The 71,758-nt window shown below is 44.3% G+C and overlaps 2 protein-coding genes across 4 annotated transcripts in view; both read right to left on the bottom strand.

Annotated features, from left to right (window-relative positions):
• ELF4 (E74 like ETS transcription factor 4) overlaps nucleotides 1-25,357 on the bottom strand; it is a 41,697-nt gene extending 16,340 nt beyond the window's left edge. Inside the window, exon 1 of one of the 2 annotated variants that reach the window (XM_090265246.1) lies at nucleotides 25,071-25,357. The gene's annotated coding sequence lies outside the window, so the exon portion shown is untranslated. Of the gene's footprint in view, nucleotides 1-24,776; nucleotides 25,044-25,070 lie in introns of those variants that run through there. The other variant, XM_090265247.1, reaches the window with a different exon arrangement.
• A 13,898-nt stretch (nucleotides 25,358-39,255) lies between these two features.
• On the bottom strand, nucleotides 39,256-71,531 carry AIFM1 (apoptosis inducing factor mitochondria associated 1). Of its 2 annotated transcripts, none has more exons than XM_090265454.1 (16): nucleotides 71,252-71,531; nucleotides 64,347-64,489; nucleotides 58,948-59,047; nucleotides 57,625-57,749; nucleotides 57,378-57,508; nucleotides 56,133-56,223; nucleotides 51,838-51,922; nucleotides 51,132-51,208; nucleotides 49,503-49,611; nucleotides 48,398-48,505; nucleotides 47,965-48,053; nucleotides 47,364-47,504; nucleotides 45,383-45,525; nucleotides 43,830-43,954; nucleotides 39,858-40,054; nucleotides 39,256-39,523 (listed from the first exon to the last, which is right to left on the bottom strand). In XM_090265454.1, exons 1-16 carry the CDS (start codon nucleotides 71,355-71,357, stop codon nucleotides 39,452-39,454), a joined length of 1,842 nt encoding a protein of 613 aa, XP_090121580.1. In that variant the 5' UTR covers nucleotides 71,358-71,531; the 3' UTR covers nucleotides 39,256-39,451. The 2 variants fall into 2 exon arrangements, with proteins under 2 accessions (XP_090121580.1, XP_090121581.1); XM_090265455.1 differs by lacking the exon at nucleotides 64,347-64,489 and adding an exon at nucleotides 63,047-63,177 and having other exon boundaries at nucleotides 71,252-71,530.
• Nucleotides 71,532-71,758: the final 227 nt, after the last annotated feature.

Raw genomic sequence — 71,758 nt, 5'->3', positions numbered from 1 at the left:
AACTCATCCTCTCAGGTTTGAAATTCCCTTTGGGTGAATGAGAGTGATGCCTGCTAGGACAGAGGGGAAGCACTGGCAAAACCATGGTGTTCGCCTGAGCTCCACCCCACCCCACCCCCACCTGACCCTGCTTGTGACCCAGTCTTCTGTGGCCTGAGAGCCTCCCAAGGCCATTTATGCTTGGAAGGTCTGTCTCCCCTAGCCAAAGTGCCCAAGGCCCACATTCCACAGCTCCCACCTTCCCACAGGCACCCACAGGCAGGCTGTCTGCCCCCAGGAAGCATTCTCAAACTAATCAAACAAAAGGCTATCACTTTCACCTAATCCCACTTTGTCTAAACATGAAATTTCTGAAACTGCTGTGTCAGCTACCTCTCCCCTCAAAAGCCTTGGGCCTTCCCGCCATGGGCCTTCCCTTCAGGTCTGCTCATCTCTTTGGCTTCTCTTCACAGATCAGTATTTCCTGTTTGCAAGTTCACTGCCTGTGATCTCAGCCTGTGGAACTGCTGTGCACCTTCTTTACCTTCTCCATTAGACAGTGGCTTCCTTGAGGACAGGGATGACTGTGTTGGTCATTGATGAAACTTTAGCACTTTGCACTATGCTTGGCATAGGAGACACTCAATTTGTGTTTGCAGAACGAATGAGTGAGTGAATGAATGAATGGTATTAGTCATTCAGTACAAGGAAGGTGTTTTCTAGGCACTAAGTATATCCATGTGTACACTGGGTGTGGGGTGTGTCATGTACTCTGGCTTATATGAGAATGAGAGGAAGGTATGCACTCCGTGTATAACATCTGTATATTTTTTGCATTGTTATTTACAATGAGAATTCACTTTGTGTATACAAAACATGAGAGTCTCTGTGGTCAAAGGGCTGCCCTGGTCAGGCCATCAGGACAGCAAGCTCAATCATAAGTTTCCTTCCAACTCATGCCAGCTCAAAGAAGCTATGGTGAAGGTGGGGGTGGGGCTGCTACCATCACTGTCCCCCCCCCCTCAAAAATTCAGAGACCTATGCTTCCCAGGGAGAGAATGCCTGCAGAGTATGTATGTGGCCCATAGGTGCTTGGGTTAAACCCCCCAATGACCACTCTTCTAGGGAAGTGGTGGGAGAGGGGAGGCAGCACATACTGTATAGAATGGAACAGTTGGCTATCAACACAAGGAGGAGAGGTTTGAAATAAAAGAAAGAGACTGATCCAATTGCATTCCTAAGTGTCCACACGTCTAAGTCTCTAAATTAAGGGCTTGGTTGGTGCAGGTCTCACTGGCCCAGGACTGTGAGTACTGTGAGGCTGTACCCAGCAACCACAGCTGATCCTGCTGTCTCGTTCTGCCTGAGCTTGAGCCTGAAGCTAAGGTGAAGGGGTATAGGGGGGCAAGTAGCTGTCCCATTTGTCCTATTCTGTTGGCCGAGGCCAACCCCACCGTGGAAACTTCCCGTCCAAAAAGTTTGGTCCCTCCCCCATCCGATGTTTGAGGATTTGAAAGTGAGAGGTGGAGAAGAAGCTCATTTGCATGCTAACCCACTCTCCCCAGCAGAGGAGTGAACAACCTCCCCAAATCCCTCAAAATAACCTCCCTCTCCCAGGAACCTGAAACCGAAGAAGCTACCACCATAGATGGCCCACCCTGCTGGAGGCTAGAGAGGCCCACACCAGGGGCTTACCTCACCAGTGTCCTTAGAGAAGCACTGGGACACAGATTCGATGGCCCAGAGCCCTGGACACTGTCCTGCCAGCGAATAGGGGGCTAGGAGGTATACATAGACAGTTGGCTCAAGGAATTGACATGACTAGGAACCCTTAGTAACTGGTGGTGAATTCCCCCCTGCACTGCCCCATCACTGCACCAGTCAAAGTCTACCCACTTCACTCCTTTGGAGGCCCTGGCTCCCAAGGCCTATCCTCCTTGGGCTGAAAGCAAAGCCTCTGTGAGAGCATATGGCTTCTGGACACTGTGTGCACACATGTATGTGCCACAGGAGGGAGCAAGCAAGTGAGGGCGCCTAAGTCTCAGGCCTGAAAATGCACACCTCTGGCTCTCTGTGGTTCTGACTGCATTTCAAAACCAAAATAGCAAAATAGAAGTGGTTTGGGCTGCTCCTGCGTCACCACAGCTGGGTGGTGGTGCAGATGTAAAGACCCTTTCTGGGGCTGTCACTGGAACACGTCAAGCAGCGTTCAGCACCCACCCATCTGGGCCTCCTCTACAGGAAACAGCCCCTATGTGAAAGCGATGTCCACAGTCTCTGTAGTGTGAGTTTTAATCTATACCCGTTCAGCCGAGCCAATGGCTCTCACTGAATTGTTAGTAACACCCATGGCATTTTCACACATGCCAGGAAACATGGGGGCCAGATGATCAGCTGGGCCACAAAGTAGAGTTCTCCTCCAGTTCCTTGTCCCCTCTGAGCCAGCTCTTACTCCTAAAATACCCGATCCCCCATGAAACCTTTCTGGAATTCTCTGGAAAGGAAGTGACAATTTCCTTCATGCCATTTCCCACTCCCTCAACACTCCTCCCCCACAACCACAAACAAAATGGAAACTACCCCAAGAACAGCTGTACCCTCCAGTGAAAAACAGCCCCTCCTCCGGCTAATAGTCATCCAGCAACAAAGCTGCATGCTGTACCACATGACCAGTAGCATGTATTTAAGAGACAGAGGGCCAGAGCCAGGGATCCAATCTAGCCACGATGGAGCAGAGGTAACCCATCTGTAGAATTCCCGCACAACCTTGACTCAGATCACTGGCTGAACTCTCCTTGAGCAAATGTCCAGCAAAGGGGCCTCACCCACAGCTATTTTGTCAGCTCCTTTTCTATTCCTTTCTTTCCACCACCTCCTCCATTTGAGGTGAAATCAGGAAGAGGGAGGGAAAAATAAGTGTTTTGCAAACTCTGTTGGTTGGGGTTTCTCTGTGCTTATTTATAAGAAACCAAGTTTCCTTCCTTGATCCTCAGTCAATGCCTGATTCCAGTGTAGAGCTTGTCACAACTCCAGTGGTGAGGCAGGCCCAGAGCTCTTCTCCAGCTGCTCCCAGACCTTTCTCAGCTCCAGTTTTGTCCTTACCTTCCCAGGCCCTAAGTTGTCCCAGTGGAGACAGCAGGCTATAGGCAGAGAGATATCCCCTCTTCTTTCTCCAGGAGACTCACCAGCCCACCCACAGTGTGTGATATATTCTGCCCGGCTTGAGGTTATGAGAGGGAAGCCCTTTCCTGGATGCATTTCAACAAAATTTGTGACCCTGAAAAAGTCAGCCATCTTTCTGGGTTGCGGTATCTGTTATCCTTAAAGTGGGTGAGGACTGAGGGTATTGGATGAATGAAGATGGTGGTGGGAAAACACTTTGAAAATTAAAAAGCACTCATCCTGATGATAACTTTCAGGTGACCTCCAGAGAGCAAGGGGAGACGAGGGACCTCATGAAGCCCCCTAGAAGTACCCCCATTGGCTTCAGAACATAGACAGGATGGGGCTGGAGGCTTCTAGTTGTTGGCTTAGAAGGGGCTGGCTCTTGGCCTGGGTTGGGGGCCCCACAAGGAGGGGCAGGCTGCTATGGTTGGAGGAATGCCCACTGTCCCTTGTCCTCACCACCTTCACCCCACCCCAGCCCTTTGGGTTGTGGTTATGTGGCAAGAAGAGCACTACAGAAGCCAAACAGGAGAGGAGGGGTGGGGGAGGGTGACTGACAAAAGGAACCTATTTCCCCAGCTGTCCTCTCAGGGGCCTTGCCTGAGCAAACCCAAAGAGCACCCCCTGGAGGTGCTTGTGGCCACCACATCCTCCTCTTGTGCTCCAGAGACAGAGAGGAGGCAGAAAGGCACTAAACTTTTCTGTGAAGTAAAGGACAAGCTAATAACAAGGAGAATACACTGCAGGAAAAGAGGCAAAGCCAAGTTCTGGGCAACTACTGGACCCCGGTATGGTAGGCTGCCAGTTAGATCCTAGGGGCAGGACCCACAAGTCCCAGCAGATTGTAAAGGCATAGGGATTCAGACAAAAAGATCCAGCTTTGCTTTGGAGTTTAGACAGGTCCCCTTCCTCTTCTGTAAAATGGAGATACCTACCCTAGCTCCAGGGGTGGTCATGAAAGGCCAGTGAGTTAATATAGGTGAAAACTCTGTTACATCCCAAACATGTTTTTTAAGTCCCTGGTCTGATTTGTGTCTTTTTGACCATGGTCACTGATTAAGTAGTCAGCATATCTTTACCTAGATGAACAGGAAGAAAGGGAAATGGGGGTGATGGGTTGAAATGAAAACAGAGGGAAGACATAACCAACAACCATAAAAATTATGGTAGAGAGAGGATACCAGCTTGACTATGGGGAGGAAGGGTTGACTATGGGAGTCAGGGAAATGAGTTGAATAAATGCATAGGCCAGAGATCCACCAGGCAGCAGAATTTGAAAACATGGAAAGCAACTGGGAGTTACTGTGGATACTTGAGCAAGGGAGGGGCACAAAGCAAGCAGTTCTTTAGGAAGATTAGTTTGATCTGATGTATGAGCGAAAGAAATGGAAGGAGACAAGGTGGGGCAGCTGGAATCCAGGCAGTGAATCCCAGAGTCCCCCAGAAGGAGAAAGACAACAGACTATGGGGTAATACAGTAGTTGAAGAGATGCTGAAATGTATAAGCTCTTTTGCTGTAAGAATGTTAAGGGATATGAAGTGATTAAGCCAGGAAATGGAGCAAGAAGATGAGTTCAACTTGGATGTTTTGAAGTTGGGATTATCTCAAAAAACCCAGGGTTAATGGTGGGGAAAAAAAGGACCCAGAGAGTTATTTTACTAAACACACACATACACTGGCAAGAGGGGCCTCAACAGGCCTTCAACCGCCAAAGGAGCAGGCCTGGCCTGGTGAGGTGGGCAATCTGAACACAACACTGTGAGAGAAAGTTGCATGTGCTGAATGAAAGGTGACTTTGAATGGCACACACTTCACTCCCACCCCCAGGAAGGCCAGCTTGCTTCTGCGGAGGCCTGGGTGGGGAAGGAGGGAGGGAACAGAAACACTGACCAGTGACTAATTAAATCCATTAGTGGGTTTTCTAGAAACTGGGGTAATCTGTGACTCGGCACCGACAGAACATTAGGTCAGATAACTTTTAGTGAAGAAACAGTGTTCTTTGTCAAGGCCCTTGCCGGCTCATGTCCTAAAAACTGAGGCACAGGCTCCTTGCTCAGATCTGAGACTCCCCCAGGCAGGAGGGGCCATGCTGGATTCACTTCTGGGGCTCTGGGGGCCATCCAAATTTCCCCTTCACCCCTGGCCACATCCAGGGGAGGGTGCAAAAGAATGAGATGAAAAGATGGCCTATGGCGGGGGGCGGGGGTGACATGGGCAGACAGGGAGGGAAGCCTCAGCTCTGATGTCACCATGAGTTCCAAGAGGGCCTCCTTCTCCCTCACTCACACTGCTGAAAGCCTCTCCTTGACTCAGAGTCCCAGGATATCAAAGTTAAAAGGGGCCTGAAAGATCATCACATCCATCCCTTCTATCATCCAATGGCAGACATCAAGTTCTCCAGGGCGAAGTGACTTGCTCAAGGTCACACAGCTAGTTGCTGTGACTTCCTTCCTCCCCTCCTCATTGTCTCTCAGCATCCTCAACCAAACCAACCATTTCCTCTGGTAAGAACGAACAGCAGCCAATGACCCAGGGCTGGCAAATAACAATGAGGCCATGCATGTGCCGAACACATTGAACTTTCACAGTGACTTCCCCACCTCCCTGCCCTTGTTCACATTGTCCCCGAGGCCTGATATGTCCCTTCAGCCATCCCCAATTTCTATGGCTCCAGTCCCCACATGGTGTTCAACACCAGAAGCAAATGCCTTACCTGCTTCCTCTCCACCTGGTATATTCTCTCTTCTTCCTCCTCCTCCTCCTAACACCTTAGCCTGATTTCTTAGACAAAAGCAGGGGTCAAAAACTATGGTCCACATGTCAAACCCAGGGTTCCATCTGGTTTTATATGGCCCATTATCTAATAATGGTTTTTTACATTTTTTAAGATTGAGGGGGAGGAGGAATAATATTTCATGCTACATGGGAAGTATACAAAGTTCAAATTCCCGTGTCCACAAATAAAGTTTTATTTATGCTCATTTATTGACATATTGTCTGTGGCTGCTTTTGCATTATAAGTTAAATTGTTGTGACAGAATTCGTATGGGCTGCAAAGCCTAAAATATTTTCTATCTGGTCCTTTGCAGAAAAAGTTTGCTGACTCCTGGCCTAAAGGTTTCACTCCCTTTCAGTGTGAATAGATTAATCTTGCAAGTTCATTTCTGAAAAGAATGTCACAGAGCACTCAGAAGTGCCTAAAGGCAGGTGTGGAACACCAAATACAAACTTGGCAGCTTCTCATCAGAGAAAAAGTCCTGGCCCTAGCTCTGCCCATGGTGTGACCTTGAGCAAGTCACTTCTGTTTTCGGGTCTCTTGTTTCCTCAGCAGCACAATTAGGGGATTGGACTGGATGGTCTAAAGTCCTTGCTAGTCTATGATTTAGAGAACCCTATGATTTACAGAGTCAGCAATCTGTTGCATTTCCAACTCACACAGTTTCAAGCAGGCACAGTCCTCATCATTTTCTCTCACAAGGGCTTACAGAAGGTTCCCCTGCCCAGCTGTGGTTTTCCGCTGCCACTGTGGGCCCCCTAGCTCCATATTCACCTGCCCTGCTCCACCCTTTCCTTCTGCTGACCTGTCTGTCCTTCTCTCATAATTCCTCTCCCTGCAAAATGAAAATGGCCTCCTCTGAGGGAGTGCCTTCTCTAATCTGGTGGGCCGAGAGCCTCCATTTTTTTTTGTAGCGGTGGAGGCAGGAAAAGAAGGGCTTTCAGCTCTCCCCAGCCTCCCAGGGCCCACAGCCGAGAGGCAGGAGGTAAGGCCAGCTTTCTCCGCACCCCTGCTCTGCCAGAGGAAACAGCCCCTCTCTGCCACTTCCTGTCCCAGGGGTTTCAGCAGTTTCCCCTTCAGGGCCTGCTGGCCCTCCCAGCCCCGCCCCTTCCCCACACAGGTCAGAGAGTACAGGGAGGGGAGGGGCCCTTAGGGACAGTGGGGAGGATCCTTCACAGGAAGGCTGAGGAGACAGCTGTCTACACTAGAGGACGCCTCAGTAGCTCCTCTGCCAGCTTGCTTGGGCTGGAGAAGCAGGGACCTCTCCTGTTAGCAGGTCAGTAAAGGTGAGTTTATCACCTTACCTACTATCACCTTGGAGGCAGAGTGAGACTGGCCTTAGAAGACTGGATAAGAAACTGGACAATAACAGCTGAGGTCAATGTCCATCTGGGCTGTGGACCAGCCCTGGGGGCTTTGAATGGAAGGGCAGGTTGAAGCAAGAGCCTAGGTAAAGTGGCCAATGATGGGGGTTAATTTGGAGGAGTAGGTGGCACTGAAGTCAATGTCACTTCATAAATTTGCCCAATTTTGTCCCTAGCACCAATGCAGAGAGACAACAATGGAGAACGAGGTATTATATGTGGGTTAAGACTAGTGGCATTTTCTGGGTGATGGAACAGAAAACTATCACATTCCATAGCCGAGGCTGATTTGGTGTGGTCACTTCCACTTGTAAATACCTCCTAGATGCCCTTGCAAGGTGGGGTTCCTAGCAGTGGTGCTGTGTGCCTGTGAGGAATCCTGCAGGCAGGTGAGTAGCTCTGCCAGGTCTTCCTAAGGCAATGGATTAGAGTAGAAGCTCGAGGCCCTAGACCTTGGCCGGGTTGCCAGTCTTCCTGAGGACAGGTTAGAAATACATGATGGTTCTGGAAGACTAGATGCCTGGGAGGGGGCCTAGTAGTGGGTAGACACCATCACCTTGGTCTTCCTGTGGTAATACTGTTCCATAAAGTTCAAGTTAGTAGAGAAGCTTCCTAGAATTGATGGTTCTGGGTGGGTCAAACAAAAAAAAAAAATGGATCCTCTCCTCCTGTGTCTTTAGCCAAGAGCCCTGCCCAACTAGACCTCCTGTCAAAAGAATAGAATCCCACTTTCCCTCTCCCAACTCCCTCCACACCCCCTCAGGGCAAATAGAATCGAGTGCCCCAGTGATAGGGCCCTATCACGCCTAAGGGGAGTGCCTGCTCCACACAAGCCTGTTTCTCCATCCCTGCAAATTGTAGTAAATACTGCTTCACAGCTGGCATGCAGGATGCCAAAGAAGCCTCAGAGACAACATCTGGATGTGCACCTTGGCTCCTGCCAGCCCCTCCCAACATCTGCAGTGCAAACCAAAAGCTAGGGTTTGGTTACAAGCCCAACTCAAAGTTGGTGGCACGTGTTTGAAAAGCACATCTGGATGGGGAGAAGGGGGTGGAAGTGGGTGAGATCAGTGCTAGCTCAGGGCAAGTGCTTTTGGAGTTGGTACTCATAGGGGCTAGTGCAGAGCCGGAGATGGTAGGTGTGGCCACTGTGGCCTCAGCCATGGGCCTGTTAGGGGAGGGAAAGAGGGATGTGGGTACTTTTTTAAATGTGAGCAAGATTTTCTTTTGCACCCTCTGATATCATTTCAAGTTGCTCCCTCTGCTTCTGGGGAAGGGGGCCAAACAGTAGAAATTACAGGGCAACAGGGTGGAACACAGGGGAGGCAGCTAGGACTTACATTCACTGGGTATGAGCTGTGGGGCTGGTGTTACACCAGGCACTTTACTATGTGTGCTTTCTCCTTCAATTCTTACAACAAAGTAGTTGGTCAGTGGCAGAGCTGGGATTTGAACCCAGGTTTATTTCCAAATATTTTGCTCTTTGAACTTTGTTTTCAGTACAATCTCTTTTGGTAGTAATCCTGCCTTAACAGTTCCATTTAAGAAACAGAAGTGCAGCTCAGAAAAGATTAGGTCACATGATCAAGGTCACACTGCCCGTCAAGAATGGTGGCAGAACTCAAACCCAGGCCTATGTGAACTTGATCTCAAAGTTCACGCTTTTCCCACTGCCCCTTGCTGGCGAGCATCTGCTCAGGTCCTTAGTTCAAGAAGACTTCCAGCTCTGGTATGAAGGAGGCTGATGCTGGTATGAAGGAGGCTGATGCTATTCCTGTGCCTCAGGGGCCTACTGTTCCAGAGAGTTCCTGGCTCCAGACCTGGAGTGGCCATGGCATGGTCCATGCCCCATAAATATACACTTGCTCTCAGCTTACACGTATGTAAGTCTGAGTTCTTATCTCAGGGTGTTGGTTCATATGTTTATTCAAATATTTATGGAAAGTCAGCCCTGAGCACCTCAAGGGCTTTCTGCTGGGCCCACCCTTCTACTCTGTGGTAGGGTCTTTTCATATCTAAGTTCTCAGTAACCTGGGTTAGCTCACCTGCCTGAACAATATTGCTGGATTTTTTTTCCCCCAAAAAACACTTCTATAGCAAATCTCTTCAAAACTGAGGCCCAGAGGTTGCCGAGGAATCGGGAGTGACTGCTAGTGGGTATAGAGTTTCTTTATGGGGTGATGAAAATATTCTAAAATGGATTGTGGTGATGGATATACAACTGTGAGTATACTAAAAGCCACTGAATTGTGTACTTTAGTTGGGTGAACTATATGTTATTGAACTATATCTAATAAAGCTGTAATTAAAAAACAAAAACCAAGACCCAGAAACGGTAGCAGCTCACTAAAGGCCACACACAAGTTCATGGAGCAGCTCAGGCCAGACTCCAGGTGTTCTGAATTATGACTCTAGGGCTCTCTCCTCCTATCAGCCTCCCCATAACCTTAAGCAAGGATAACTACCCAGGTTCAGTGAGTGTGGAAGGCAGCAACAGGGTAGGCAGTGGAAAGCGCTCTAGGGCAGAGGCTTTAACTAAGGTCTGCCCTGAATATGGCCACACCCCTTTCTGGATTGCAGTGTCCTGATGTGTAAAGCTGATGAGCTGGGTGATCTCTTGCAAAAGGCCTTGCCAGTTCTGAGATTCTAATTATAAAGCACTGCAAGATGGAACAAAATGGCATGTCAGCTATATGGTTCTCAGAGTGCTGCACAAGGCCTTGTACACAATTAGGTGTTCCAATCAATGCTCTTCACTGCTAGTGATCACCAGGACTTTCCCGTGAGACTCAAATTCTCTCACCCAATTGCACTGCTGCCTTTCTCCATGTGGGGTAGCTTGGTCTTGATTTCCCTGCCAGCAATGCTAAGTGGAGGAATAGCCTATAATAGAGACCCATTGATCACGTCCTTTGGAGACGTCAGGAACCAGGTCCTTGGCCTGGTGCCCAGACAGCCCCACCTTGTGCTGAGCTTGTCTCTGCAGTGGAGGGAGCGATTGCTGATGGCCACTGGTCTAGCCCCCGCTGGACAGGATGTTTCCACATCAAGGCCCACTTCCTGCAGCTAGGCCTGGCCTCCGGTTCCCCCCTTCTTCTGCCATCTGGTTGCTTGCCCTCTGCCCCCTCCCCTTGCTGGGTGTTTACAGGCTGCCTTATCAGCCTGGGGAATCTGGGCCTCACCCAGCAGGCTGCCCCACCCCACCAGTTTGCCCAGGGCCCTACCTGCTGTGGTTTCGTCACTACAGGCACTTACAGTCTGGAGAGGCCACCTCCTGTGCAGGCATGGGGGTGTGTGTGGATGAAGGCTCCCTACCGAAACCTGGATATTCATAGTGCTTTATCCACCTTGCCCAAGCTGGGGGACATAACGCTTTGTTCTTTCCACATTGTCTTGTTGCTATCTGCAGGCTATTGGGATGGGAATGAAGTGTTTAGGCTGCTGAGGTGGCTTTTTGGCCTGGAGTGCCTCCTGGCCTCTTCTGTTCTCAGCCACTAAGAGATGATGGGGGCAGTACTAGGCTGGAAGACTCTGAGAGGACAGCAGCCTTTTTTTTACTTTTTTTTAAACTGCAGAGTACGGTAACCACTCCAGGCTAAAGGTGAGTGAAATGAGGGGCTGCAAATGAGTGTGCTGGAGGAAGAAAAGCTGGGGAATCCGTGGCCATGGCCTCCACCAATTCATGTCCAGACTTCAGAACCTCATGGGTTCCATGTTGTCTGCATCCCAGCCTGGGATCTGCCCACCCATCCAAAGGCTGAGGCTAGAGCAAACCACTGACCAAGTCCAACAACTTTCTCCCATAATACAAGGCTTAGATTTAAATCAAGAAGAGGGAGTGGGATGGGGACAGTAGACAAATGAACATGCTGCGGGTGGTAGATCTCCCTTCCAGCATTTGGGTTTAGATCCTGAAAGCTCAAGTTCTGACCCGTCCATAGGCAGGCCCCATAGGGACAGTGCCTTCTTGCTAAAGCTGACAAAGCCCCAGGGCAGAAATCAAAGCCATTGTCCAAATCAGGCTCACCTTGTGGAGCTTCCATTTTGTTCACTGATAAATCAATTAAATATATTTAGGCGGTAGATTGTAACATTCACACTTAAAATAAAATGCCATACTCCAGAGAAATTTTATGAGGCTGTGTAAGGCCTTTTAGGTATAGATCATACAATTCAACAGTTTGGAGCGCTTGGATGGGAAAGTTTGGAAAGTCTGCTCAGACAATTTTGCCATTAATGGGCTATGTAACCACAGGCATGCCATGTCACATGGCTCTCACAGCCTTGGGCCTCCCCTCCCCACTTTCCACTATAGATGTCATGTTATCCAGAGCTCCTCTCAAGCTTACTGACTCTCCTAGCAGTCAGGGCTTCCACAGGCCACCATCCCATCTCCCCATGAATGACTTTCTCATCGTTCAGATATGTAAATCATTTAATGTTCATGTGTTAATGGATGATATTGGGTTAATGTGTCACCTCTCTCTTTAACACATTTTCATTTTAAAAAGCCATTGCAGTTGCCCTGCTTTAGCCTAAGGAGTGGCTCTGGGGCAATAGTGGAACAGACAATGGGTAGGTCAAGGATGTTTCACAGTGGCTCTGCTTCCCATTACTCCATCAGCCAAGGAGCAAGCTGGCCTTCACCATTCACTCACCAGGCCTGTAGTCTATGTTAAGAAAAAGATAACAACTAGGCTTGGGGCAGCAGAAAGCCCACTTGACTGGGTGTGAGGAAGATGAAGTTCCAGTTGTGGCCCTGCCTCACCCTAGATCCTCCCTCAGCCTTTGAGCTAGTGCCAACTCCTTCTCCAGGGCACACATTTAGATCTATGGCTGTGGCCACACCAGCCGTACTAGGCAGAGCTTTAGAGTCCAAACTCATCTGCTTGGTTTCCAAAGGTCCTTTACAGTCTGACCCCACCCTACCTACTCAGCCTTGTTTCCCATGATTTCTCAACTCAAGCCTGGGCTTCAAGCCCAGTGGTCTCCTCATGGTCCCCAGAGGGAACATTCCAGGCTCATTCACAGAGTTTCTCAGGCCTGCCATACCCTTGCTACTCAGTCTCTGTTAATCAAATAGTGCCCATCCAGCAAGGTCCCAACCAAGTTCCCTAAACCCATGGAGCTGGTTACACACTGACAAGTAGAGTCCATACCCATGGATCCCCCTTCTCTAAACTCCCATAGCCCTTAAATTCCACAAGATCTCAATCCCACAGATCTTGGATTGCTCTTTAATTACTTCTTGTGTATGTCTTCTTTCCCCAACAGGCAGTAAAATCTGTAGGATTAAAGCCTATCTCATCTTCTCCTGACTCTTAACACAGGTCTGGGCATTCATGAATTAAGTCCATGTAAATTTTCAGCCTGAGTAAGATCTCTAGAAAAGAAACTCCAAGTCTTGATAGATACAGTCGGAGGATAGGGATAAAGTTATGGGGCAAATGTCTCCAGGCTCAAGTATTACCTGTCCCTTTTTGCTCCAAGCCTCTGTTAGGGGAAATACATACCAGTTAAAGTCATTTATTCTAAGCAGCATCGAGAAGGCAGTTCATGATCAGTCAGGTCATCATTAAAATATTATCTCTATGTACAAAATCAGCGTTTGGACTCCAGGGATATTGGGTGCTGGTCTGATCACTGAACCCTTGGAAGAGATTTCATAGTACGGGATCAGTTTTAAGAGCTAAAATGATTCAGGAGAATGGGGTATGAGGATAACTATATGGGGACAAACATTTTTTTAAAAAGGCCTTTTGTTGTCTAGACAGATAAAGTTGAAAAGTGATATGATTGGCATCTATAAAAAGATGTGTGGAGCAGATAGTCATGGACCCATTCACAAAAAATGGGTTGTTCTTATACACTGTTAGTGGGACCATAAATTAGTGCATCCACTATGGAAAACAGTATGAAGATTCCTCAAAAAATTAAAAATAAATCTGCCATATGATCCAGCAATTCCACTGCTAGGTATTTATCAAAAGAAAACAAAAACACTAATTCAGTACATATGGACCCTTATGTTCATTGCAGCATTACTAGTAATAGTCAAATTATGGGAGCATCATGCTATATGTCCATCAATAGATGAAGGAATTATATATATATATACTGACTCCAAAAAACCTCCGCTGCCTTGCGGCATACCTCTTAGGGGAAAAGCTAAAGGAGTAAACCCCGACAGAAAATCCGGAGCCGGAGTCCCTAAGGCGGTTTGACGTTGTAGTTAACACCGGCAACTCCTGCGGCGCACCTGAAGCCAAGCTGTATTGACTCCGTCTTTCCCTTGGACCCTTCAGCTGCGAAGAGAGGGGGGGTCTGCTGCATGGGCAACAGCAGACCCTCCATATCACCCTGCCCAGGCTCTGTAGCTTCAGCTTCGCTGGAGAGGACACTCCAGCGTCATCGCAAGATGTCGATTCAACACGGGAGGAGACAGATACCGTGTCACTCCCGAGTCGGACTGCACAGCCATTCTCGGCGGTGCAGATAGACTCTTAAGAAGCTACACCATCGTCTCTCGAGACGGACGGCTGCCGACGACGAATATATATATATACATATATAAAATATAAATAAATAAGTAAATACACACACACACACACACACACATATATATTGGTAATTCAGCAAGAAAAGAATGAAATTTTGCCGTTTGCAAGAATACACATGCACCTAGAAGATACTATGCTAAGTGAAATAAATCAGAGAAAGAGAAATATTCTGTAATTTCACTTATGTGTAGAATCTAAAACAAAACAGATCAGATTTATAGATATAGATGCAAATACTGTGTAATTTCACTTACATGTGGAATCTAAAATAAAACAGAAACAGATCCATAGATATAGATAAGAAGCTGACAGTTATCAAAGGGGAAGGGAATACAGGAATGGGAGTAAAACAAAAAATTTAGAAATGAAAATTAAAGGATGTGAGGAGCAAGATATAAAACTATAATTTAGAACAGATCCAATCAGTTCTTTACAGATATAATATTGATATTTACAAAAGGCCATATATTACTTTGGTGCATTACAAAAAAATGGATTATAAATAAAAGGCAAATAAATAGTCCCATTTTGAAAATGCATAGTAAAGTTAAGGAACGTTTAAGCTGAAGAATACCAGTGAAAAGATTAAGCATCTCCTAAAATAACAGTAACATTAGGGTCATTCATGATGATAAAATAAGATCACAAAAACACAGCCAAGTATATGTGTTGTAGCAATTAATGTAAATAGGATAAATTCAAATACAAAAAGATGATATTCCCTGGCTGGGTGTGGCTCAGTGGATTGAGCGCCAGCCTGTGAACCAAGGAGTCAATTCCCTGTCAGGGCACATGCCTGGGATGTGATCCAGGTCCCCATTTGGGGGCGTGTAAGAGGCAACCACACATTGGTGTTTCTCTCCCTCTTCTTCTCTCTCCATTCCCCTCTCTCTAAAAATTAAAAATAAATACATTTATTTAAAAAAGGAGATGATATTGGCAATCTAATTCTAAAATTCATACAAAATTTAAAGTGACTTAAAATAGGCAAAAATATCTTTGAAAAAGAACAACATTGAAGGGCCAACACTACCTGATTTTAAGAATTATTATAAAGCTACAGTAATCAAAATAATTGGTACTGTCATAAAGAGAAACAAAGAGATCAATCGATGAAACAGAATATAAAGTACAGAAATAAGACCACATATATAAAGACAGCTGCAGTAGAATAATGATAGCTTTTTCAGCAGATGATGCTGGAATAATAGTATATCTATATGTAGTGTAAAAAAATGAATTTTGAGCCATATTTCTCACCATACAGAAAAATGTGAAGCCTAAAACTATAAAACTTCTGAAAGAAAACATTAGACAAAATATTTTCCACCCAAAAACTATTGAAACTGATAAATGAATTCAGTAAAGTAACATGATACAAAATTAATATCCAGAAATTAGTTGCATTTTTATACAAAAAGAAACTACCTAGGAAAAAATTTAACCAAGGAAGTAAAAGGCCTGTACTTGAAAGATTATAAGATACTGAAGAAAGAAATTGAAGAAGATACAAAGAGATGGAACCATATACCATGTTCATGGATAGGAAGACTTAACAACATTATTAAAATGGTCATACTACTCAAAGCAATGTACAGATTCAGTGCAATCCCTATCAAAATACCAATAGCATTTTTCACAGAACTAGAACAAATAATCCTAAAATTTATATGAAACCACAAAAGACACTGAATAGCCACAGCAACCTTAAGAAAGAAGAACAAAATTGGAGGTATTACGCTACCTGATATTAAACTATACTACAAGGCTATAGTAACCAAAACAGCATGGTACTGGCAAAGAAACAAACACATAGATCAATAAAACAGAATAGGAAGCCCAGAAACAAACCCACACCTATACGCTCAATTAATATATAACAAACAAAGACAAGAATATACAATGGGGTAAAGACGGTCTAGTCAATAAATGTTTTTGGGAAAACTGAACAGATACATGCAAAAAATGAAACTAGACCACCTTCTCACACCATAAAGAAGAATAAACTCAAAATGGATTAAAGGCTTAAATGTAAGATTTGAAAACATGAAACTCCTAAAAGAAAACATAGGCAGTAAATTCTCTGACACTGTTCTCAGTAATATTTTTTCTGATATATCTCTTCAAGCAAGGGAAATAACAAACAAACAAACAAGTGGTACTATATCAAAGTTCCATAAAAAGCTCTGGCTTGTGTGGCTCAGTGGATTGAGTGCCAGCCTGCAAACCAAAGGGTCACCAGTTTGATTTCCAGTCAGGGCACATGCCTAGGTTGCAGGTCAGGTTTCCAGTTGGGGGCGTGTGAGAGGCAACCACACATTGATGTTTCCCTCTTTTTCTCCCTCCCTTCCCCTCTCTCTAAAAAATAAATATATAAAATCTTTTTAGAAAAAGTTTTTCACAGCAAAAGACCCATCAACAAAATGAATGGGAGACAACCCACTGAATGGGAGAACATCTGATAAGGGGTTAATATTCAAAATTTATAAAGAACTTATAAAACTCAACACCAAAAAAGGCAAACAATCCAACTTAAAAATGGGCAAAGTATCTGAATAGACACTTCTTCAAAGAGGACATACAGATGGCCAATAGACATATGAAAGTATGCTCAACATAACTAATCATCAGAAAAATGCAAATTAAAACCATGGTGAGATAGCATCTTATCCTCTCGGATTGGCTATCATCAATAAATAAAAAAAACTACAGTTGTTGATGAGGATATGAAGAAAAGGGAAGCCTTATGCACTGTTGGTGGGACTGCAGATTGGTGAGACCACTATGGAGAATAGTATGAAGTTTCCTCAAGAAAATAAAAATAGAACTACCTTATGACCCAGCAATTCCACTGGTTATTTATCCATAGAAATCCAAAACACTAATTCGAAAAGATATATGCACTCTTATGTTCATTGCAGTGTTATTTACAATAGCCAAGCTATGGAAGCAACCCCAGTGCCCATCAATAGACAAATGGATAAAAAAGCCATAAAAAAGAATGAAATCTTACCATTTGTGACAGCATGGATAGACCCAGAGGGTATTATGTTAAGTGAAGTAAGTCAGACAGAGAAAGACAAATACCATATGCTTTTACTTATATGTGGAATCTAAAAAACAAAATAAATGAACAAAACATAAACAGACTCATAGATACAGAGAACAAACTGATGGTTCCCAGATGAGAGGAGGAATTGGGGGCACTGGGTGAAAAAGGTAAAGTACAAATTAGTAGTTAAAAAATAATCATAGGGATGTAAAGTACAGCATAGGGAAGATAGTCAATAATATTGTAATAACTATGTATAGTGCCAAGTGGGTATTAGACTTATGGGGTGATTGTTTTGTAAAAAAAAAAAAAAAATATATATATATATATATATATATAATATATATATATAATATACATATATTCTACACCTAAAGCTAATATAAAATAATACTGAATGTCAGATGTAATTTTTTAAAAATTTTAAGGTTTTATTTATTTTTAGAGAGAGAGGAAGGGTGGGAAAAAGAGAAGAGAAATGTCAATGTAAGAGAGAAACATCGATTGGTTGCCTCACATACATGCCCGAAACCTAGGCATGGGCCTTGACCCAGAATCGAACCAGCGACCTTTTGCTTCAAGGCAGGGTGCCCAACCAACTGAGTCACACCAGTCAGGGCTAATTTAAAAAAAATGTTAAAGTAAAAAAAAAATTGTAACCTAGGGCTAAGTGAAGAATTGTTAGATATAACACCAAAAGCATGAGCCATAAAAGTAAAAATTGACTAGGTGGACTTTTAAAGCCACGATGAGATACAACTGCACACGTTAGAGTAGCTAAAATTAAAAACACTGCCCACACCAAGTTTTGAAAGGGATGTGAAGCAATTGGAACTCTCATATACTGCTGGTGGGAAAGTAAAATGGTACAACCGCTTGTAAAACAGTTTCACAGTTTCTTAAAAAGTTGAACTCACAACTACTATATGATCCAGCCATTAAACTCCTAGGTATGTAATCAAGAGAAAAGGACATATATACCCACACAAAGATTTGTACACAGATGTGCATAGCAGTTTTGTTTGTAATAGCCAAAAACTGGGGGAAAACACCAAATGTTCATCGACTGTTGAGTAAATATACAATGTGTACTATGTCCATAAAATGGAATGCTACTTAACAGTAAAAAGGAATGAAATACAGTTATATATAACAACATGGATGAATCTTACAATAAATATGCTGCACAAAATGAGAGTAAAAGTTATATGATTCCATTTACATAAAACTCTAGAGAATGCAAACTATTACAATGATACTAAATAAGCCCTATAGCTCTAGTGCACAGGATAATGAATATAGGCAACAATAATGCATTATAATCATCAGACTTGCTAGGAGACTAGATCTTAATTATTCCAATCACTAAAAAGAAAGGATAGTTCTGTAAAGTGATAGAATTGCTAATTATCACAACTGGAGCCATATTACAACATATAAATGAATCAAATTACCATGTTGTACACCTTAAATTTACATAATATTACATCCCAAGTATATTTCAATTAAAAAAAGAAAATGCACATTAATCAATAGTGACAGAAAGAAGATAAGTTGTTGCTCAGGATGAAAACAAGGGATTGCAAAGGTGCACAAGGAAACATTCAAGGGTGATGGTTTCACGAGTATATACATATGTCAAATATTATCAAATTGCATACTTTAAATATGTGCAGTTTCTTGTATGTCAATATTACCTCAAAAAAGCTTCTGTTAAATAAAGGGCAAGTTCTCCAGATGGACACAATAACAACAGCAAATACTCTGTAATTTTACTATGTTATATTACTGTGTAGCATAATTAAATCACTATGTAATTTAACTATGTAGAATTTTATTCTTTAACAGGAATAAAGACAAAAGAAGCAAGAACACCCATGCTGTCCTAGAAAACACATTCCTTGGTGCCACCAGTAGAGCCAAATGCTGAACCTTGGGACTTACTGAGTGTCCTGATTCTAGTGGGTTTGTGTTGTTTTATCTTTTGTTCACTCTCATGCTAATATTATTATCCCACCTAGTCTGGAATGTCCCTATAGCACAGCCAAAGCCCTCGCCTATTTTGAAAAGTCATCTGCCCACTCACTTCCAGAAAGCCTTCCCAATGAAGCTGAGGATTGAGAAGAATGGCTTTTTTCTAGATAAGCCATGGACCCCCATCATCAACCAATCTACAAATCTTAAGTGCCATAGGCTGGTTGGCACTTCAGCTCCTGCCTGATGTGGGGCTAAGTGCACATGTACTGCCACAGCTCTAGATTTGGGTTTAGATCCTTCAGAGCAGGAGGCTGGGCCTGGTGTGTGTGTATGTGTGTGTGTGTGTGTGTGTGTGTGTGTGTGTGTGTGTGTGTGCACTTTTAAGATTAAGATGGTGCCTAGAAAGTAGTTACCTAATGAGACAGGCATTTTCTGCGCATGGATTCTGAGAAAATCAAGAGCTGAACTAGCCTCTTATCCTCTGAGGGCATTATGGGAAAAAGACACATTATCTCTTAAATGTATGTCTAAATACTTCCTTTTTTAATCAGGTCATCAGGAATTTGGGGAGGTTAAGGTTAATTGCCCACTCTCCCATCCCCTGAGGCCTAGCAGTTCTAACCTGTGGGGCAGGAACCAGGGGACTGAGTGAAGTAGTTCAGGGGTGAACCAAGGGTGGTACTACTTATCCTTGGCCTCCTGGCCCTGATGGTCACAGGCTCCTCAGGCAAACACAATCCATTTGACAGCACATGGAACCTCCAAGTTACTTTCTGGAAGGTCTTTGGAATGGGAATGGCCCAGCCCCCTAGGAACTGTTCTGGGCAAAGGCAGTGCCCCAGTTCTAACCCCAGGCCTCTGGGCATTGGTCCAGAATGATCCTATCATCTACTCTAGCAAAAGGAAGGAGAAAGTGAGCAGTGTTGACCAGTCAGCTCCCAGAATTCTACATTCAGTAGCTTAAGAACAACAAACGGATGATTGCTAAATACTAGCCAGGGGTGGAATGTGAGGTCTGTTCTCAAAGGAACTTACTCTGATTCCTACAGCAAATGATAAGATAAAAGTAGTGAAGAGACAAAAGATGGCAATGTTAATAAAGATGTTAAAGATGAGTTTCACTCTACATGCACACACACACACACACACACACAATCTTCTTCCACATCACTTCCTAATTCCATGTGATGGAAGTATTAACACAAAGTTAGCAGAGAGATCTGGAAAATCTTCCTCTTGGTTTTAGGAATGGTTATAGCATACTCTCCCCGCACTGCCTGAGAAGCAGCTGATTCCTGGCAGCTGGCAAAGTCAAAGGTATGTGAAGGGGAAATGATAACAACAACAGCAACAGCAACAGCTCCAGGAATAATGACAACTAGCACTTATTGTACCAGACACCATGCTGAGTGCTTTACATGCATTATCTCCTTTAATCTTGACTCTAGCCCTGTAAGGTGGGCACTGACACCTAGAATGGTTAAGTGAGAAGCCCACAGTCACACAGCCAGTAAGTGGTAGGTCTGGGATATGAAGGCAGAGAACCTGTGCTCTTCCCCACCTTGAGACAATATGTTCTCGAGAAGAATTGGGGTTAGACTAGAAGAGGAAGTGCCAGCACGGAACAAGAAAATGATCTACCAAGAAGGTGAGAACCTAAAAAAGTTTGCTCAACCTGGGCAAGCTGCTTAGCCTCTCGCTTCTTTTTCATCTGACTGAGTAATGTTTTGGAACTTTCGCTTGCAGATCCTCCTGCATCAAACACCTTTCCTTGCTGCCTGACACTCCTCCTTACCCTGGGAGCAAGCTGAGGTTTCTTTGCAAAGAAGCTCACCTTAGGACACAATTTCCTATCCAAGAAGTCAGGGCACTCTGGTATCCCCCATTGTGTTGCGATGTGCTGGGGAAGGGGCAGAACAAGAGAGCAGTGAGAGAGGAAAAAATGAGGCATGGGGGGCATGTGTGTGTCCAGGTGTTTATATCCAGTTAAACCCAACAAGGGCAAAGTTCTCCTCTATGCCCAGCCATGGGAGACACAGAAGCAGCAGAACAAATATACGGCTAGTACTTGCCCTTGCTTGGTGGTCTGGATAGAGACATGTGGGAATCTCTAGACACTTTGGCTCCCAGATGGATGAGAAAATGAAAATTTCTGTCCTCCACCTGAACCCCTGGGCTTCCAGAGTACTCCCAGAAGCCTAGGGAAGGTGGGACCTGACCAGCCTGTTCTTGCCATGAACACCTGTGGCATGTCAGTTTTCCTGTTCTTTTGGTGCTCCCTATCTCTCTTTCCCTCACTCTTCTCACCAGGGCCTGTGTATGTTGGGGGTGGGGGTAGGGTGCCAAAATGAAATTGGCTTAGCTTGGGTGGCAGGGAAGCCTGACTATCCTTTGCATCTCATCATACAGGCTGGGTTCCTGGTCTGGGCCAGCCACGTTATGACTCCTAGAATGGAGATTGGGGACTGTACTGAGCTACCCACACTTGCTGACCTGGTCCTTTATGTGACACACATTTGTCAAACAATTATCCAGGCTCCCGAGGTCAGTTTGTGGCCAGGGAAGAAAGAGGAAAGTGACTTTTCTCCCCTTTTTGCGTAGTCAAATCTCCCCCGCGCCGCGCCGCACGAGCTCCCTTTCAAAGTCTAGCTTGAGGCCCATCACTCACAAAGCCTTCCCTCCCTCTTCCAGCTGCTGCCGACCTCAGAGCCCTGGCCACCTCTGGCCCCTGCTCCAAGGAGCACAATTAGCACCTGACCAGCCACTGGCCTGGCTGTTTGTCCTAGCCTCTGATTTTTCAGTGTCTTAGTTTCCTCTTCCCCACCATCTCCTTCGCATGCTTCCCTACAGCACCTAGCACAGGTTGGGCACACAGTAGGTGTTAATAAATGTCTTTTGAATCGAAACTCAGCAGCCCCTATGAGGTCAGAACTCTCATAAGCTCCTTGACAAGCAGTTCCTTGGCAACCAGCGCTGGGGCCCGAGCTATAGGGCATTAGTGGCAGGGCTGCGATTATAGGACACTTGAAGCTCAGTGGCTAGAGATTTGCAAGTGGGTTGGTGTTGATGAGAAAAGCACCTGACCCCTAGGAAAGAGCCTATGGGATTCTGGGTACGGTGGATGAGTTTCCTTTCTCCCCTGCAGAACTAGTTTTCAGTCTGTGAACCACAAAGGGAATAAATTGGCAGTGAAGCCAGAAACCTCTTTGCAGTTTGGAAATCCTGGAGAGATAACCAAGCCTGAGTTGGGGTCAGGCCCAAGTCTGAGGAGAGGAGGTTGCTCAAAGCCCTTCCCAGTTTTATCGGGGCACCTCCCAGAGGTGCAAGGGGCATGGCAGCCATTGGTCCTGCTACTCCTAAGGCTAGAGGGGTATTTGGGGGTAACCCTACGTAATGTCAGTTTTTCCTGGAACCCAACAAATGATGCCACTGAATGCTTGCCACCTGCAGCCAGCGCACACAGAACCAGGTCTCTCTTCCCCTGTCATTCACCCAAATCCCAGGACAAGACTCTTTGTGGGTGGGGGAGGGGAGGCATCCAGACAAGAACCCAGCCAGGGTTCCCAGGCAAGGGGGTATCTAACTCCCAGCACTGGCTCAAGGATTCCAGCCTGGTTTTGACATACAGTTATTTATATAGATGGCCCAGCCACTCTCCCCCCCCAAAATTCCCTACTCTGACACCCCAATGGTGGATGGTGTCTTCTTCACCACCACATTATTCTCACTGCAATTGATGCCTGGTCCTGGGACTGGCTCTCACCAAGTGATAGCTGAGTTGAATCTGAGCTTTAGGCACTGTGTTAGGTAGATGATATCACTATGCTAGTCTTTACTTACTGCGTGTCATGTACTGTTCTGATAATGAGCACAAACTTAAGAGGTGGGTCCCATTAGACAGATGAGGAAACTGAGGCATATGAATGACTGCGATCATATGGCTAGTAAGAAAACTAGATTTAGACCCAGAGAGTCTAGTTCTAGGGATTGGAGGGAAAATGAAAAAGTTGGGGGGGGGGATCGGTGAGGACCAAGGCCAAGCTTAGGAGACACGATTTCCCTGGGAAAACAGTCCCCTCAGCCTGCATCGAGCTGGAGCTTTTGGAAACAAAAGCCCTGAATTTTGTAGGTTGGGTTATTTTGCACATCCTTTCCATCAAAGCCATGACTTACAGACCACACAGCAACCTCATTTTTAGATCCCAGTACAGGAGAGAGGAGACAGAAGCCACTGTGCCACCTCTTAGCCCTAGACAGGAGGAGGGTGGGTTTCGGGCCTCCAGCTTGTCCAGGGGTGGGCGCCAGTTCCTGAGCAACCACCGAGCAAACAGTGTAGCAGTGGGAGGAATGCCAGACATAGTTGCAAACAAGCCACTCCTTAGGCTCACAGTGGAGGCTGGGTGAGGGTGGCAACGTGGAGCCTGCTCAATGCCCCCCTCCAAGAAATCCCAGCCTTTGAACCCAGGCACAGAGACAACCACAAGCAAGGCAGCTTCTTCCCCAATCAGCTCTGTAGGAAGTCTTCAGGATAGTTCAGTCCTTCACTTAACATAACTCCCCGAGAGGCTGTTTATGCTCTAGGTCCACTAAATTAATGGTAGAAAGCGTCTTATAACCGACCAAACCCTGTGTAAGTAACTATGAGGCGGGATTTAAATTCTTGCCAGGCATGGTGTTCCCTGGGCATTTTCAGTGGGATAGCTAGATTTGTTCCCTTCATCCCCCTCCCACCTGGCACTCTGGCCACGGGTGAGCTCTAAGGGGGTGAGTCCCCGATGGGCGTGCCCGCCAGCTGTTGGGGCCCAGCAGTGGTGGCTCAGGCCCTGGGGTGGTGACCTCACTTCCGCTCCTACCTCCCCACCTCCCCAGCACTCCTCCCATTTGAGGCCCCACCAGGCAAAAATCAAGAAGTCCAAGGTTAACTGTTCCTCCCCATTTTAAGAGCTAATTAAAATGATTAGCCACAATGAACTGTCAAACATTAACCAGAAGAAGCTGCAGGACCAGACAGGGCTCAATCTCGGGCAGAGGGATGGGGGCTAGGAATCAAAAGGCCATCGAATCCCACGGGTGGGGTGTAGTGGTGGTGGGAGCAGCCAGGGAGAACTTGGCTGAGCCAGGTGCCAAGGGCTCAGGAGGTGACTCTGGTCAGAACGACACCGTCCCTGCACACAGTTGTGAATTAAGCGCGGCAGAGTTAGGGTGCGGTGGAGAGACCAGGAATTCATAACGCCACTACCGCCCCAGCAGTGTCCAAAAGCACGGCGTTGTCGGCAGGGAATCCCAAGTTGTGTGGCTTGAGACTCTCCTTGCCGGCAGCAGAAGAGGGAACAGAGAGGCGGGAGAACTCGGGAGAGCGGGAACGCGGGAGAGGGAAGGCTGCCGCCTGGCTCACACGCAAACTCCGGCGCCGCCCCCCCCCCTCGCTGGGCCCCGCCAAGAGGTCTCGATTTTGGCGATTCAATTATTCAAGTGTGTGTGTCTCTGAGGGTATTTTACCCTAAGGCGCCTGGCCCAGGAAGCTCTGCGGGCCGCTGGATCAATCTAACAGCCCTACCACTGACCCGCCCAACCTCCTGCCCTCAGGAACCCAGCTTTTGGGGTACTGTTGTCGCGATCAGTCTTCTCATGGAACACTGGCTGACCAGGGAGCGGGAAAAATGACAGTCCCCCCAACCCGGACTCAGAAAATCGATTTCGCTTCTAACCCGGGATCAGGAGCCAGGGATCCACAGCACACACGCGGTGGGGCGAGGCAAGGGCGGGACTCAACACGCCACGGCTTTGCCCCCCTTCCCTGGGCCCCCAACCCCTACACTGTGGGGCCCGGGGCCCCGATCCCGCCCTCAGACAAACTTTTCGACGTCTTCGAAGGCTCGAAGAACCGGCGCCATCGACGTACCTGAGGCGAAATGGGCTTGGTCGCCAAGCTGTGATCGACCGATCGCCTTGCTCCTCTCCCCACTCCGGGGGCCGAGACGCGCGGGTCCCCAGCCCTGCCAGCCCTCCTTCTCCCTTGAGAAGCCGGACCGGGCAACTGGCGCCGGGATCTCGGCGCCGGCGAAAGGAGAAGTGGAAGTTGAGCGCAGCACCGGGTCGGTCCCCGCGGCCGCTGGGGCCAGCGTCCGCCTCCCTCCTTCCTAACCTCCTCTCCTCCCTGCCAGCCTGCCCCCGCGGCCCTGCGCCCGTGACTCACCTTAACGCGGGGGCAGGCCGGTCCGGGCGGGCGAGGCGTAGGGTTCTCCCACACGTCGCGCCGCCAATGGTAAGTTAGAGGGCGAGATGCAAATACCAGGTGAACCCGCGGCGCCCCTGCAAAAACGACTCCGGGAGGCGGAGTGGACGCAGAATGGCCCAGGCAGGCAGCCGGGGCGGTTGGGGCGGTGGGGGCACCCGGGGAGGGTGTGCGAGCCAGCGGAGACCTTCGCTGAGACAACCGATCGAAAGGGGAAATTGCACCAGAGCCACACACGTCCCCTCAGGCGGCGGCTGGGGCGGGCGCGAAGGAGGCTGGGTGGGAGGGAGGGAAGAGCCGGAGGGAGGGACCGACGGGAGGGACCTCGGCGGGCGGGGTAAGGGAGGGAGCAAGGGAGGGAAGAGTCGTCATGGTGGAAACAGCGCCCCTCCACCCCCGGCCCGCCGCTGTCGCCAGCAAGGCAGAGGGAGCCGTGCCAGGGGCCCGCGCGGCCTCTCCTTCCCCTCATGGTTCTCTCGCCCCCAGGGGAAGGCGAGGGCAGGTCTCCCTCGGAGAGCATAGCTCCCACTCCTCCCTAGCCCTGGTGGGAAGCCCCTACACAGTGCCTTGTAGAGAACTCTACTCTCTGGGGACTCTGGACGGCTCTATCCAGCCCCTTGGCCTGTACAGTCCACTTGCTCGACGCCTTTGGCCAGAGCCCTGAACTCTACATTATTGACCGCCTGCTGTGTACGAACCTGGAGGGAGCGTGGGCTGCACGGGTGTGTGAGGCCAGAAGATGTTCGGAGAATACAATTCAGGAACAAATTCCAAACACTGCAGAATCCCCAGCCAAATGCATGGTGCTCTTGAGGTGACTGGAGAGTTTGGGGGATTTCTGAGGGAAGTCAAGACTAGTGCACCTGGTGGAAGAGGTTCAAAGGATATGAATGGTGGAAAGGCTGGGTAAAGAGGACCTGGGCTGCCACAGCAGGTGGGAACACAGCCAGAGTTGGGGTGCTGGAAGAAAGCTAATGCCCCTTTCTGTCCAAAGCCAGGGTGCTCTGCTTGAGGCATCTACTTGAACCCCATTTTCTTCTCTTTCCCCCTATCCTCTTCTTTGATCTGCCTCAGTCTCCACACAAGTGTCCACATCTGGTCCTACAGCTAGGATACTCAAGCAGGAGCTGTGAGTTGTCCCTTCTTATGGCTCTGCATGGTCTGTAAGAGGGTGCCAGTAGAACCTCAGCCCTGGCATCTCCTTGACAGAGAGCAGCAAAACTGAAAGAACCCCAAGGGTAGGAGGACCCTCTGAAGGACAAAGGTGGTGAAAGAGCCTGAGGTTCAGGAACCTGCTCGACCATCAGCATCTGCCTGCTTCCCCAGCCTCGAGAAAAGATAGTTCTTGGAACAAGACTGAGGGACAGGAGTGGTGGTGGAAGATGCCTGAGAAAGCAGCTACAGATTACGTACATGTTTCCAGGAAAAGCCCTAGGTGCTGCAATGGGGCACTTGCCCTTGATACCTCTTGGCCACCTATGGCCAAGTCCCTAAAATAAGCACGAAGAGCAAATTTCCACTTTTTTCTTTTCTCAGTGGGCACTCTTTCTCCAGGGGATTCTGGATCCTGGAGACACTGTTCTCTGCTAGCCTCTTGTCCATGAGGTTCTGCTATCAAAATTGTGGTAGGTCCCAGCTGCCTCCTAAATCCCTTTTATCTTGACCTTGAAACTCACTAATGGATGCACACACACACACTTTTCCCATTTTGCTAAGAATTCAGTGGTCTCTAATAACAGACAGCCTTGGGTTCCTCTTCCAGCTGTGCGTCTCTTGGCAACTCACTTAAACTCTCTATGCCCCACTTTCATTATTTTTAAATTGGCAGTAATAAGAACCTACTTCACAAGGCTGTGGTGAGGATTGAATGAGGTAACCTGTGTCTATGGCGGTGCCTAGGGCCCAGTAAGCCCTCAATAAATGGTAGCCACCTTCAGTACCATCCTTATCCTCATTTCGATTTTCTCTACCCAGCTCTCAGGCAGGATTAGTGGGAGGTCTGACAGGGCCAGGCCAGAAGCTTTGGAGGACCCATGGTGGATCCCTCCTGTGAGTGCGGTTTAAACCAAGGCTGAAGTTTCAAGACACAGAAGAGCCACAACAGAGATCCTCATCCTGAGAAGGGGTTGGAGTGGAGGACAGCACCACTCCCACCAGCTCATAGTGACTGGCTCTAATGCCTGCCAGTGACCTGGAGCCCACGACCTGTGGGAATCCCATTAGTTCTCACCTTCCCTAGCCACTCAGAACTAGCCACAGCCCCATGATCTGGGAGTTGCAGCCAAAGCAAACCCTACCCCCTTGATGAAAATCTTGTGCCAACCTCACCTTGGGGAGCCATGGGCCACCAGAATGACCTTCCTGACTCCAAGGCTCCAGGTCACCTGGGCTGCCCTCCCCAATGACCTTGCTGCTCTCCAGTCTGCCAGCCCTTCCCCACCTGGCTCCCTGCTCTTCCACTTACCCGTAGGTTGAGCCCCAGCCAGGCGGGGCCAGCCGGCTGAGATCACCACTCCTGATGACAGCCATGCTGTCTCTGCCAATGGCTCATTCCCTGACTTGGCAGGAATTCCCCTTCTCGAGTTGCCTGTAGATGCCCAAGCTACGCCATCCAGTGTGCAGTCTCAGCCTGTCTCGTTCCAGCCCCGCTCTTCCCTCGTTCTCCAGCTCCTACTGGGTCATCTCAAGGCCTCGGGACCTGGATCATTCCATGAGTGGAGGGGCCTACTGGTTGCCCGTAGGCTGTGTAGGGACACCTCCCCACTTCTCCACTCATTTGGCCTTTCCACCTTGGCAACTTTCTCAGTCCCTCTTTGTCCCCTTTTTAAGTAGTGCCTGAAAGCTTATGTTCTTCTGCAGATCACCCTAGGTGCTCTGGAGACAAGGTTCACTCACCTCCTTGAACCTCTTGGCCTCAACAAATTCTATTCAAACCCACGGCCAGAACAAAACACCACACTGCTACAGCTTCTGTGGCCATGGCCCTACTTTTCACCACAGACACATGCTAGAAAAGTTGCCTATCAATCAGACTTTCAGAATGAGAAGCATATTCAAAAACCAGGAGAAAGGTTACAGTTTAAAATGAACCTTCCCAGCTGTGAAGTTGAGAAGCCCCCTGTAATCATGTCTATCCAGCCACCAGTTAGGCCTCTGTTAGTATGTTCAATAACCCTAGGTTTACCTCTATGGGGTTTATATGACAAGGCCCTAGCTAGATCCAGTGATAGGCAGAAAGCTCTAAGTCCTACGTTGTGGCTGGGTTTGTTCAAAAAAGATTGTTGAGTAGCTGCAAAATAAAAGAATTCCTTGGGATAGCTTATACCAAAGTGCTCTATCCTGGAGTGGTAGTCTGTTGGGCTGGACAATATTAGGGGGTAACAGGGGTGGGGATATATGCCTAAGCCAAATTATAGACAAACAGATGGAAGAATGAGGTTGGGAACAACTTCCAAGACCATAACTTTAGTCTGACAAGTCACCTTCCTTGGCTGGGACTCTTAGGAAGCCACTTGGTACCCCAATTGAACCCTGCTCTCATTTAAACGGAGAGTTATATACCTTTGCTCTCCAGTGCTTTGCAGGGACTGGCTCTGGCCCCATGAGAGCCCCTACAAAACTTCAGAGGACTGATGGGTTTCACTTTTTGGAGGGCTAGCCAGCTGTTAAGGGGCTTTCCTGGAGGAAGATGACATCCCTGACATAGGAGGTGCCTTGTATAGGCATAGTGTTTCTTTTATGAGGGGGAAGAATCAGTGTCCTTCAGGCCCCCTCTGGGTTGTTGGAAGATTTGGCAGAAGTGGTTTTGGGCAGAGTTCATCAATGAGGGTAAGCCCCCTGGCATCTCTAATCCCATTGGACTCTAGTCCCTGTCTGGAAGCCAGGACTCAGCCTGGAAAAGTCCCTGGGACCAGGGCTGAGGGTACCAGCCTGCTTTGGGGCACCTATCTGAGGCAGCAAAGCATATGGAGCTTTAGGGAACTCTCCAGTGGAGCCAGAGTCAACCCTTCAATCCCCAAAATCTGCTGCCTCAACACCCATCTTGTGTGGCAGGCAGCTTCACTATGCCCCCAGACCCTGCAGAGATGCCAAATGATGCTGCAGAGGTGCGTCCTTTCATTGGCCCACAGGAAAAAACAAGTGGACCTCATGAGGCCTTGGCTCAGGAAGCTGCTATGGGGCCAAGGGGTTGGGATGGGAAGCAGAAGGATGGCAATATGTGGAGGCCTTCTGTGGGCCCTTGGGTGGGCTGGGGGACAGGGACACAAGCAGCCACCAAGCTGGGTGTTTCCTCCTCAGATGGACAAGAGGCTCAGGGGAGTAGAGGGGGCTCCAGTGACATTGCACTGGAGCACTACATATTACACATGGTGAATAGTGCCCCCTGGAGTTGTGCAGGGCAGTGGCAGTAAGAACAGGCAGGAGAGTTGGAAAGGAGTGTTTAAATGAAAGGAAAGATAGGAAAGACTCAGACTGGAATACCACAGTGTGGGTAATGTGTTTGACTCCAGATCCTTGGGACTGGGGATGAGGTGGGGTAGTGGGGAAAGGCTGTGAGGGGGGCTCATCCTCTCCTAATTTTACCCATTTCACATCCTGCCAAGGGGAGGCTCCAGGCTGAAGTTTGTACCAAGAGGTAGATGATTCTACTCTTTCAGGACTGCCCCATCCCACAGGGAGCGAGGACAAGCCTGAGACATGTGCTAGACAGAGGCCCAATGGGAATGCAGCCACTCCTCAGTTTCCCCGCCCTGCCCCCATGGCAGGGGTCGAGGGCTGTTGTTGTTGTTTAATCCAGAAGAATACAATATTTAATGCCTATAAAGGTGCAGTATGAGTCATTTCACGGAATGTCTAGGCCCCTTCACTGGCAGCAAACAAACTTTCCAGCTCTCTTTTGAGGAAACCATCCAACTCAGCGGCTGCTGCTGGTTTGTGTGTGAGCGGGTGTGTGTGGGATGGGTCTCTCTAGGGCCTTGCCTGCCTTTGTGTGTGTCCCTTCGTGTCTCTCAGATGTGAGTGAGGGTGTAACCCTGGCACAGAGTGTTTGTGTGTGTTTGTGTGTGTGAGTGCCCTCGAACGAAAGGGTCAATTCTTGGATGTGAGTGTCGAGTCGCCTCATGCGTGTGTCTGCAAGGCAGTATGGTATGTGAGCCTGTTTGTCTGAGGGTGTCTACGTGTACATTTTTTCCTTGTTGCTGCCAAATTATCTTCCCATCTCTCCCCTCACGAAGTGAAGCGCTGGCTGAAGGAAGCTAGCAGTCCAAAGGGGGGCAGCTGGGGAGGGGAGAGAAGTTGGAGTAAAACCAAAGCAATTCCACTCGTCGGAGAAAAGTGTCAGCCAAGGATGAAACTGAAACCGAGGCAGCAGCTCGAAGGCACCAGCACCCTGGGATCGTCCAGGGCTTCAGTTCCTCCCACTCTCCCGCCCCCTGCAGCCCGCTGTGGAGATTAGTCAGCCTGAAATTCCCAGCCCTGCAGCCTCGACTTGGGGCTGAGGCCGGGAGGGGGCTAGAAATTGGCCCGTGGTTAGCACGTGACCCCATTAGCGCCCATTATCACATTAACACAAATTAGTATATCAGATCCTCTCCTAGTCACCTAGTGGGGCCCTGGGCCAGGCTGAAGGGAGAGGCTGAAGCTCAGGCTCTATTCAGGGAGGAGAAGCCAGCCCGAGGGCATCAAAGGAGGGGGCAAACTGAGGACTGGCAAGTTAGGTTGGGGACAGAGAGGGGACAGGGGACATCAAGTATTAATAATACAATCCTTTTCCTAGGACATGCTCTGGGAGGAGACACCTTGGGGAAGGGGTTAGTAGGAAGGAGGGGGTTTCCAGGAATAGCTGGGCACCGCCCTGTAGGAAGGAGGCCCGGACTCTGAGGTCTGGGCGGGAGACAGACGGTATTTCTCCTGGCACGCACTGAAACCTGGGAACGTTTAGGATACTTTGGTTTTTTTTTTTTTTTTTTTTTTTTTACCCTTTTCCTCTTCTTTATGGAAAATCCTTAGATAACTTTCTCAGATGGCTTTGGACACCCTGAAAACAAGGAGAAGAGACACCCAGAACACTAGTACGGGGTATAGCTTTTATACCTTGGCACAGAAAAAAGAGACACACTTCGTACATATGTAAAGTTTTATCATGGGAATAGCCAGTGGAGCCCCTGAAAAGTGTGAGAAAAGAGCTCCAACAACTTTTTTTTCAGCTTGAAGGTGTCTAGCCACAGGTTATTTTTGTACCCTGATACTCTCAATATATTAACTAAACAGCAACCACATAATCATGAACCAATACGAGGTCAGCAGCATCATGACTTCTAGAGCTCAGGCCATACCTGCAAGGAGGTAGGACACAAAGTTCTACCTACCGGGAGCCAAGGTTATAAGTTTGAGCCCCAGATGGGCCTCTTAGATTTTTTTCTTTATGGCTGCTACCGGATTGACAAGTATGGAATCCTTAACCATCGCCCTACATCCAGCCTAAGGCTGAGCCTCAACCCCTCATCTAGGCTAAGCCCTGGCTCCAGGCTCCATCGCAGCAGAAGATGCATTCTGGGTCTCAAGGGTGCCAGGCTAGAGAGTGGCTCTTCAGGACAACCCACCCCCAGCGCCCAAGACGCGACTCAAAGTTTCCGTTCTACTGCCCGCGGGTCAAGAGCACCGTCCACAGAGAGGAAAGACATTTCGAAACCGCAATCCCTTTGCTGAAGGTGAGCTGCCCTGAGCTCCACCGGACCAGGGAGGTGGCCAGAGGATCTATTTAGAGGCGCGCAGGAGCCAGCCCCAAGCCTGGGCGCTAGGACAGCAGGTAGGGTCTCCGGATCTCCCACCACGTTAGGGGAGGGGCAGAGGGGGTTCTCCCGGCCCCTTCCACCTTTGCCTGGTCTCTCCTTCTCGGCCAGCTAGCCTTTCAAAGCTCAGATCCTTGCGGGCTGAGCTCCACCCCCGACCTCCAGACCAGCGCCCAGAGCGCCTCCGCAGCGCTATCTGCAGGCGGGACGTGCTCCGTGCCGCGTCTGGGGCCCACGAGGAAACAGGCGTCCAGGAGGTATCGGGGAGGGGTTGGGGAGAGGTCAGCTCCCCTGCCCGCAGACTTCCCCGCTCGCGCTTGCCTTCCCCACACTGCCCTAGCCCCAGACCGCCTGGCTAGCCCTGAGGCCGTTTAGCATCCGCACGGCACAGGCAGCCGGCGGCCCCCACTACTGCACTTCCAGCAGATTCATGCCCCAGGCGCCTCTTCTTGGGAAACAGTGAAGTCACACTGAGCCTGATCCGCTGACTCATGAGAATTTCCTCCTCGCTCCGTCACACCCCCTGAAACTTCCCCTGGATCCCTGCTTTCTTGCCCCCACCACTCCCTCCCCATTCCTCCCGTCCTGTCAGGCGTGCAAGGGTGGCTCTGGGCTCCCGGAAAAGACTCAGTGAGGCAGCTGGAATGGAAGTGACTGGTGAGAGTCCCCGTGGAGACCTCTGCACTTTTGTCACAGCTCGGCCACTCTGCCACTGTTCTGGGCCGCACAGAAAATGCCAGGGAGGGAAGTGCATATTCCCAACTCTGAGCAAAACTCCCACTAAGGTATCCTTTTGCAATTATCCACCTCCTACTGGGAGCATCTGCTGAAAGAAGGGCGTCAGGGAATTTCCTTCCCTCCTCAGTGCTTCAGAAGTGGCTGGGAAGGTCACTTGGAAGCTGATGTCTCTTCTTTTGAACCTACTGTCCCAATGAACAGGCAAGTACACAGGGCTTATGCCACCGTGGGATCAAGTGTAGAGTGCTCTGAGCCTTGAGCTGCCCTCGACCCTGGCGTGAAGTCAAGCTGATTACCTAAAAGGTCATTATGGCCCTTCCTCCTAGAACTTGGAACTGGCCTGGTCCAGGTTGAGGTGGGGGTGACCTTGAAACCAAGGATTCTCTGTTTTCACCACCTGCCATCCTACCGTGCCTCTAGTTTGAGGACTCCCACTGGAGTGGGAGACCAGAATCTCACACTGGTTGCTTCAGATAGTCTCAACAGCATGGCCAAGGGTCTCAGGTCAGGGCCAGGGAAGGCTTCAAGATGGAGGAGCTCTGCTGGTCTCCTCTGAAAAACCAAAAGCTCCCCTTCCATTCCATAGGGCAGTGATCCTTAAGCATCTTTTCCCACCCAGAAAACCATGCTATTGGATGCAGTTTTCTTTTGTCTCTAGGTAAGAGCCAACAGCCAGATGCTGCAGAAGGTTGCAAGCTTCCTGGCTCACTTGTCACTGCACTTTCAGGCAGGGCTCTTCCAAGGCCACGGCCAATGTCAAAATGGCCATGGACTAAAAGCAGAAGGGGTGAACAGGCTAGTCTTAGGGCTTTTATGGCACGAGGGGGTAGGGGTTCTGAGCTCCTCTCAGCATGAAGTTGAGAGCTTCCCTGGGTTATGGTGGCTGTCCAACCACCAGCTCTGTAGGGTGTGTTTGTCAGGGATTGGAGCTATTAAATGCTTGGGTAGGAATGTATGCGCTAGGATCATGGCTGAGAATAGTCCAACCATAAACCCTTACTGGGGAAATTCTGAACTTGAAGCCAACCTTTTTAGGGGCTGAAGGATGCCACCTTTCATGGAACCAGTTCTGAGGCTGTTATACTCTCCATGGACAGCAAATAAGGCAATGGCGCTATTTGTAGGGGTCCTAGGTTTAGATGTAACTTGCTAGGTCAAAGAATAATTATAAGCTACAAACACAGAACTAAACCTGTAAATCTAGTTGAGCCAAAGGGACAGCAGAGGCATTGTGGGGAGATGCTTGCCAAGGGCTTTGGGTCCCATTAGCATCTGCTCTCAATCTTAGAGATCAAAGGCAACTGAGTCAATGGAAAGATGAGGACAGTTCTATGCAAGCACCCAAGAGACTTTGCCATACACAGGAGGTTAGAGCTGAGGGTGGAGAGATGATCTAATATGATTCCTTCATTTTACAGATGAGGCTGCTGGGACTTAGGAAAGTGGCTGCCCAGGTCCTCCAGGAGTGAATGGTAGAATCGAGACTCAAATTCAGAAGAGTGTTCTTCTTTGGGAAAAAACACGGGCAAGGAGCACTTACTAGAACCTGAGGAAGAAACACAGGGAGAAGGTAAACAGGGAGGGGGACCTGCAGAGATTCTGAGAGGAAGCAGAGAAAATGGAGGGATTTAGGAAAATTGAAGAGAAAGAGGTATAATCTCTTTGAATGTCAGGTCTGTACTAAGCATATTAACATTTATTTAAGCGCAGTGAACATATTCATGTTCTGTTCCTAGAAATGAAAGAGAAGATACAACCACAGAATGGAAGAACCATAATTTGGTTGGTGAAAGAAAAGCCTAGACTAGATAGAAGCAGAACCATAAACAATCTGAGGAGTAAAGAAGTTCCAGTCTGAACTCACACCATACTTCCAGGACTTATGTTACACTGATAGTTCCTCTGACCGGAGTCCATTACTAGGTTATAAAGCTACTGAGAACAGGGGCTATATTACTCATCTCCTTATCTCCAACTGTTGTACCATGGTATGCAGTAGCTGCACAGTAAATGTTTGCTAGCTAACCAACAAATACTTATTAATGTATGTATGCATTCATAAGTTCAACACCCATATTAGGTGCTCCTCCTAATTGTGTTGCAAATGATAAGACATCATAGGCGGGAACCTACCTGGGAAGCCAGGCACCTCTGTCCCAGACATGACTCCTGGGCTTTCCCCAACTAAGACACAGACCTTGGACACTCTACTGGGACTAGGTAAGATCTTCAGGAAGGTACAAAACTAGACAGAATCCACAGGGGTCTCTGCCTGGTACTGGGCCTCCAGAAGATATTTTGGCTCTCTGTCCCCAGATTGTCAATGCCTATCAGTCAGAGAACACTACTAGGACGCTCTTAAGGTTGAACAAGTTGGGTTTATGCTCACTGCAAGGAGGGGGAATGCACACCGTGGGGAACCACGGGGTATCTCTGGAAGATGGTGCTAAAAAGGACTTAATAGAATTTGAACTGGCCTGGGTGATTTTGGGAGGGTTTAAGGAAGCTGGGATTTGCTCTGGATTGGATGATCTCAGGAAGCAGGGAAAGTCAATGATTATCTTATTAAATAAATCTTATCCATTAGGAGGACAGACTAGAGTGAAGCTAATGCTGTCACTGGTAAGGAGGCAGCAGTCGCTCAGATTAGTCAGGAAAGGGGAGGGTGTATTTGATCATTTCTATGATGTGAGCAATGTTCATGTTTTTGTCTGTGTTTACACATGATTATGAAGTACTCTTTTCTTTGTCTAGGTCCATCACAGTCAGAGAAGTCTCATATGATGGTAATGTCATGAATCTATTTATGTTCAGCAGAACATCCAGGCTTAGTGGTGAGCACCAGTCCAGTTTGTAGCAACACCAAGGCCTAGCCTTGTCCCTGGTCAGCTTCTGGATGTCAGGGGCTGAGTTTCTCTTTTTCAAAATGTTCATTTTTGAGATGATCCCTGCTTTCCTACCACGGCCCGGCAGTTCAGTATCTAAATATTTAGACCCTCCCTGCACTCTGACCTAGTCACACACATCTGTAGAACCAGCCAGACAGGGGGACGTCATAACTGGCTTGGGCTGTGTATCTCTCTGGTTTTGTGTACATGCGTCTGTGCCTGCCAGAAATTCCCTGATAAGATGGGAAAAGGGCCAGAGGCAGTCCTGCTTCACCTCTGGGCCCACCAGGGCTTTCCCTCTCCTCAGAGAGCAAGGCACTGGGATTGAGTCCCAATGACCTCTAGGGCAACAAGAGTGCCTAGCTTTAGGTGGAGTCAGGGAAGGAGAGGGGTTATTGCCACAGCCAAACTTGAGAGGAGTGGGGAAAGGGGCGGGGTAGTGGTGGAAGGGAGGGGAGGGTTCCTTTGTATAAATGAGTCTCTAGAGGGGTTGATTTTCCTTCAAGGAAGCAGCCTGCAATAGGTCACTGTGGATTCCCCACCCCCATCCTTTTCTGCTTTAGTTTTGTCTCCAAAACAGGCCCTGTTAATAAAAACAACAACAACAAAGTCACATATGTTGCCCTCATCCTCTAAGAGGCTTATTCTGACCTCTTTCCAATCAAACACACTTCCTTCCCTCAGGTCCATCTCTCTAGCTGAAGTATGAGAACATCTCCTGCTGTGCCTTGCAGGTGGCCAGGCAAAGGCCAGTACCATCATGAAGAGGTGCTGTGGTGCCATAGGATAGCATTTGTAAAACGGCAAAGAAACATGAGGTTAAAGTGGAATGGGTGGGTTCCAAATGCTTGATATTTTGGCAGAGCCCCAACTCTTCTTTGCAGGGTGTGACTAGCCCTGTTCTGCACTGTGCTGTGGCCCAGCTAATTACAGACTGGTTGTCGAGGGCCAAACCTCAACTGGCACTGCTCATCTGTAGTCAGAAATTGGTCCCTGTGATCCTTGGTTTAAGTAGCAAGTTACAGCAGTGGGTGAAGTGATAGGAGTCTCATAACCTGGATTATAGAGAACAGAGGCTGCACGGCAGAGGCTCATTTTCACAGTAAGCCATTATCTAGCATCATCCAACCAAGGAACCAAGCACTTGCTCAGCATTTGCCAGCATTTGGGGGGTGGAGCATGTTATCCCCATCCTGAGACAAAAAGTATCTGCTCTGGGATAGCTTGTGATCAATTTAGGCAATGAGAACTAGTAATGCAGAGAATGACTTAAAGAACAATCAAATTCAAAGGCCGTAAGTGCAATTGGAGTTCAGAGATGAAATCATTCACAGGCACTAGTCCAGCTCATACCACATCACCAAAGTGGGATTTCATTTGGGCCTTGAAAGATGAGCAGGATTTGGATAGGTAGAACAGAATAGGGATGGTGTTCCAGATGTGAATAGCATGAACAAGTTTACAAGTGGCAATAAACCAGATGTGTACATGTGCATGCACACATGCGTATGAAGTCATGGGAAAGGAGACTGCACAGAGCAGAGTGGGCTGAGATCAGGAGCACTATGGAAGAATTTGGACTTCATGTGATTGGTGACAGGTAGTCACTATATGTTCTTCAACAAGGACGGTAGGGTTGGGTGTGGGGGGCATGGACTGATTGATGCTTTAGGAAGTAGTGGTTGACTAAGGATGGATGCTCTGGTTGACCTCTGTTTTTGGTGTGTCCATAGTACTTTGTGTATCTTTCTATGGACACATTTCACTATATCATACTTCTGCGTGCACACGTTTGCCTTCTTCACCGACACCAGGAGTTTCTTAAGAGAGGTGGCCATGTTTTCTCCATCTTCCTCTTCTGATATCCACCTGGCTCATAGTAGGCACTCAATGAATACTGATTAGATTATTTCATTTTAATTAACTGAATTATAGTGACATTCCATACAAGGATCACAACTGTCAAAGAATTAAACTAAATTTTACATAGTGCTAAAACAAGATAAATTACAATTAGATCTTTCTTGAAATGATTTGTGAAACACTTCAGTATCTTGCCACCATCTTTGTAAGCAACAATTATTACTGTACTAATCCTATCTCACAAGATACTAGATGAGTTTTCTGCTTACAGTTTTGGATATGTCATATGTCAGGTTTATTTCACCAAACCTATATATATATAGCATAAATCGTTCTAGTACAATTCATTTGGCTCAGTGGATTGAGCGTCGGCCTGCGAGCTAAGTGTCGCTGGTTCGATCTTCCAGTCAGGGCACATCAGAGAAGGAAAACTCTGACTCCAAAAAACCTCCGCTGCCTTGCGGCATACCTCTTCAGGGGAAAGGCTAAGGGAGTAAACCCCGACAGAAAATCCGGAGCCGGAGTCCCTAAGGCGGTTTGACATTGTAATCAACACCGGGAACTCCTGCGGCGCACCTGAAGCCAAGCTGTATTGACTCCGTCTTTCCCTTGGACCCTTCAGCTGCGAAGAGAGGGGGGGTCTGCTGCATGGGCAACAGCAGACCCTCCATATCACCCTGCCCAGGCTCTGTAGCTTCAGCTTCGCTGGAGAGGACACTCCAGCGTCATCGCAAGATGTCGATTCAACACGGGAGGAGACAGATACCGTGTCACTCCCGAGTCGGACTGCACAGCCATTCTCGGCGGTGCAGATAGACACTTAAGAAGCTACACCATCGTCTCTCGAGACGGACGGCTGCCAACGACAATTCATTTGTAAAGTGGACATTGGTCCATTCTAGTGTTCAAAAGGGATTTCATTGTAGCTCTAACTCCCTTTAAACAAATTCAATATTTAAAAAAATCTAGACTGGTCATAATTTTCTTTACAAAATGATTCACAATTGGACTCCTAAAAGTACTAAAAATTTCCTCTTAATTGAAATATTTTATTTTTAAAAGTTTAAGTAATTTGAAATGCAAAAAAAAAATGAGTTGACTTATGGAATTCTGACTTCTATCTCCAGGAAATCATCTATAAAGTGAGGTATGCCCATGAACCTATCTTAGATAAAAAGGGATTAGGAGAGAGCAGATTTTTAGTGTTGGGGACAATGGGTACAAGAGTCAAGAGATCATGATGCCTCAAAGAGTCTCCAGGTTTAGCCACAAAGTTCTAGATCTCTGAACCTTTGTCTCTTATTGCAGTAAATGCCCTTTCTGCCTACCTGCCCCCTGCCAGGGACCTATTCAGTTCTGGGATAGGGGTAGGTGGGGTGGGTGGTGTCACATACAGGTGCTGTTCCAGGTAAAGCAGAGTCTATTCCATTTGTTTATGTGCTCGCTTATTCAACAATGATTTACTTAGCATCTACTGTGAGCCAGACTCTACACTAAGCTCTGGAGATATAACCAGGATCAAGATATTAGATCCACGATTCCATCTTCCAGGAAGCTGCAGACCAGCAGGGAGACATAAGCAAGGAACAGGCTTGAAGGGTCAGGAAAGTCTTCAGAGAGACCAGGACCTACCCCAGTGGAGGGGAAAGGGGTCAAGCACTGTGGGCAGAGGCCATAGCTGGTGCACACAGAGAGGTCCACAGGAGTGAGACAGAAGTTTGGGGAACCGAAAGGAGTTTAGAGTGTGGAGCAGGGAATACAAGGCTGAGAAAATCACACATTTGGTAGCAGCTCCAATTTGCTTGCTCTCTGATATGCACAGATTTTCTCCCTTCACCCACCCGTTCCCTTTCCAAGAGAACAGAATTTAATTTAGAAGAATCAGATTTTATTTAATGATGTAAACATTAAGAATTTGCCTACATTGTTGAAATATTCACAAAGGACATGACCATTCACACTCACACACACAGAGGAAGTCTGCTGAATAAAAAAATGCTCCTTTAGTCATCCGAGCTGCTGTCAGGGACAGCAAAGTGCTTGCCTATTCCACTAGGGGGTTTCAGTCTTCATGAATGTTGAATAGTTTAGCTACTTCATTGAGATCTTCATGTTGCTCACCATCCTTAATGATCTGAGGGAGAGAGGAACAGTGGGTCAAACTACTGCATTCTGGCCGGGGTGCACAATGGGAGGGAGTTGTGGGAAAAGCTTTCTACTAACCCCAAATGAGTGTGTGCCAACTCCCAGGCCACCCAGCCAGATCCCAAGTGAAAGAGCCAAGGCTACATCTTTGTTCTGCTCAGGTACAATCTAACCTGAATGCCTGGTCAAATTATACCTGACCAGGGTACCTGATGAAAAGAAGTCACAAGAGCGTTTTTTTTTTTTTTTTTTTTTTTTTTTTTTTTTTTTTTTTTTTGGCTTGCATCTCCCATCTTACTCTAACAGCTCTGGCACGCACTTACCTTCCTTGCTATTGGCATTCGGTTGAAGATGTTCCACAGCACAATTCCCACCACCACTTTGTCCCTGAGGTAGAAGATGACACCTTTGCCATAGTCCTCCCCTTCAGCAGGGGCCTGGGGGACTGCAGAGTTGCTGGGAGGAATGGTGATTTCTGAGGCCTCCAACTCTGTCTCACTCTCTGATCGGATACCAGTCCCTGTGGCCAGCCCCCAAAACAAACAGTCAAAACAAAACACAGTAAGTATGAGCCTGGAAAATTCTAGAAGGAAAGTGTCTTCCATTTTTAAAAAGATTTTATTTATTTTTACATAAAGAGGAAAGAAGGGAGAAAGAGAGGGAGAGAAACATGATGTGCAAGAGATACACCGATTAGTTGCCCCCTTACACCCCCAACTGGGGGACCTGGCCAACAACCCAGGCATGTGCCCTGACTGGGAATCAAACCAGCAATCTTTTGGTCTGCAGGCTGGCGCTCAATCCACTGAACCACACCATCCAGGGGAGGAAAGTGTCCTTTGATGCCTGCTTCAAGCTGCTTCTAGATGATTTTTCTATGCCCTCTCAGTGAAACCTGGCCTTCTTCGACTCCTCTTTATTAACAAAGGCAATGAAAGCTGTTCCTTGCCAGCTCATGGGCACTACATAAGTCTAACTATAAACTTCCCTCCTTTACTATCTCATTTTAAACTTATGCTATGGATATTTTCTGGTATCTGGAGCTCTTCAAATTGCAGAAAAGATTTTCAGCCAAGAAGGAGTAGGTATACACACTTTGCCTCCCTCCACGACCATAAGGAATACAGCTACCTCAAAACTAAAAACAACCAGGACTACCAGAAAATCAAACTGTATGGAAGTCCAACAAAGATATAAAGAAATAATACTCATTCAGACAGGTAGGAGGGGTGGAGCTGGGGTGGAGAGGATGTGGTGTGGCAGCAGCAGCAAGGCAGTAGCTGTGGCCAGCTGGCAGAAAGTGCAGTCATACATTATAAAAGTCAGGAGGGACACCTGGGGAGTGATCCCAGCCCCAGACCAGACCATGCAGCTCATGGTTCCAATGCCAGCACTGGGGAAAATAAAGCTTCATTGCTTCTGACTGTGAAAACCAGTGGGGCTTGAGGTGACAGAAGAAACTGCTGGTCTCTCAGCAGAGTCCATTTGTTTAGAGGGCCCCCATGATCCTAGGAAGTCCATAGACCGACGCATTCTGGGTACGACGGCCAGGGCAACAGCTAGAGGGGTGCCAGTCCCATACAGGAAGCAGGAGAAGTTCCTGGAAAAGGAGCAAGTGCTGACCAAGCAGCATTGTTCCCTCTCTGACCCCTCCCCCACATACAGTGCCACAAGGTGAAATGGGTTGCCCCGCACTGACGAGTACCTAAGGCTTTGCCCCTTACAACATAATAGGTGCAACAGGTCTACCTAAGACATAGAGGCAAACATAAGAGCCTGTCAAGTTGAGGAGACAGAGAAGATCAAGGGGAAGCATATCAAGGTTCCAGTGGGAGAACTAAGCAATGAGGAGATAGCCAACCTAACAGACGCAGAGTTCAAAACTCTGGTAATAACGATGTTCACAGACTTGACAGGCATGATTGAGTATGGCAAGCACATAAGGGAAGAAGTGAAAGCTAGGCTAAGTGAAATGAAGGAAAATCTACACAAAATCAATGGTGAAGGGAAGGAAGCTGGGGTTCAAATCAACGATTTGGAACATAAGGAAGAAATAAATAGTCAACCAGTACATAATGAAGAAACAAGAATTGGGAAAAAATGAGGAGAGGTTTAGGAACCTCTGGGACTTTAAACATACCAACATCCTAATCATAGGGGTACCAGAAGGAGAAGAGGAAAGGCAAGAAATTGAAAGCTTACGTGAAAAAACAATGAATGAAAACTTCCCTAATTCGGTGAAGGAAATAGACATACAAGTCCAAAAAGCACAGAGAGTTCCAAAGAAGCTAGACTCACAGAGGACCCACACCATGACACATCATCATTAAAATGCCAAAGGTTAAAGATAAAGGGAGAATCTTAAAAGCAGCAAGAGAAAAGAGAGTTACCTACAAAGGGGTGCCTATAAGACTTACAGCTGATTTCTCAAAAGAAACTTTGCAGAAAAGAAGTGACTGGCAAGAAGTATTCAAAGTGGTGAAAAGCAGAGACCTACAACCAAGATTACTCTATCCAGCAAAGCTATAATTTAGAATGGAAGGACAGATAAAAGTGCTTCCCAGACAAGGTAAAGCTAAAGGAGTTCATCATCACCAAGCCCTTATTATAGGAAATGTTAAAGGGATTTATTTAAGAAAAAGAAGATCAAATCTATGAACATTAAAATGACAACAAACTCACAACTATCAACAACTGAATCTAAAAAGTAAAAACAAAATCCAACTAAGCAAACCAGAACAGTAACAGAATCATAGGTATGGGGATTATTTGGAGGGTTATCAGCTGGGAGGGGGGAGGAGGAGAAATGGGGAAATGGTGCAGGGACTAAGAAGCATAGTCGGTTGGTACAAAATAGACAGGGGGAAGTTAAGAATAATATAGGAAAGGGTGAAGCCAAAGAACTTATATGCACGACCCATGGACATGAACTAAGGAGGGTGGGACTGCTGGGGGGAAGAAGGGTAGTGGGTGGAAGGGAGCAAAGGGAAAAAAAATTGGGACAACTGTAACAGCATAATCAATAAAATGTACTTTAAAAAATTGCAAAAGACTGGTCCTGTTCTCTGAGAAACATTCTAGAGTTACATGGTCCAGTATAGTAGCACTAGCCACAAATAACTATTCTAGTTAAAATTTATTAAATTTCAAAATACTTTATTTAAAATTAGATAAAATGTAAAATTCAGTTCCTCATTTACACTAGCTACAATGCAAGTGCTAAACAGCCACATGTGGCTAGTGGCAAATGTATTAGACAGAGCACAGACAAAACAATGCTATCCTAGTGGAGAGTTCTATTATATAGTGCTACCATAAGAGACACTCTGGCCAAAGCAGGAGAAGGCATTTCCATGTGGGAAACGACAGTGGACGTGTTTCCTCCTGGTGAGGGTGGGGGCAGGGGTGGCATGGGGAGTGGGCATCTTGTCTTCTGAAAACAACCAAGTTCCAAGTAATGCTGCCCAGTGGACAGAGTAATGACCTGGAGTTTTTTAAGTCCCTAGGTCCCTCTCCGGGATCCACTTCCCAGGAGAGGTCTGAATTAAGTAGGGAGTATATATAATCAACTTGGTTGGATTACACAGAAAAACGATCTAAATATCTGTATAATGTCCTGTTTTCTCCTACTTAAAGAGCAACTTGTCCTTGAAATACCTCTGACAAGAGGACATGGGGGTTAAATAGCTTCAGCCAAGGTCACAGAAGGGAGAGAGAATAGGCCTAGGAGTTAATGAAAGATATATGTGGGAGAGAAATTCATTCTGAGAGAGATGCCTCCCATCTAAAGAAAACCTGGCATTAAGATCTGATAAATGGAATTAGAGGTAGCTCAAGAATTACTCTGCCCACTTATTTACTACCCGGGGCCTCTGGAGGATAGCAGGACCTAACCTAAGGCTCTCAGGCCTAGTTTCAGGGATTAGCAGGAAGAAGAAGAAAAAAAACAAAACAAAATGAAACAAAAAACATCTTACAAGTTCAGGTTTCCTTTACCATGTAGGTCTTCCTATTCCCTAGAGACTAAACAATGGAGTAGTTGAGCTAGTCACTGTCCAGAGTCTAGGATGGAGACCCACCATAGCTGTGCCTCTGCCTTGCCCAGGATCCCTGACTTTGCCAGCTCTCAGACCACTAAAGAGTGAGGCATGTTGGGTTTAGTTTATTTTAAAGCACACGTGAAGAGAGGCTTTCACTGCCAATCCTCCCCAGCCAATCCAGAAACCCCTTGTTCAGGAAAATGTGGACCACTGCTTCTCAACACCCTTCCAAGGGAAGTGGTTGGCCTTCCTTACCTGACTGCTCTGTGGCAGATTTTGGGTTGTCTTGTGCAGATGCTTTCGCAAAAACCCCAACTGTGGGCAAACTACTGTCCACAAGACCAATAGCTTCATAGCCAACATCAGGGCCCAAATCACTCCTAAGGAACGAGATAGAAGAGGGTGTTCTGTTGCAGGACTATAAAGAATAACAAAGTAGGACATTTTTTCTAAGACACTGCACTTTTACGCCAACCAAAGAACTTTGTGTGATATCGAGAGAAATGCCAACTTGTTCTGTCTCCTCCTAGGGCACTTGGGAACAATTATGAGAAAGCATGATTCTTCTAAGCAACTTTTATTTTCCTTAAGAAGCCATTATATGTATCACATATCCATACAATATTCTACTTCCTTCAATTTAGTTGTGCTTTTATAGCATACAACATTTTGGGAGTGATGGGTTCCCCACATTTACTATTCACTACCTTCCTTTAACTTGCCCTAAAGCTGCCTTTTAGAAGCTTTAAAGAATGATCCATATTTATGGAATTCAGAATCTGAGATATTTTATGGTTTCATTAACTGACAGTATTTCCTCTTAGCCTTCATTTTCTAAGGTCAGAATGCTTTCTATAAAGAGGCACCTTCACCCACTTGGTCATTTTATTTTAACTATTCTTGGAAAGCTTCCCAATCATCATCATCTGTTCTTAATATGCTAGGTACTTCACAGAGTATTTACAGCACAGACACACCATAGTTTTGTAATCATCTTGGGTAGTTGAGCTGTTTTGTTTCTGGTGCTCTACATTTTGTTATCTTCTTGGCCACAGAAGCTCACTGGACTGGTGTTTTCAAGGAACAGACTACAATGACTTCTTGCTTTCTGTTTCTGGGACCTAGCAGATAATTGTATAGCTATGGACTAATTTTTTCCTAACTGCATTAACCCATATGTATTGACCCTGAGATCCATCTGCTATGGTTTTGCTGCCCATTCATAAAATTGTGTGATCATCCTAAAATGTATTCTCATCAGCTGAGAATTTCCCTTAAGAGGTTTCTGGAACCTTCAGGCTTTTTATGTACCCCATCTTTTAAACCAACAAGATGAGAGTGTGGCAAATGCGGCCAGCTCCAGTACTCAGGAACATCCACTGCTTTTTGCTATCCAGAGAACTGCCGATATTATGCCTGACTTTGAATGCTCGATCTTAAGGGTTACCAATGAGTGGGCTGCCTTTTATGTCAGCATGTAAGGCTCATTAGGGTTAGCAGCAATGAACAAATTAAAATATACTGCTGTCTATACCTAAGAGTACACTTTTGTACCACCTATTATAGTTTGAACTCTGAGCGATTTTAACAGAAGTGCTGCTGATGCCTTCTCCATTCATTCAGGTAGTTTAAGTTATGCCAAATGGAACCCTTTTACCAGAAGGCTGCTCTGGGGTAGAATGTGCAGGCAGGAGTTGGAATCCCATCCCCATATAAAATTAACTGACCCACAAGGAAACCAAACCATAACTGTGGTTCAATTAATTCTATGTTCAAATCAGTTCAGTCCTCAAGCACAAAACTATTACCAGAACATTGACTGATGCCAGTATGGCTTAGCAGCTCCAGTCATATTTTCTCCAGCCAATCTTCCACTCACAACAGCATGATCATGGTGCTCTACCCGCCTCCTACCCAACTTTATATCATAGAAGCACGCGGCATCTCCTGCCTTTGGAGACAAATACATTATGTGAGCACATGATAAAACAACCAAGTTAAAGACAGAACAGAAACTTTTGGGGCTCAAAAAAACACTGATGATGTCAACTAATTAATGTTTTCTATCTACAAGCCAGAATCATATATACTGTACAGTATCAAAAATAGTTGAGATTCCATTTTTCAAAAACTATTCTATGCTTCTATGCTCTAGCTCATACTTATTTTTTCTTATTCTGCCTTAATAGAGATAGGATATTTAATAACCATGATTTGCAGAATATTCTCTCCTATGTGTGGAAGCAGTTTTTAGATGTGAGTGCCTCCTACCTAGAAATCTTTTGCAAGATAAAGAGTTTTTTGGTTATTCACTATTCATTCATTCAACAAAAACCTATAGAGACTTATTCTGTACAAAGCATTGTAATGTCTGGGTTGCTGAGACAAACCTGGCATGAACCTTGCCCCAAGGAGTGTATAACCTAGTTGAAGAAGGTGCAGCACTGCTCCTTACTGCAGTGTGATGCAAACAAGAAATGTGCCATGTGAGAGGTACAAATTAAGTGAGCCACTGTTACAAGGAGAACCCACAGGTGGAGGTCAATGAGCCAGCTTCACGAAAGAGGGGCATGTGAGCTCTCCAACCCTTTGCTCACCTTTGTGGCTATTCAGATTCCCCCAGACTTCCCTAAAATGCAACACATGAGCAATACTGAAACAGACTATAAAATCCACTTCATGGAATATTATACAGACATTAAACTGTTTATAGAATCTGAAGCAATGTGGAAAATACATTATAATGTTAAGTGAAAAAGAAAAGAATATAAATATTTATACATGGTATGCTTGCTATGACTGTCTACAACAAAAGAAAAAAACCTGTGCACAATAAAATTAAGGGAAGGAAATACACCAAAAAACAACCACACAGAGAGGGAGAGAAGGGGGATAAGTAAGGGAAGGGTTTAATTAAAGAGCCTGTATGAAAGACTCATGGACATGGACAACAGGGAGGGATATGATTGTGGGAGAGGGGGTGGGTTGGGTGGGGGAGAGAAATTGGGGGAAAAGGGGACAACTGTAATTGAAAAACCAAAATAAAAAAATTAAAAAAAAAAAAAAAAACAACCACACAAACAAATAAAACAGTGGTTGCTACAGGTGACTTCTCCCTTTTTCATTGTCTGTCTTCCATATTGAGCATGTTTTCCTTTTATAAAAAGTTTTTTTAAAAAACCCAGTACACTTCATCTTTAAAAAGAAAAAAAGCTTTAAGGGAAAACACCCTTCAAAGTTCCTATGTCCTTAGCTGTAGAGTCCATAATCAAACACAATACACTTGTAATGCTCTAACAATGGGGAAATCACATCATGGTTCCTACATACTATAATTTTATTTGTGCATCAGATTTTTTAAAACAGCTAAAAATAGTTCTCAAGGAAAATGAAAATGGAGTAACTTTCCTTTCTAGAGAATGTCATAAAATTGCCTCATCCTCTAATCCCTGCGCTCACGTTCAGGCAGAGGTAACAGCAGAGCCATCTGAAAGCTGTGCCTGTGCCCACCAGGGTCATGCCGATGGCTGCTGCCAACAGTAGCACTGGAAGAGCTCTAGTTCTGTAGGCATGCACACCATTCATTTCCTTTTTCACTAGCTTGCACTGTGAGACCATACCTGATCTTGTAAATCAAGTAGTTCATAAGTATCTGTTCTCTATGCTTGGCCTCCAAACACCCCCAACCTACTGCACTAAGCTACTAATTAGCTTTAGTACCCTACTGGACAGACCTGCTCTTAGGCTGGGGACAAGGAACTGTGCCTAGTTTTGCTGTAGCATACTTACCACCCAGATGTTAGAACGTGCTTGGAGCTCTGCATTTACCCGGAAGCCACCAAAATCTGAATCTATCTCCAATCCTCCAGTCTTGGCTAACTCAACATTGGGCTCCAGGCCCACAGCTGCCACTATGTGGTCAGTTTCTACCTGAGAAAGAAAAGAAATAATTCAGTCAATTACCACAGTTTCCATGCATGCCTATGAATATAGCAACTGCATATGATGTCATTAAGAATTGGGACTTGATGTTTTTAAAAAGTCATTGGTTAACTGACCTCTGGTAAACAGATCTTAAGTTCTATTTCATAAAGTCTCCCCTTCCACACACACATACCCCATATCACCTGAAGAGAAACCAGTCACTCTAGTCAGGTCTCAAAAATCTGTGATAAGATAGGAAAGGGAGATGGGAATGTGGGTCATAGGTGTCTACTCTGGCTCTCATCATTCTTACTATAATGCAGGGACAATTCATTCAGAAAGTCATGACAGGTTAAAGGTAGCTGTCAAGAAAACTAATCTACTGGTATCAAATGAAAGAATAAGAATGAGGAAGGGGAGGGGGCGGGCTCGAAGGTCTTCTGGCAGCCTTTCTCCCCCTTCTTACCTTCCGGCCATCTTTCAGCTTGATGAGTAACTTGCCACCGCTGACTCCAACTGATTGCACAATAGCATTGGGCAGCACCTTAACCCCCTCTGTGAAGGCAAACAAGACCTGAGGCTGAGCCTGTGAGCCTACCACCTTTGTGAAAAGTAGGGAAGCTGACTAGAGGCACCCCATCTTAAAACCAGTAATCGCCCATATGCAGGCAACCTTGGAGAACCACAAGAACCTATACCCGCAATCTATTTTCAGCACTTCTGGGAATTTGGTGCATCAGGTTCAGCACACCTGCATGAACCTGGCTGGCTGGAGACTGGTGGAAACATTTAATCTGCTGGATGGTATTGCTTATGTCAAAGGGGTTCCCAAAGAAGTAACCATTTCATTAGGCCTAACTCAAAGGAAAGAGTGGTAGCAATGGGAAGCGTCTCCCTACCTCGTCTGACTTTTTCCATGGTCCAGTTGCTGAGGTATTCAGGGAGAATCTTTCCCATATTTCCTTTCTCAGGGAAGAGTTGGATCACTTCGGTGCCTAAGGCCCGAGCTGGGAAAAGGAAAAAGAGTAGGTATAGCAAGAGGCAAAAGCCAGTCCTAAGACAGGAAGTGAAGTAAAGAAGCAGGACACAGACAGCCAGTTATTATGTAAAGGACAATGTTCTGACCCAGGCTAGTGCTCCTATTTGTGGGGCACTGGGACAGGAACGAGGGCATTCACAAAGCCAATACAACAGGTGCCAGAAATATTGTCCCTGGATTGGATTACACACTGTGTGAACTCAGGGCACTTGCACTCAGGCCTCACCTCAGGCTTACACAAGTGCCTTGGGACCTTTGACTAGTAAGCACCCTCCTGAGAAGATGCCCTGATTTCACACAGCTTAAGAAAAATGGGTGCCATGAAACATTCACACTGGAATTCACAGATATGTCAAGCTGGGAAACATCGTGTATCTGAAGGAAGTCTTTGACTTATACAGGGAGCAGCATTTCAAAGATATGTACACTTTTGTAGTTTACACTGCTTTTACCATCTCTTTAAAATATTTTATTTATTTCTTTTTAGAGAGAGAGGTAGTGAGGAAGAAAGATCAATGTGCAATAGATACTTCACTAGGCTGCCTCTCCTACACTCCCAAGTGGGGATCTGGTCCACAACCCAGGCACGTGCCCTGACTAGGAATTGAACCAGTGACCTTTTGGTTTGCAGGCTGGTACTCAATCCACTGAGCCACACCAGTCAGGGTGCCTTTATCATCTTAATAACTCAGTTTCCTTAATATTTTATTTCTAAGGAGTGTTGGCCTGGAAGCTAGAGGAAAGGAAAGAAAGCACTGCTGCTCAATTGCTCAGATAGCAGCTTTGTGGTCACTAAGGGATCCCTCATCAGAACTAAGCTTGGAACTAGGTTCTTACAACATAAACCTTAGCCTAACTTTTTCTACTGATTCTAGCAAATGCATCTCTGGAATTTGTGAGAGCCCCCCCAAAGCATGTGATATCAGACCACAGAAAAAAAATCGAGGTCACTCCCCAATACTTACCTTTTCTGCCAAGAGCACAGGCCAGTTCACTACCAAGGAAGCCTCCACCAATAATCGTAATCGACTTGACTTCCCGGGAAATCTTTTCTAAGGTTCTAAAGTCTCCAATCTGCAGGATCACATCAGTTTAGTCCACTGATTTCCCAAAGGGGCACAGGATAATACCAGGAAATATTTTCTGCTAAATCTTTGACAGTAATTTGCACATATAATCTCCTTGTATAAAGTGGCTCAAGCATTAAAGTAGTGTTTTTAATACTTTTTATATCAAAGAATTACATAGCTTATAGGAGGCACTGGCCTCTCATATAAGTACAACCTGGAACATTACTTCCAGAAAATAGGTTTTGTAGCTAAAATGCCTGAGTTTGAAATCCAACTTAGCCATTTATTGTCCAGGTCACTTCACCAAGCCACTTACCCTTCTATGTTTCAGTTACATCTACTATAAAATGAAGAAAATAACTGCAACAGCTGATTTTTATAATGAGAGATAAAACAGATGATATATAAATAAAGCACTTCCTAAGACAAAACTGTGTCCATATGAAGTGCTTGATAGAAGATATATTTTTTCAAGATTTTATTTATTTATTTTTAGAGAGTGAGGAAGGGGGGGAGAAAGAGAGGGAGAGAAACATTAATGCGTTGTTGCCTCTTCTGCACCCCCAACTAGGGACCTGACTGGGAACTGAACTGGTGACCCTTTGGTTTGCAGGCTGGTGCTCAATCCAATGAACCACACTAGCCAGGGCAGAAGATAATTTTAACTGAATGATCAGAAAAGGGAAGCCCAGAGAGAATAGGTGACTTTCTCAATGTCACAGAGCTTGTTAGCATTCATTAACTATAGAAGCCACATTTCAGGATAGCCCATGTTACTGATGTCCATTTCTTTTTCCACTGTCACATTCCTTCTAGCAAAAGTGGTTCTCAACTGGGGGCAGTTTTGCTCCTTTACCCTAGAAGACATCTGGTATTATTGGCTCTCACAACTGGGAGTGGGGTGGTGATGCTTGCAGCTAGTGGACTGAGTTCAGGGACACTGCTCAACATCCTACAATGCACAGGACAGTTCCTCATAGCAATTTTCCAGCCCAAAATGTCAGCAGTGCAGAGGTCGTCAAAACTTGTTCTGCCAAGAAGTTAAAGGATAGTACATTTTTTTTCAAATACCCCTAACAGTGGCTAGAAAATTTCAGCAGTTTTCATAAGCAAAAGCACAGTGATAAAGACACAACCCCTTATTTCCTTCTTCACTTAGGCACTCTTAACTTTTTTCCCAAAGTCTCCACTATAGTACTTGCAATGAAGAATGCCAAGAGGCTATCAGGAGTTCTGATGACTCGAATCCATCAGGAAAAGATAACTATAGAAGGGCAATCAGAAGGAACCATAGGAAGTAATAAAAACACCAAATGTGTTTTTCTCCTAGGAGCTTAAAACCCTTGAGCGAGGTATTTGAGGTGCAGAGAGAGGAAGTGACTTGCTCAAGGCCAAATAACCAGTGTCTAGAAGAGCCATAAATACAACTCAAAATTCCCAATTCCTGGGTGGGTACTTGGGGACCACAAGGTTATGCTACCTCTTCAAAACTGACACAACAAAAGCACTGGAGCAGACAATTACCTTTCTGAAAAGTGTTGTTCTACTCTTCACTTCTGCTCCAGCCCTATCAATGGCAGACAGAGTTCTTGGAGTGCCTCCTAGAAATAAGAGGAGGAAAAGCTTTTAGCCCAACAAGCAAGAGCTAGCCCAAATTATCCCCAAACGAAGGTGGCCCTGTGGTGTGTGTATTCCCGCTGGTGCCACAGCAATAGCAACAGGATTCCAGGCTTTGTTTTCCTGCAACTCCGCTCACAGCAGGCTTTTATCAATTTCCTTTGAGAAGCAGATTTAAGAGTGTCTCTTCAAATGGCCCCTCGCAGATGGTCACCAGGCCACCCTTTTTGCTTCCTGGTTCTCTTTCACTAGTTTCTCACTAGATAGCACAGCTACTTTGTTTAAACAACTGCTTCAGTCTCTTTTCTTGATTTCTGATTAGAATGGGCAATGAACCCACAAGGATATTTCACTTTCAGGGCACAGGATAGAGTGAAGGAGCTGATCAGGGAGAGTAAAAAAAGGTAATCCCCCTTAATACCCGTCCTTGCCTTTTGGGGAAGGAACAAGGATAATCCAGAAGGACTGTGGATGGGATGCTTAGATAGCTGGGCTTTGTACAAAGATAAAGACACCCACTTCAGAGTCTGGGTTTTGGTGTTCTTAAGAGTAAGATTAATTAATAACTTCTATACTGAAACTTGAATGAAAATAATCTTCCAGACATACTCACCTGTCGCAATCAAGCACTTTTCATAGGTTATATGAGAGCCATCATTAAGTTTCACCATGTTGCCTCTCACATCCAGCTGTACTACCTGATACAGTCACAGACACAAAAAGATTTACAGATAATTTAGCCTTAAAACACTTTTATTGAGATATAATTCACTTAATGTAAAATCCACCATTTTAAAGTGTAGCTGCATTCAGTGGCTTTTTAGTATATTCACAAAGTTATGCAACCGTCACCACTATAATTTCAGATCATTTCCATTGCACCCAAAAGGAACCCTGTACCTATAAGCCATTGGCCCAATGAGAAGAATTAGTTCTTGACCTAAGTTGACCAATCCTTAAGAAACCATTTCTGAATAATCATTGGCACCACAGTTTTTGGTACTCAGTTTCTTCAGATGGCCCTTATTCCCTAATTAGCCAATATTGGAGCAAGTCCCTACAGTCCCAAAGTTTCTGCTTAGTTTGTGGAGATGAAGAACAGAAACAGACTTTTCTGTTTGGTGCTTCAGAACCCTGACTTCCTTGTTAACAACTCTTCTACATTGTTGCCATTTTTACAGGATGCTTCTCTGTCCAACTTCTAACCCTCAGGAAAACTTAGATGCCTCCCAAGACTGTTTATTCGAACAACCCTTGTCCCTGTCACAAGGCCAGGAGGGGGTATTGGCTGCTGCTGCTGCTTCCAGATCCCTGTATCCTCATCTCCTTTTGAGGGACTACCTATATCCCTACAAATCACTGTTATCCAGCCACCTCCTAGTCACTCCTCCCTGTTCACTGAAGACCTCTGAACCTAGCTCATACCTTTCCTCTGAACCTCCTCCAGGATCTTGTTATTGCTTAACCTCTACTTCTACCTCAGATATCCTAGTCTTTGGTGACAACTTTCCATCCTTCCAGCTTTCTCCCAGTTCCACTCTTAGCTATAATTGCTCTCAATTTTTCCTGTTTACCCAGCAGGCTATTCCATCTCAACTGGGCTAATGGTAAGATCATCCAAACTATTCTCTTGTCAGCACCCCTAATTCCCTTGTACCCTATTCCTTCTTACGGTGAAAAGCTTGTGCCTTGGAGTCACAGAGACTGGGGTTCCAATCTCTGCTCTGCTCCTTACTAGCTTTGAGACCATTCAGTCAAGTCATATTTATTAAGCATCTACTATGTGTCAGGCACTGCTGGGGATATAATGGTGAGAAAGACAAGACACCTTCTCTGCCTTCAGAGTCTAGTAGCAAAGACAATTTAACAAGCGCTATAAGCAAGTATGAGAAATCAAGTGAGAAATGGTGTGATAAGGGCTACAGAGATGGCTCTAGGAACATATGACAGGTATATCGAAATAAACTCTCTGGAAGCAATGACACACTTCGATAGGGGGGATAAGTAGCTTCTTTTTTTTAAGATTTTATTTATTGATTTTTAGAGAGAGAGAGGAAAGGAGGGAGAAAGAGAGGGACCTGGCCCATAACCCAGGCATGTGCCCTGACTGGGAATCAAACCAGTGACCCTTCAATTGGCAGGCCAGTGCTCAATTCACTGAGCCACACCAGCCAGGACTATGAGTAACTTCCTTAGGCTCCTTTGATTGGTTGTGGGTAAGCTCCCTCCTCAATCCAATCCCTCTACTCAACCTTCACACAGCTCACTCTCACACAACCACCTGGTATCCTAGTTTATTGCAAAAACAAGTGAAGCATTAGATGTGATCTTCCTCAGCTTCCCATAAGGTTCCCACGTCTCAACCTTAAAATAAAAACCTTGCTTTCTTTCTTCCAGTTTCTGGGATGACTTATCTTTTCTGTTCTGTTTCTGTGCCTGATCCCCACCCCATTCCATCCTTTCTCTCCCAGAACCTTCCCCTCTTAGTCACCCATTCACCCACCTAAGTCTGCCCCATCCTAAAAGTCTCACCTTTGATTCTAGTTCCTCCTCAAGCTTTTGTCCAACTGTCATCACCCTGTTCTTAATCAAACCTTTTGAAAGAGTAGTTTATCAACTCTTTTCTAACTTCACATTGGTATCTGAGCCACTAAATCAAATGGGTCATCCCTTGAACTTCTTTCCTAGTCTACTTAGTAGACTCCTCTTCTTAAGCCTGCTTCTGAAAAGTTAGGTTCCCAGGGTTTCATCCTTATCCTACTCCTCTTTTGACTACAGAACTCCATGGGAGACCTCACCCCTCGCATGCTTTCAGTTCCTACATATATGTGGATAATTCTTGAATCACTGAGCCCAGAACCCTCCTCTGAGCATCACAGTCATATATCCAACTGTCCACAGAACATCTCCACAGATATTCCACTTCAGACCTAACAGTCCAAAACTAAATTTCATTTCTCTTTTAAACTACATCTTCCTTTTGTCATGTCTCTCTCAGTTGGGGACACCCCAACACCTACCACAGAAGCTGGAAACCAGAAAATCGTCTTTGCCGCCTCCCTTTCCCTCATGTTGCACCATGCCTGTCCACCTCACTATCAGGAAGCTACACACTGATGTGGATATGAGCTTGAGCTCTGCAATCAGAATACTACAGTCAGATGGATCTGGGCTCAAATTCCGTCTCTACCACTAATTAGCTGTGTCATCTTGGGCAAGTAATTTAACCTCTTTTTAAATGTCAATATCTTACTCTATAAAATGGAAATAATAATAGTACCTACCTCATAAGATTATTGTAAGGATAAAATGAGATAATACATGTAAAGTGTTTTAAAACTGTGCTTACTTCATCAGCTTCACTGGAGAGGACACTCCAGCGTCATCGCAAGATGTCGATTCAACACGGGAGGAGACAGATACTGTGTCACTCCCGAGTCGGACTGCACAGCCATTTTCGGCGGTGCAGATAGACTCTTGGGAAGCTACACCATCGTCTCTCGAGACGGACGGCTGCCGACGACGACGACGACTTCATCAACACCACTACTGCCGTAATTTGGGTTCCCATCATCCCTCACCTGGATTATTGCAATAGTCTTTGAAATGGTCTATCTCTATTCTTGTTCCCCTGAAATCCATCCTCATTACAGCCAATGGAGTGATTATTTAATATTCAATCCAACTGTATTATATCCTTGTCTAAAACTCAAGAGCTCCCTAGTGCCTATGGGATAAAGCTCAACCTCTCTTCCATGACAGAGCTCTGTGGGATCAGGCCCCTGCATGACTTCCCAGTTTTATCTCTTGCCACTCCTTAAGTTGTACTTTCTGCTCTCTCAGTACCTAGCTGCTTGTTTCCCTCTACCAAACATTCTTTTTCATACCCCCGTGCCTTTCCTTATCCAGTGTCTTTTTATTTGAATGCTCTTCACTTCACTCTAATGTTATGAATGCATCTTCATTCCATAAAATTTCCTATTCTATAAGACCTCCTCCTCCAGGAAGCCTTCCCTGAAAACATCACTATACTGGGTATGCTTCCCAGTAAGTCCCACAATATACTGTGCATAGCTTTCTTATTCTATATCTGTTTGTTATGATTATCTGTGCATATTTCTGTCTAATACTGTTAGCGCCTAAAGGGCAAGGGTCTGTGTGTTGTTTACACAGAGGGGATACTTAATGCATAATGTCTCGTTACCAGCTTATCCATGGATATATATCCACCTTCTCTGCCTAACGTCCCTTTATAGAAGTATCCCTACCACAAATCAATGCTTCCACTTGTGCTCTGGATCCCATCTAGTCTGGTATTTGCTCCTGATAACCATTCCCTCCCTACTGGAACACTGCCATTAGTTTACAAATACACTCTAGTACCTCCCATTAACAAAAGTTAAACATAACACAATATAAAACCTTCCCTGTACTCCACAAATGCCCTCTAATACCTGCTCCCATTACTCAGACACTTACCTTCGTAAAGCTTGACACTATTTCCATGCTCATGTATGCCTAAATTATTTTACTACCTTGAATACACATTTGTCAATCTCTCATCATCAATAACCCCAAGGAAATGTTAGTGTGCAGAAATAGAAAGGAGGAAGAGCAGAGGAGCAAATCAGAAGAGGGAACAGATTCAGGGTCATGGTCCTCAATGATGTGACCTCCCTGGGAAAGGTTAGTTGGCAAGATACTCTAGGTTCTGAGGTGCTTTCCCCAAGAAGATACACTAAGCACTGTAGACTGGCAATATTAATCCTAAAATGACTCTTATCCTTTTTTTGATAAACTGCAATGGCAGGAAAGATGTAAATGGTACTGGGAACACAAATCACCATACTCACCGACCACATGGGCACATATGTGGAACCTGACAAAGGAAGCCACTTACTAGCTCACCTTCTTCCCAGTGAGGACAGCCACACCACCATTCTCAATGTGAGGCAGGTCCTGAGCAGAGACATAGAAAGAAGGTGGCTGGAAATATATGCTGTACAGAGAAGAGGGAGAAAATGTTATAAGCACCTGAAACTGCTAGCAACTTCCCCACAGATTTAGTAAAATTGTTTCCATCATGAAACACTTTTAAACATTTTCCAAAGTCAGTCTCCAAGGCCACTAAATCTTGGTTGTAGCTTACACATACAAAGGCATTTTTGATCAATGGTTCTCAAATGGGGGCAATTTTGTCCCCCTGCCAGGGCATTTGGCAATGTCTGGAGACATTCTGGCTAATAACAGCTTGGGGGGGAGGGATGTTCCTAGTATCTAGTGGGGAGAAGCCAGGGATGCTGCTGAATACCTGATAGTCCACAGACCACCCTCACAACAAAGAATTATCTAGCCCCAAATGTCAATAGTACCGAGACTGAGAAACGTTGATCTGGATTTAGGTTCATTTAAAAATGAACTAGGTTTGGCTCCTGAGATGATTTTGCCTCAAACACTAGACAGTAACTATGAGATATTAATTAAGGGATGGTAAGATAATTGGAAGTATGCATCCTGCTTGAGAAAGGAATATGATAACAAGGGTGAGAGAAGCGAGCAGATTTATGAAGCTTGGTCAGTACCAAAGGAGTCACTAATGGAAAAAAAAATCAGAACCCAAAGTACATGGTTCTTAAATCAAGATCCAAGTCATCCTTTAAAAGGAGAAGGCTTTGACCTACATTTCTAAGTCTCTTGTGTACACATTTTAATAAAAAGTTTATTCTTTAAAATGTCTCTCCTCTACCCCTGTGATTCTGAATGTCTGCTAGGGTGTCAAAGTAAGTGCTATAGAACAGTGTCTTTTCTTTTGCCTTCATGGGATATGCCTAGGCAAGTGTAAGGAAGTGACAACAAAGGCTGAGCTGACCATCCCTAGAGAAGTCTAACATAAAAGTCCTAGAAATAGGAGCATTAGTATTTCAGATGCCAACATTACACCTTTAATTATTGGTAGATTTGGTAACAGAATACAGGATTCCTGCCACTACAATGTGTTGTCCCTAAGCTCTACCAAGTGCGGGCCAGAGAGGACTCAGTATGCAGCCATGCCATCCGTCCTATGCATTGCACATGGTTCATGCAAAATCTTGACCTAGTCCCTGTTATTAGTTGAAGTTGGTAGTCAGGCCCATTTTACATAAGTGAACACACCTTCTCTCTTTTCCATTCCACTGTTTGAATCGTAGGGTCTTTGTGACATTGGGGTCATCTGAAAACCACAGTTCTTTTGAAAGAGGAGGTCGCATGTATGGCAGTTCAGGATCTTCAGATACAATCAGTACCTTTCAACACAAAATAATGATAGTTATTATTTAATAGGCAGATGTCAAAATGTTCACATTGGCAAGGGGCTTGCAGACTAAACCCTCTGTGACAAGCAAGACAGTATGTGCCTTACCCTGGCTCCAGGATCCCGAGCCCGGATGGATCTGGCTGCAGCAAAAGCAGCAGTACCTCCACCAATGAGCAGGAATGGAACATGACTTGGTATCCTGACTTGAGAAACTGGTTCTCCTTCTGGAGCTGTAAGCAACAGACCAGACATGGTAAATTTTCTTAAAAGTCTCAGATGACTTATTGTCACTTTAAAAAAATCACTTTGCACCTGTCTCAATCCTTTAAATAAAGCTAGCAAAACACTCTATGCATATTTTTCTTAAACTTCTCAACATCCTGATGGGACAGGAAAAGAAACCATTCCCTTCATTTCATATGTGAAAAATTACCGAAAAAAAGGAGTGATTTGGCCAATGTCATTCATTCATTAAATATGTCAGAACTAGAACCTACAGTTTGAATGTTTAGCTATTTCTAAAATATCTTAGAAAGTATATATTAGAAGGCTTCTGTCCTTTGCATTACTTTCCTAATGACCAACAGGAAAATATCAAGTTCAGTTTCACCTTTTTTTAAAAATCCTCACCCAAGGATGTTTATTGATATTTTTCTAAGAGCAGAACAGTGTGTGTTTGTATATTTTTCGTTATGGAAATTTTTCTTTTTTAAATTTAACCTTTATTGACTCTTAGAGAGATGAAAAGAGGGGAGGGGAGGGAAGAGGAGAGAGAGGGAGAGAGAAAAACATCAATCGTCTGCCTCCCACAATGCCCTGACCAGGAATTGAACCCACAACCTTCCAGGGCCAGTTTTACCTTATGTTAGAAATAAAGGGGGGGGGCGAAGGTCAATTGGGGATTATCATACAATGTTCAAGAATAAGGATATGTTATTGATGAAAGCAAAGTAAATCACCCACCCTGGGTTGTGGGGCTTATTAAAGGATTAAAACATTCCTCTCTGAAAAAAATCAAGCCAGTCGTGTGATAGAAGTGCCAGCTAGGGCTACATGCTTTAGAAAAACAAATAATCTTTAACAACTCAAAACTCCAAAGACTCAAAAGGGTAACAAAACAGACGAAAAGAATTTCATCATTGAAAAAAAGGCCTTCATCTCTTTTCAAGCTTGGCTTTTTAATGTAAAGCTTGCCTTTTAAGAGTCTAATATGAAGAAAAACAACCAACTGTGGTCATCACTAATTTTATTCTCAAACATAAATTTTAGTCAAATACTTTAACAAATTGCTGCCAGGTCTGGGATAATACCAGTTTCTGGAAGCTTACAATCTCTCAGCATCATTATGTCTACAAGATATCCACAAAACATAGCACCCAAACTGTTTATAACTTTTCCTTCATATATTGAGCCTTAAATCATACTTACCAGATGATGTGGCCCTTTTTTGTTTCTCTTCTGGCGTCAGCCCTAATCCTGAAATTCTTTCATTATATCTTTTTTGGTCATCTTTTATAAGCTTGTAGGCCTGTAAATCCAAACACGGAGAAAATTTATTTCATAACAGAGCACGCACACACCATCAGTAATATCATTATCTTCCAATTAAATGATAAGCTTTTGTCTACATAAGGTAAGTTCTATGTGAAAATCACTAAGGCAAAATTATTTTCTTAAGAAATAAAAAATACTGAGTGTGTGTACACTTGGTGTGGAAAGAATATGGGTTACGCTGATGAAATTGTTCTAGCTGTAAATTTCCTTAGGTTCTATATGAAGAATTTTCCTCATATTGTGTTTAAATCTGAAGGTACAAATAAAGAAATCAGAAAAAATATTTTATATTAGAAGAATAAAGTGCTAGAAAGTACTGAACTTTAAAAAAAAAAAGGATTTTGGACTTCACTGGATACTAGCTGTGAAAACAATCTACATGGGCCAGGGTGGGAAGCCAGGACCTAAGTTTCCCTGGTAGGTATTCTGACTTTTGTCCCTGAAACATGACCACCTGTATCCTAGTCTGACAGATTAAGTAATCTTTCCTTCAATGGTCTATCCTTTCATGACACTAAAGATAGTCGCTGAGGGTCAAACACCTTGCTTAAATATTTGTGGCATTTCAAAAAATACTATTTTCTCTATCTTTTCAAATTGAAGAAGGGTACCTTAGCATTATGACTAGTTTTTTTTAAAACATATATCACCAAAATTACTTGGAAAAAATTTAAAAAGCAATAAGAATGACTTGTTTTTAATTATAACACTTTTTGCTCTTTTGTACCACACAGTGTCACCAAGACAGAATTTAAGTGACCTTATGTCAATTGGAACCCCAGATTACTAATTGGAAGAGAAAGTAAGCAAAATTAGAGGAAGTGTAATAAAACATGTTTTAAGAATTTCACCCTGGCTGGCGTGGCTCAGTGGATTGAGTACTAGCCTTCGAACCAGAGGGTCACTGGTTTGATTTTCAGTCAGGGCACATGCCTGGGTTGCAGGCTAGATCCCCAGTTGGGGGTGTGCATGAGGCAACCACACATTGATGTTTCTCTCCCTCTGTTTCTCCCTCTTTCCCTCCCCCTCTTTCTAAAAATAAATACAAAAAATAATTTTAAAAAGACTATTTCTATGAGCTCCTTACAGAGCAGCTCATTAAGCAATGTGCTGCAATAAAGGACCTGGCCCCTGATACCTCAACTTAACATTTATCAGCCTGGAATCTTCTAACACATGATATGGATGGATTAGAAAAGTAAGTACTATATGTTAAAAGACCATGGTTATGCCTTGATTTTGCCACTAAATTCCTCAAATAAACTGAATTCAGCTAACATTAATTAAGAAAGTTTTTTTTTTTTTTTTTTTACCTTGGCATTAGATATTACACATGAATCCAGTATTTACCTAAAAAGATGGCTTAATCTGGTCAACATGAGTGAACAGAGAAATAAATTGGGGTCATGTTCACATTGAGAGGGATATACAAAAATAGCCTAGGCCCTGTCACACCTCCTGATAGCTTCACACATTGAGAGGAAGAACAGACCAAGCAATATCTTGAAGTTTAGTGGGGAAAAGACAAGAATAAAGTTTGTCATATATTTATAACCTTATTTATTTAGCTTTTAAGTAAATGTTTTAATTAAAAAAAAAAAAAAAACAAGTTTGCAGACATACTAAATAAAAATTTACCTTCCCCTCCAAGTGTTTCTGTATTCCCAGTTTGCACAGGTTTCTAATTAGTGGCATGACTACATGCCAGGTTAGGAAAAACTACAAATTTATGAAAAATATTAGTAGAAACAACTATTAAAGCAGATTATTGTGGCGGCATTTAGTTAACTTAAGGAAATTTGAAAGAAAAGAGGTAATTTTCTCAGTGAGGCAACACGATTCTATCAGTTGAACAATGGCAAGGGGCACAAATATCACACCTCATTACATATTCTAAGGGCCATTGGCTCTGCTCACTGATAAATAACAGGACTGAGATTAGGGATGTGCCTGTGGTCCTAGAGAAAGTCACTAGCAAGAGAGAGGAATGCTCACATCCACACCAATCAGGAGTTCCTGTTTGCAATGTAAACTGAAGTGTTCCAATCAGTGTTTTTCAAACTGAGGTTGCAACCCAGTAATGAGCTGTAAAATCAATTTAGTAGGTTATGGCTAGTATGAAAAAAATAGGAGAATAGAAAACTATTGGAGTATATTACACCTAGGAAATTTTCAATTTTACATATTTATCGTCATATAATAGTTGCAAGATAAAATTTATTTCTTCCTGTGGATTGTAGTAAAAATTTTTAAAAGCCACTGGTTTAAGGTATAAATCCCTGCCAAACATTTCAGAAAAATCTTCCTTGTTCTTAGTTGTGCTCCCTTATTTTTTGGAGGATGGAATGGGGGGAAGGTAGAGAGATCCAAACTCAGAAATTGTTAAGGTAGTATGTATACAAGAACATGTCCTTATATGAGAGAGAAAACTCATGAAGAAACATTGTTGTGGACTGAATGTTTGTATTCCTCTCAAATTTGTATGTTGAAGCCCTAACCCCCAATGGGATGGTATTTGGAGATGGGACTTTTGAGAGATGATAAAGGTTAAATGAGGTCATAAAGGTGGGCCCCTATTCCCATAGGGCTGGTGAAGGGGAAGAGAGACTCACATTCTTTTCCCCACGTGAGGACACAGGACAAGGTGGCATCCATAAGCCAGGAAGCATGCTCTCATCAGAATCTGATCATGCTGGCACCCTGATCTTGGACTTTCATCATCCAGATTATGAGAGAATAATTTTCTGTTGTTTAAGCTACCTAGTCTGTGGTATTTTATTATGCCAGTCAGAGTAGGCTAATACAAACACTAAACAACTCACAGCCATATCTCATCAAATCTGAAGTCTGATTTTAAGTTAACAATTCTCTGTAGAATAATAACAGTTTCAGAGAAAAATATCTAAGCCTAATATAAAACTCTAAAAATAGTTAGAGCAAGTGTAGGTAGACAAAAGCTTATCATTTAACCTGAAACCACTATAATATAGTAGCTTTATTATTACCAGTGTTGGATAAACAGACAGCAATGAGGTATTTAACTGAACTGCTTGAGAGGCACTTGGGCTTCATAGATATTTCTAAGGCAGAAGAAAGCAACAGTGACTGGCCCTGTCTTGTGGCCTGGCATCAACAGATTTGCCTGGCCAGGTATGTGGAGGCCATCCAACTCTAGTACAGCAACATAAACCAGAGGTTTAATAGGTTTAAATCTTACAAACATATCAGATGCAAACACTTTAAATCTATTTTTTGAATGAATGGGAGGGAACTGATAGGAAAAACTGAGAACTATGAAATGGAAAAGTTAAGACTTAGAGAGTGGTATCTGAATTGTAAGTGACAGGCATTTAAGAAAGCAATCTACAAGAATATGTTAGCTTATAGCACTTCAGCCACTAGTTTGACCAAATTAAGAGATTACAAAAGGGACACTGCCAAATTAATTTACTTTGAAATAGAAGCTAGGGGTGAGTGGGGAGGATTTCTATGGCTTTTTGGACCTCCTCAGAAGCATTCAATAAAATGACTTCTATTAGTATAAGTAGGGTTGTTTCCCCAAAAACATATCATTTTACCTAGAATGATTCAAAATGGATGGTGTTCAAGTTACTTTACTTGCTTAGTCAATGTTTAGTCGTTGAGACTGTCTTCTTAGATATGCAGCACTAAAGCACAATTTAGCATCATAAAAATAATTATGAAATTGACACATTTTTAAAAAAAGGGTTGACAATGAGTATTTATAATACTCAGTAAATGTATGGCTTTAGCTATATCCAGTAGGACTTCAACCAACAGTTTGAAGAACGAGATTTGAGGACTCCCTAGTGATTGACAATGTCCCTTTAACAAACACCTAGAAAGCACATGCTATGAATACTTCATTGTATTCTAATGGATCCAGTTTTCATTAGCACCATGGTCTCACCCACCATACGCCCCCCAAAATATTTTAGTGTAAGCGTCTTACATAATAAATTCCTGCCCCAGTGACTGTTGCTCCTACAATTAAGAAGTATACTAGTCTGCTGCCATCTCTCCCAGAAGCACCTGTAGATGCTAGTGATCTAGAAGGGGATCCTAGGTGATGACACTGCACAACTGTAGGTAAAGATAAGGCCAAGAAAGAAACAAAAGGAAATAGAAAAAGAACTAAGTGTTAATGAAGAAACATTCAACACAAAGGCAGGGATGCATTTTTGGTTGCCCTGTGCTAAAAAAGAAAAATAAATGCTGCTCCAGGACTGAAGGAGAGTGTATATTTCCTCAAAGTCTATTATCTGACAAAGCTCACCTATTTTTCACTTGAATTTGACTCAACAAGTGGCAAGAACTATCTACTTTTCTCATGCATTTGGAAGTCTGGTCAGGGTATGACGATCTAGATAACTTCGAAACATTTTCATGTCTCTTTTTTTAACCTAGTGATCAAGAAGCAAGATAAATTTGCTGTCTTACCCATACAGAAAGAAATGAAATTGTAATGGCTTCCAACAATTTGCTCTCAGTAAGTAAAACAGCTTCCTTCAACTGAAGGTGGTATTATATAAGTTGGTTCCCTCAACCTTACATGATCTGCTACTTTAAACTGATCTGCTTAGTCACAGTAAACCCTGCCAAGTTAAAAAAAAATGTACAAAATAATTCCTGTGTGACAAACTAAGCTGATCAGAGTTCATTTAAGGAGATATAATTGTGCTATCACTATGTAGAAGTTAAAACCATATTTCTTACCGCACACAAACTCCATTCTAAAACTGGAGATACTAGGACTACTTCTATAATTTAGTCTTTCAGTGAGATTCAGGGATAGTTTTCTTATTAGGAACATTTAATATTTGAATTGAAGGCTGTTGTTTTTGTTTTTGATGTTTATCCCAAGCTGAGGAAAAACAGAATATTTGACAAATGGGTCAAAATAAAATATTGTGCTAAGGAGCTGCAATGAATTTTGACCTTAATCAACATCCAAGAGAAAAGGCACAATTTTTGGTACTTGGTCAAACCTAAGAAAACACAGTGGCTTTCAAGTAAAGAGTAAAAAGACAAGTGAAAAGAACAAAGATAATCAACAGGAGATTAAATTTCAGTCATTCCCAAATTGGCTCTCATAGTATATTAGACAGTAGGCATGTTAAAGAAGGCTTATTGGAAATTTTTTCAAAAGGAGAAAGGGCAATCAGTTGCAAAAGTTTCAAAGCAGAGTAGTACTGAGTCTATTAATGGGAACTGTTTGGCAGCTTCTTCACACAAGCTGCTTTTCTACTTACATATGCACCAGCACCTATTGTTGATAAGCCCACAAAAAGGACTAACACAGAATTATCGATTTTGCCCCCTGATGCACCAGAGCTAGTCATTTGTCTTGTCATCTGGAGTTCTAGAGGAACATGCCATCGCTGGAACAAGTTGCCTAAGGAACACAATTTATTAAGACACACACACATATAAAAATAAAATAGTTAATACATGTTTATGACTAAATGTCAGTGCATTGTACAAGTCAGGACTTACTGCCCCACTGGCTGGGTGACACTGAATGTTAAATGACCATGGGGAAAAAAAAAATCAACATTCTACACACAAATACAACAGATATTGGAATGCACACTGTAAAGTGGTTAAGAGTTTTTAAGAATGCTGTCTGAGGAGGAAATTTACAGCTTCCAGAAAAGATAATGAAAAAGATGGGTAGCTCATCAAATACTTCTCTCTCTACTTCTTCACCATAAATGAAGTAAACATGGATAGATGACTGAATAGATATAAGTTAATTACAGGGTACCTGGGACATTATAACAATTCCTTAAGAAGAAATCTAAACAGCTGGTTCAAACCTTGTACAAAATAATAAAACTCTGCCACACAATCTAACCCAGACACAGTTCAGTCTTATGTGAAAAGTATGCCTTGGAAGACAGAAATGTTAAAGCTCAGAAGAAAAATCAGAAAAAAAAAAAATTAAGTGAATTTATCTCTCCCAAAGGACTGAATAATTTTGAAGTGCTTTTTTAGAATGACAAATTTTAAAATATCCACCAACTACTTGGTTCTTAGTACTCTGAAATAATACAAAGGTTATGTTGATATAAAACTGGGTGTAGCTAGGTACACAATGACACAGTGATCATAACAGCTCCCACACGCAGAAAAGTCAGTTTTGTAGATTTCTTCCTCGAGGAGGATGGCTGGCATTTTCAGATGAAGGAAGGACTCAGAACCTTCAATGCTTGTGATATTCTTTGTGTTTATTATTGACCTACATCAGGGGTTCACACACTTTCACTGTAAAGGACAAGACAGTAAATATTTTCAGCTTTGCAGGCAATACAATCTCTGCTGCAACTGCTCAATTCTGCTGATGTTGAGCAAAAGCACCACAGGCAATATAGAAATGAATGGGTGTGACTGTGTTCCAAAAAAACCTTAATTTATGGACACTAAAATGTGAATTTTAAATCATTTTAATGCGTCCCCAAATACTCTACTTTTAATTTTTCTCTAGTCATTTAAAAAGGTGTAAAAACCATCTTAGCTCAAGGAGTTGTACAAAAGCATTCATGTTTGGCCCATGAGCTTCAGTTTACCATCCTGATCTAGAGTAGTGGTTCTAAAATTTGCACCAGAATCCCATGGAGGGTTTGTTAAAGCACTGATGGACAGACCCACTCTCAGAGATTCTGAGTGAGGAGATCTGGGATGGGACCCACAAGTTTGCATTTCTCACAAGTTCTCGAAAGATGTGGCAGGTCTGCACTTTAAGACCACTGGTGTAGAGGTGGGTAGCTATGTTCTTGGTCTGATCAGGCTTTAGGAGACAAACAGAATGGGTACTGGCAGTAGCATTCTAGGTACTTATAGAGATCAGAAATAGGGAGCTTTCCCCCTTGCCTTCACAATGTTGGGGCACAAAGGGGTAAAAACACATCCAATATAGGTCTGCAGTCTCTTACCTGAAATCTTTAGGAACGTGTGCATTATGGAACTTAGAATTATTTGGTCTTAAGTATATAGTGCATATACCATATAGTAAGTAACACCCAGCAACCCAGTGACACACATTCATGTTTCTATGATCAGTCACGCTCAGTGGGATAAACAAGATTCCAAGTAGACTGTCTCCAGTTCAAGTCAGGTTTTTTTGGCAAATGAGTTACAAAAACTTGATTTTTAGTCTATTCTGATTTCTCAATTATAGATAAGAAACTATGGACCTATACTTTTAGGACTAAAAACATGTTTTTCTTTACTGTTTTTATTTCTTACCTGCTTGAGAATCCTTCATCACCTTATAAAACAAAACAGTTTGTATTTGGAAATAACAGATCCTGAAAATAAAATGATGTGCAAGGGCGGAGTAGCTTATCTCAATCTGGGCAAGCTTTTGATATTCAGAAGTCCATAAAAATGATGAAACACGAGTAGGAACTGACAACTCTCAGAGCTTAGAAAATGAAACTGGATAGCAAAAGTTCCACAGGTTAATTCAATGAATACAAGTTCAGTTCAATTTCAAGGAGTTTTATCCCTCATCCTACCCCATTTGTTTACTGAAAATAAATATTTTTATAAAGTTCTATTTATTTCCCTAGGAGATCCCAAATCCAGAAATTCTAACAACTTTATGTTAATATAATAGTAATGTTCACTTTTCACAAATGGATAAAACTGAGAGTATAGATTTGGGAAAGTCCAGAAGATTTTTCCTCAATATGCCCCTAAAAAGGAAATTTAAAAGTAAACTGATTTTTAAAAAGTAAATTGGTTAGCTTTTAAACTGCTGCTTGAAAAGAAATGTAATACAACACTATTATTGTTAACAAACCAATTTTTTACATACCTACAAAGCAACTTTAAATTTTGTAAAAGGTGATAAGTTTCATATGGATGTTATTTCCCACCAATTTTATTTTACCCATAAAATTACTCCTACACCTCTCCCCATCCCTGGAGCTTCAAAATTTTAGAAAATTTTACATCATGACTGAAACATGCCTTTTCACTTGTCTTACTAATGTGGGAAAGCCATCTTACTCCTTGACTTCTCCTTATTGCACCAATTTACTTGTTTTAGATTTTCTTCAGTCAGACCACAAGTACTTTCTTCCTCACACTTAGGATTCAATTATCTTTCATTTGATAATTTATATTATTATAGTATGATTGTCATTGTAGCGATAATTAGTGCCTCTATCATGTCACATTATCATTTCTTTTTTAGTGACTGGAATAATTAAGATCTAGTCACTTAGCATGTCTGATAATTATACATAATATTCTTGTCTATATTCACTATACTGTGCAAAGACTCAATTCTTGAATTATGTATTGTTACACAGAGCAACTGTGCCTACCAGACAGTAGGTGTCTGCTCAATATTTGTTAAATTAATGAAGGAACCAGAAATTCTTTCCAATTCTAGTGATAAGGAACAAATATTTTGAAGAATTCTTTGCAAAGAAGTTTCAGCCATATCTCATTTATTTCACGTTGCTTAATAATAAATCAGTAACCTCAAATACCACTGACTAGCATTAGAACAGTATCTAAATTATCACTGAGTTCATTTCTGTAAACGTCATAATCTTTTTTCATATTCCTTGAAAGCCTTTTCCAGAAATACATTCACACAGTTAAGGTACCTAGGAATCTCAAATAGAGAGGTCTATATATTCTTAAGTCTTGTGTTCTGAATGTCAAACTGACTTTTCTGACATGGATAAAATACAGGAGAGGATGAGTCTACCTGACCTGTTCATTAGGCACCTCTTTTTAAGGAATCCAACAACTAGTTACCTTTACCAGCCTCTTTTTTTTTTTTTTTTTTTTTAGTACCCCTGCTGGAATTTTAGAAGAATCAGGACAATAATAACTATAGTATAGTGTGAACCACTCTAAAGAAAGGCACCAGAGGAAAAATGATTCAGATGACAGAAAAAAAGAAAGAAAGAAAGAAAGAAAGAAAATAAATTTAACAGTTCTGCAAAGTTAAGTCTTTTACAGTATAAGGGCTTTGTTGCTGAGAATTTACCACATGCCAGAGACTGTAAAAAATGCTGACACACACACACACAAAATAGGACATAATCTCTGTCCTTGGGTAATGCATAATTTAGGAGAGGAGCATAGCTGTCATAGTATTCTAAGTATCAGAAAATGGGCTTGATACAAATCATAAACTCAAGGTAACTCAGTCTGGTTTTTTAATTCTTAGGTAAGTGGAAGAGAAGGGAAAGAATCAGTATCCCTTCAAAACAGAATCGCCCAAAGTTGCCTGATCATATGAATTACATCAAGGGGCTTATTAAAATATAAATTCCCAGGCCTCTCTCCTGGAGATTCTCATTCGGTAGGTTTGGGGTGTACCCTCCCCTTGATTTGTATGACCAGGCAACTTTGGAATGCTCCAGAAGAAAGTTATAATAAGCAGTAACTCCCCTAAAATGTTAGAAAATATAACATATTAACTGGTTGCAGAAAAGACTAACTTGCCAAAGATTATCCTCTGGAAAGTTTTGCCTAAGCAGAAAGAGGGGCTCATCATCTTCTAGGATTCAAAAAAAAAAAAAAAAAAAAAAAAGCATCATTTGGCAGTGGCCAGGAAGTCTGGATCCTTGCCCACAAGGAGTCCAATTTCTTTTTTAAGGAGTTAAGAATAATTCCAAGTAGAGAAAAATGTTCAAACATTTGACCCTCAGGTAAGGGGTCAGTGGTCAGTTTGATCACATGGGCAGCATAATGTTTGGTGACTAAATAAAGTACTACAAAACAGAAAATATCCATTACCTAACCTGTCTGCTCTGCAGTGCTGAATGCAGACATAAAGTGGTGACTATTAATTACCTTCAATCATTTCTGGAAAGAGGCAGAACATCCAAATGAAATAAATGGTAGCAATTATGGTTTTAAGGAAAAATACAACATAAAATGGAAATGAACCTGACAGTGGTGACAGATGTAGATGAGATCGTTTTAAGGTAGGTTTAAAGCTTGCTAAAATCCTGGCAAAGAACTGAGGGGGAAGAAGGAAAAAGAGGGAAATGGCATTTAAACAAACAAATGCCTCTTCCCCACTTATGCAAAAACATATGGGTGATGTGACTATGTGAAAGAAATCAGATTAAAAGCAATTTGTAATAAGCAGCAAAACAGGGTAAATTTGTAAAATGACAGAATCATTTCTTTTTGAGATTGTAACCTCAGTCCTACTTCTTATACTCTGGTGCTTGGCCAAAAGACAAAGAATAAGTGTATACAAAGAGATGGATGGATGAATGGATATGTCAAGAAGTCAGGATACAGAGTTATGCAATGGAAAAAAATTGAGTCTAATTTTTCAGTACTAGTTCTAATATCACCAACCACCTTCAAATGTCTAAAATCAATCTTAGTTTGTAAATCCATACTTAATTGCTGAGAACTTTTGGTCAGACTTCTGAATGCCGGTAAAAGTTTGAGTTTTAAGCAAAATAAGTACACAACGTTTGAAGGGCCAATGTGTATGAAAATTTTCAGCATACCTAAATTTATGTGCAATTTGCATATAGCAAACTCATTTCATTGCAGAAACCCATACATACAAATAACATCATAGATGGGGTTTTAGTTTAAAAGCCAAGACAGAGGGCCCAGGCTGACGCTCAGTGAATTGCGTGCTGGCCTGTGAACCAAAAGGTCCCCAGTTCGATTCCCGGTCAGGGCACATGCCTGGGTTCCAGGCCAGGTCCCCAGTTGTGGTGGTGGTGGTGGGGGGGCTGCGAGAGGCAACCAATCAATGTATCTCTCACACATTGCTGTTTCTCTCCCTCTTTCTCCCTCCCTTCTCTCTCTCTAAAAAATAAATAAAATCTTTTAAAAAATAAAGCAAAAACGCCTCTAAAATTTTTTTTTTAAAGCTAAGGCAGAAGTTTTAAAGTTCCAAGAGCAATATGTCTTAGGACATACAGTACCTCAGATACACACCCATCAGGAAACATTCTCTTGAGGGACAGCAACTGGAAAAACTTTTCAAATGCACATTCCCAAAGATAATAATATAAGGAAAATATTTTCCACTTTTTATTTTTAAATCACATAGAAGGTGGTTCCATGTTGGAAAGGTTTCAAGGATAACTTCTGACATTGCAAATGTTAGTATCCTTAGATGGTCATTTAAAGATTATTAAGAAATAAATAAGCCCACACCTCCTATAGGTGGATAATTCCTTAACCCCATGAAATTGTGCTGGTTGGAAATGAGCAGGCATAAGACATGCTCAGATAAATTCAGAGATAGCTGATGCACAAAGGGCTTAAGGGGAACCAGATTTGTTATTAAGTTTGAGGTCAAACTTTAGGAAGCAGTATAGAGTTGAGGCAAGGGGATTAGGGGCCTAGAGACTGGCAAACTATCCTTTGTTCTACCTATTAATTAAGTACGTGACCTTAGGCAAGAAATTTTCACCTCTCTGTGCCTCGGTTTATTATCTATAAAAAGAACGGGTTGGGCTTTACCACAAAATCCCTCCCAGCTCTAAAACTTGATGAAATAGCTTCATGGAGGGCAAATACAATGCGTTCGGCAAACTCTTTCTTTGAAGCATTAAAGTCCACCAAGAATTTACACTGACCAGACACCTCAAATTAATTCTGGGTCAACTCGCCTGGTGCGTGGCGCACAACCCACTGACTCCTTACTGGCAATGCATTGTTTCTATTTCACAGGACACTCAAATCTATGGATCTCATCTGAGATTTGGAAGGTAGAGCAGGTAATACCCTCATTAACGGAAGAAACTAAGGCGTGGGGTTTAAATGTCCTGTTTAAAGTCTCACAATCGGTAAATGACAAAGTCTACTTGACCTCATTGCTCTAAAAAGGCGGACAAGGGGTGGCCGGGAGGTGGCATTGGACAATACTAGACACCCATTTGTTCTGTTATCCCTGAACAGCAAGCCCCCCTAGGAAAAGGCCTCAAGCCAGCTACTGGGCTCAATTCCCTTGAAGGTCAGGTCAGTACGGCTTGCCAAAACTCATGTTTTGGATCCCGCCAACTCGGAATTCACGCGACTGCGAGTGTGCTAAGTTTTTTCCGGCGGATGGGGGGGGGCGGAGAAAGCTGCAAGGTTTTGGGAGCCTAAGCAGCCCAGGCCCTTGGTCTATCGCGGTGGGGGTGGCCCGGGATGGGACAGTCACCTGGAAGCCGGTTTCTCTGTCTCGGGCCTCGGACGCACACTGTCCGCACCAAGGGCGCCAGGTTCTGCTTCAAAACACCCGCTGCCAGGCTTCCACACCGGAACATTTCGGCAACCGCTACTCTGGACCTCCTCCTTCCTCTCTTCTCACGCACCGACAGATGGGTCAGACAGCGTGGGCCCCTGCCCACCCGCTCAGCTCCCTTCGCTCCCTCCGCTCCCTTCACACGTACTCCACGCAGGCTCCTCCTCCCAGCTCCGGGTGGGCATTGGACAGTACAGCGGCTCCGCCAGAGCAGAGGAAGGGGAAGCACGATCCGAGGCCTACTGCGCAGGCGTAGTGCTCAGCGTCGTATTGTGATTGGCCCGCACGGGGAGATGATTTGCGCATGCACCTAGCTGCATACAAGCTTGCGAAGTGCCCGCCGAACTTGCCTATAAGTTTCCGCGGGTTGGTAGCAGTATATTCAGTTAAGCGAGTTTAGAAAGCAGTGCAAGGCGGGATCCG

Source organism: Furipterus horrens, unplaced genomic scaffold (assembly GCF_987537825.1).
Source record: "Furipterus horrens unplaced genomic scaffold, mFurHor1.1.pri manual_scaffold_17, whole genome shotgun sequence".
In the NCBI taxonomy this organism is placed as follows: Eukaryota; Metazoa; Chordata; class Mammalia; order Chiroptera; family Furipteridae; genus Furipterus; species Furipterus horrens.
This window is presented reverse-complemented; position numbering and strand designations above follow the sequence as displayed.

What these genes read in the sequence shown, in the direction of transcription:
- AIFM1 (XM_090265454.1), bottom strand. Translation starts at nt 71,357, where the DNA reads ATGTTCCGGTGTGGAAGCCTGGCAGCGGGTGTTTTGAAGCAGAACCTG. An exon ending in TGGAATGGAAAAGAGAGAAG is followed by an intron (nt 56,224 to 57,377) that starts GTGTGTTCACTT and finishes TTCTCTGTACAG; the next exon opens with CATATATTTCCAGCCACCTT. An exon ending in CATGGAAAAAGTCAGACGAG is followed by an intron (nt 48,054 to 48,397) that starts GTAGGGAGACGC and finishes TTGCCTTCACAG; the next exon opens with AGGGGGTTAAGGTGCTGCCC.